This window comes from Ochotona princeps, chromosome 11 (genome assembly GCF_030435755.1).
Source record: "Ochotona princeps isolate mOchPri1 chromosome 11, mOchPri1.hap1, whole genome shotgun sequence".
Taxonomy (NCBI): domain Eukaryota; kingdom Metazoa; phylum Chordata; class Mammalia; order Lagomorpha; family Ochotonidae; genus Ochotona; species Ochotona princeps.
This window is the reverse complement of record NC_080842.1, coordinates 34,909,203-34,981,291: the sequence shown is the minus strand read 5'-3', so window position 1 is coordinate 34,981,291 and position 72,089 is coordinate 34,909,203. Positions and strand designations below refer to the sequence as shown.

The 72,089-nt window shown below is 39.5% G+C and overlaps 1 protein-coding gene across 1 annotated transcript; it reads right to left on the bottom strand.

The window, feature by feature from the left end:
* Nucleotides 1-30,332: 30,332 nt before the first annotated feature.
* LOC101529919 (presequence translocase associated motor 16) lies at nucleotides 30,333-51,077 on the bottom strand. Its single transcript, XM_058670482.1, is given in 5 exon segments — nucleotides 30,333-30,450; nucleotides 30,452-30,643; nucleotides 30,645-30,711; nucleotides 49,278-49,458; nucleotides 51,069-51,077. Coding segments are annotated over 5 exon segments (567 nt in total).
* Nucleotides 51,078-72,089: the final 21,012 nt, after the last annotated feature.

The following is a 72,089-nucleotide window of genomic DNA, read 5'->3' as shown; positions in this document are numbered from 1 at the left end:
CATGGAGAGGGAGAGAAGGCAGAGGCACAGAGAGAGAGAAAAGAGAGAGCTTTCCTGTCATAGTGACAAGAGGGAGTGTCAAGGGAGGCCAGTGAGAGAGCAGAGGGTTGAGAGTCAAAAATTGGGAACGGGGGGAGTCTGGGACCAAGAGCCTTTATTTGCAGAGAGAAATGACAGGGCAGAGAAGCAGAAGCAAAAGCAGAGAGCTGGGAGAGCCAAGAAAGCAGAGAGGGAGAGGAAGCAAGGGAGCGTGCTTTTATAGCATAGGGATGGGTACTGGGAGTACAAGGTCATGGTGATTGGTAGATGTGGCAGTAGATGGGACTAGGGATATGGTAACAGTTTGGGGTGCTTTAGTTCCACACTCAGTTTTGTTTCCTGATAGCCCTATCTATCAATCCCTTGCAGTTCCATATTCTCATGCTTCCTGTCTCCTTACATTGATGTCTGTCCATCTAGTGTAATCATCCGTTTTTCTTAATGGAGTAGGTTTTATAGTAAGAGTTTATGGTTTAGTTGGAATGCAAGGTATCACTTGCCTTGTTGCTTTGGTTTTGATTCTCAGTGAGTCCAGGAGTGTTGTCTCTGAGTGATTTTTTTGTTTGTCTTGATTAGCTGTGTCTGTAAGTGGTCTAATCTGCTGCAGTTAATGGAGATAGAAGTATTGCTTTGAAATGAATAAGGATTTCCTTGGGTTTGTATTTTTCACCCACGGAGAGTCCAGTGCCAGTTCCCCAAGTGAATTTGATAGCTAGGGACTTGTTCTTGGTGCTCAGGGTGGCAAAGATGGCAGCCCCCTTGTCCTACTGACAAGCCCAAGGGATGTTTGGACTTACAGCACCAATTACTGCAGCTTGAGGACTGTGTGGTACAGATAGACCCATCCTCAAGTCTTGCTAGGAGTCCAGCTGATGCTGTATCTTGTCCTAGGACTAGGGGAAGGAAAGGGGAGTCTGTTTCACTCCTGTAAGATGAATGTAAGACATGCAGTGGAGTTTCCTGTGGAATGTTTAAGTCCAGAGAGGTGGCATGCATGCAAGTCCTTCCTGAAGTACACCAGGTGGATTCCAGTGGTACCAAGAAACTTAGAATGAAGTTACAGGGTATAGTGAGATCATTACCCACATCTTCCAGAGTAGCAGAGGACTTTTTATAGGCTGCTTCTGGTGTTAGCCTCTAGAAGCTAAGGGTAATTCCTCTGCTTATATACAATATGTCAATGTAACTCTGGGGCAAGTGCTGCAAAATTCCTACAGTTGCTTCACACTTGGTAATACTCAGACTGCAGTCAGCTCTCCAGGGTGGAACAAGAGTTAACATTTGACTTTGGAATACATTCTCAGCTAAAATTGCAAGTGGCACAGTATGTAGAGACTGCTTCCTATGTTGACATGGTAAGATGACAGCTGACAGCTAACAGTTGGCAGGCGAATGTCCTTCATGGCTGGCTGCAGTAGTGTCCCTGACCGGTCATTTTGTGCAAAGGAGTCTCTTCTTTTCTTTCTTCCTTCCTTTCTCCCTTCTTTCCTTCTTTCTTTTGTTTCTTTCCTTTCCTTTTCCTTCTTTTCCTCTCCCTCTCTTTCTTTTACCAATTTCTGTTACTCATACCTCTGGAAATATGGATTTTGCTTTATTCCTTTCATATCCCAGAGGAACCCAAGTCAGAGTGGCTATACCCTATTTAAATATCCTCTCCAGACACTGAGTGTTAAACTGCTCATATGATATGCCATCACCTCAGACAGAGGTTTAACTTACTATGCCATGAATGCCAGCCTAAGATGGCTTCTTTTAAAAAAAGATTTATCCATCTCATTGGAATGAGATGGCTTTTTTTTTTTAAAGAAAATATTCCTATTGGGATGTAGTTGTCAGTAACCCCCTGCAAAACTGGTCTAGGCTGCGTCACTTTATAGCCCTTCTTCCTGGGCCCCCAGCACAAGCTAGGAACAAGTATACTGATTCACCAGGAACCCAGGAGAGTTCTGATTCTTTCAAATAACTATTAGATCACTGTTGCTTATTTAAAACTGCTTCTATTGGGATGTAATTGTTAGTTGCCATGGTATTCTGCAGAAACAGAAATCCTTTTATCCTGTGAAATGCTGTCAGAGAAGTCATTGTGCAGTATGTCACAGAATGAATGAATCATAGCCTGTTTGCTCACAGTTATACCTCTAACTGGCAAGCCCTTGCAGTGGTACCAATTAGATTGGCTACACTTGAGATTTTTTTCAGACTGGCATTCACAAATTAATACATGTGACATTATGAAGTCTTAAGTGCTCATTGAGATTCTCTAGAGAAGGGAAGATGCATTTTTGAGGGCTGGCAAAAATATAAACTAGGTGGACTTGTTTTAATGCGTATGGATTTAAGGTAATAATTAGAAAAAACAGTTTGAGAACGGTCAGAACAACAGGTCCTGTGGCCCAATGTATAAAATAAGACAGGGGTGTTTAATTTTCGTCTCTCTACTTTCCCTCACCTCTGTGCCTTTTTATTGCCTTTCTACTTCCCACTGCTTTCCATCAGTGACTATGATGGAGTTCTTCCTGAGCAAGCTGGTACCTCTTCTAGATTTTCCTGTTCTTCTATAACTTCGAAGTGTCATGAGAGAAGCCAGGACAAATGATATTTAAATCAAGTTATTAGTGTTAATGTCCTTATGTGTGTTACATGGGCTTGAGAGAATTCATATTTAATTTGTATTGAGAAAAACATACTTGAAAAGGTGCTTGTGTAGTGAAGGACCCAGCTTAGGCTGGTACTGTAAGAAATTTATTCTTGTACCTGCCAGTGAGCACAAGAGCTAGATCTGAGGGCAGGCTAGGCAAGGCTAGGGTGCAGCACCCACCAGTGCTTGTGAGAGCCAGGTCTGGGGGCAGGTTGGGCCTGACCATAGTACTGTTGGTTCACACAGGAACTGGGACTGGGGAATGGCTGGATCAAACTGGGCTGCAGCATCTGTTAGCGCATTCAGAGGCCAGATCTGTGCATAGACCTGTTTGAGGTTCTGGGAGGGTCCTTGACCAGGCTGAATACCTGCCAGCATATGCAAGCTGGGGCCAAGGGTGGGTCGGGTTGGTCTCGGCTACAGCATTCACCAGCACACTTGAGAGCCAGTACTGGGCAGAGCCTAGAAGGGATCCTTAGGGAATCTCCCAGCTAGGCCACAGTACCCACTGGTACTTGTGGGGACCAGGTCTGGGCATAGGCCTAGTTGTGATTCTTGAAGGTCAGTCTGATCAGGCCACAACACTCTCTGGCATACACAAGGTTGGATCTGAGAGTAGGCCACACCAGTCAGCCCAATGGGTGCACTCCACCTGATCCACAATCTGAGAGAACTCCACAAGGGCATTTGATTTTGTCTTGGAGTACATGTTATAGGACTGGGCCACTGCTGTCACTGACTGTGTGTAAGGAAAGATGACATACTGGAATGCACACAAAAGTTGGGACAGCCAGCTTCTCTGATTTAACAGAGGAATTTGCGTGCCACATCAAAAGATGGAAAGAAGAACAGGTTAAATAATCCTATGGGCCAGGTTCTCCACCAAGCAACTAAGGATATGGATATACCAAAACATTGATTGCAAGTATGGGAAGTAGTGTCTCATACCTGGTGCAATGAAGCTAACACCATCTCAGAATGGTGGCGACTGCTCAAGTAGCATTCTCAGGACTTCTCCCCAGCAGGGTCCTTGGGATAAAACTAGGGGGCCAGGTGTGTTCCTTGGCACTGATCTGGCAGCAAGGAGCAGTACAACATCTACCCCTGTTATCCCCGACTGTGGTCACAAGAGAGAGGATGGGTATTTTTTCCTCACCCACCTTCTCCTTCCCATCCCACCCAGAGTCTTGCCATAGGTCTGCAACTCCCTCACATAGGCCGCGAAACATTTAAAAATAAACTGAAATTAAAAAAAAAGAAAGCTATTCTGATTGTGAATTTGGCTGGAGTAAAATGATTTCAGCATGATAAAAAGTTAGGAATACCAACAAACAGATCAATGTTTGTCAGGCATCTGGTTTTGTTATGCAGATTCCACAGTAAAAATACCTTGAGGTTAGGTCTCAGTTCTATCACTTCATGATAACTTTGCATGAGTTACTTCATTTTTGGTAGCCAAGTTTCTTTGTAAAATGGGGATATGCGTATTTGCTTGTTAGGGTTTTTAAAATATGTATAATCTGCTTGGTGCAATGAGTAGCATGTATTATGTGCAACAGAAGTGCTGCCTGTTAATAGTACTTCTATTTGTTTTTTTTTTTTTTTAATTGAATCCTCTTTGGCAAACTCTTTTCTGAGCCAAGTGAGAAGTAACCTGCAGGAAGAGCTTTGTGGGACCTGAAAAAGTGTGTCCCATAGAAGGGAAAACATCTGTCTGTGACCTTGAAGAACATGATATAATTTTGGTGTGGTAAAGACCTTGGAGTTTAACACGTTGGGGTTTCTCTGTTAGGATTATCAGGAGATAGTGCAGATGTGTCATGGAGAGAGGTGGACCAGCATCCATTCTATTGGTAAGGAAGTCAGAGAGTGACTGAAACACAAGAATGTGACAGACCTGTTTATGCACATAGGAGCCATCCCTTCTGACTCCAAAATATGTAACAGGAGCTCTCCAGAGAGCTAAAGCCCTTCATCATAAGATGGCTAAAGAATCTGCCTAACCTGAGTTCTGAAGTGATAGGATTTACCAGTATGTTGGAAGCTTGCAAGGCCTTGGGGGAATCCAGATGTAGTAGTAAAAGAGATCTAAGGAAATCTGTTGATGCTAAATAAATCTCTTTGAGGCTCTTCTGCTCATTTTCTTGCTGGTTCTTCTTTAATTTTTGTTAGACTGTGCAAGTTTTCAATGAATGTCTGAGTTTTAAATCTATAATCAAATTCAATCCAGATTTACTTTCATGGTTTCATCCATAAGAAGGGCTGTTTATTTATTGATACTATTTAAGTTTGTGGATGCTGCTACGGATCTACCTGTGGGGCCTTCCACATTCAATAATACACATTAACAAATAAGTTGCTTTGCGAAAGTTTGAACATGATTTGTCTCTTGAACGTGTGTAGGACTTTAAATCTCATGGTCACCAGTGGGTGGTGTTGGGAGAGTGCACCTAGTGAGAGGTTTGGTAGATCCATGCAAGTGTGCTTTCAAAAGGGACTCATGTATTTTCTTATGAGAGAGTTGACTATAAAAGCTGAGCTGGGCCCTGCATCTCTGTCTTGCTTTGCTTTCAGACTTGCCATGAGTCCTTCTCCTGCACACACTGTCATTTTTATCATCTAGCCTCAGCAGATGGCTAAACCAATGTTGCTGGCCCCTCATCTTGGACTGTGAACCTCCAAAACTGGGATCAAAAGAAAGCTTCATTTGTAAGCAGCTTGTGTTTAGGTATTTGGTTGAAGCAATGAAGAGCTGACTAGCACGTATTGAAAATGCTGACACAGGTGTCAGGAAAGCCAGGAAGATGCTAATACCATGACAAGTGGTCATCTACTGTCATAAATGCTGATTCAATGCTACATAAACTCTGAGACCTGGGCACATTTACTACATGTGTTTCTTTATACATGATTGAGTTGGTTCTAGGTTGATTGACCCCCTTCAGTAAAAACAGACATATGATCAGCATCTTAGAGGTTAGCACTTAATTGTTGTCTAAACTATTGCTTCGTATGTGCTTGTATTGTTTAGATTTTTATTTATGAACCAAAATTTGATATTTCTGCAATGTGTGGCTGAATCCAGAGCATAATAAAAGCTTAATAAATATTTAATATTCTGTGGGCAATGAAGTAAGCATTTTCTCCTTTCAGCTCACGTAGTTTTCACATTCTGCTTGCTGGTTTGCTGTTTCAAAGAAAGAAGGGATTTGTGCATTTACTCAGTCTACCTATCCATGCCTTTCGTTGGAATGTGGCTAGTGTGGATTTTTCCTATGCTAGGATGAACATAGCTACCATGCCAATAATACTGATCAAGGAGTAAAGAATTATAGAAAAGATGATTGCAAGGAACTTTTAGTTGTTAAACTCAGATCCATTGTGAATCAGCAGTGATAGTGAAAATGTGTGGAATGCAATGAAAGTTTAATGGATTAGAGTAACAGTAATGCATTAAAATGCACATGTACCAGAACAGAATGCAGAAATTAAAATGCATCTTTACAGATGGATTCTTATTAATTTATACAATAAATTCATCTCCCTCCATTATGTCAGGAACAGACCTTTGCTATTTCTGCAAAAATAAGACATTTATGTACAGAATTTTATCATGTCATTTTACATTTTGAGAGTGCAGCTAAGGATCGATTTTTTTGCTCATAGTTGCTGTTTTTACTGTCTAGACACAGAAATTCTTGCAAATGCTGAGTTGTCTATGAGGATTGTGCCTTCTTTCTCCACATGTTAAGCACTCAAGAAACACAATTCTTAAACACAAAAGCTTTCTATTCCTCCCATCCTCTCTAGTGCTTCTTCTCATGCCTTTCTTTTTCACTTTATGAGTCCTGAACAGCACAGGAGTATTTTAGTCTGCTAGGTATGCCCTTAATAAGTTGCACATATGGGATGGCTTAAGCAAAGGAAGTTTGTTTCTTCACAGTGCTGTAGGCTGGAAGTCTAAGATCAAGCATTCCCCAGGCTTGCTTTTTTCAGAGGCCTGTTTTGGCTTGTGAGTGGTTATCTCTTTTACCCTCATGTAATTTTCTTTGGGGCTGTGTTTTCTGTATCCTAATTTCTTCTTGTAGGGACTCAAGTATGAACTATGGCCTACCCTAACCAATTAATTTAACTTAACCACCTCTTTACAACTCTATTTCCAAATATAGTTGCATTCTGAGATACTAGGGGACTAGGGGTTCAATGTATGACTTTTACCAAGACATAATCCAGCTTATAACAGGGTACAGTATCTGAACATATTCCTGTATAGTCTTGTCCTCTTTAAATCAAAGATAAACTCCTAGCATAGATCTTGAAACATTAAAAGTAGATTCCATCTTTCAAACATATATAACAAACAATTTCTTCCTGTTATGTAATTGAAACAGTGATTTTCAATGAAGGCAAAATATCTTCTCCTATTTTATTAAAAGATTTTCAGGAAATTCTGGTTGTCATAATGATGTAACTACCTAAGACATAAGCACCTGATAATTTTTCTAGTATCCACATACACAACTGTTTTTTAGAATTATAATTTTTTGATACTGTGATGTAATAACTATACATGTATTTTCACCTTCATCCCCAGTTTCTGGCATCGAGCTCCTAAAAGCCTTTGGAATTTTCTGAGTGATAAGGCTGATAGGAACATTTTGTTCCATTTGTTCTTATTCTCTGATTTCTGATTGAAGATTCCAAGGTCTGAGGAATCTCTGGAGTGGTTTTCTTGTTAATAAAGTAACTGATGGTGAGGGGCCTGCAGGTTGCTTCAGCTTTGTTGCTGGCTGCCAGAAAGACCACAGCATGATTGGAAGGTCGGTCATAGGAAGAGAAGCTTACAGGAAGAAGGGCAGCATCATGATCTGCCTCAATCCATTATTTTCATTGAGATTATAGATTGAGAATTGCTTTGAGAATTGTCAACATGAAGTTGACTCAGTGTGTTTTTAAGTGGAACCTTTTATAATCCCACCATTCTATTTTCCCCAAAGAAAAGAAAAATGACTAAGATCCAAACTTACCTCTATTTTTAAGAAAAAAAAATCAACATACCAGTTTACTAATCTCAATGTGTTCTCTGGGAGGGAGACTTTGGTCTGGAGGGAGGTTAGCAGGCAGAGAGCTGACCTAGGAGCATTCTCAATATTGACATTTTGTGAACCAAGAAGGAAAAATTTTGGTGTAAACAACATGGAAATAGATTTTCAGGATGGAGTTGGGAGGCCCTTAGGAAGTGGAATCTAGAGTCTACTTAGGAATGTAAGCCTTGGTCACTTTCAGCTGTTGATTGCAGGCATTCAGAATAGATCATTACATTGTGCTCAAAGACTCAAGATGCATATCAAGATGTTATCAGACTCTTTTAAACGTTAAATATTTACGTTCTTTTTTCTATCTTCTATCTACCGTGTGGCCCCTGTGACGTAAACTTTCTTCTTAATTCCAATGGAGGTTTCTCAAAATAATTTTTCTTGCTTTGCAAAAAATGAACACTGCTCAATATAAGCTCTCACCTCCGCTGTTTTCCTCAAAACATATCTGAAAACATATTTTCTAAATTGCAATTTTGAAGACTTCAACTAAATTTCCTTTAACTTTAGTAATTTCTGAGTCTGGATTGATTGACAACCTGCAGATGACAAGGAAGAACAGCAGACTGTGCAAGGGAAGAGTCTGAACTATACTGAAGTTCTGACAAAGGCCTCAGGTGACCCTGTGGAAAGTTCTGAAGCTAAAGTTTCCCCTGTTACAGTGATGGGGAGCTGGGTTTTCATACCAAACCTTGACTAGTCATGGGATGCAGAGCACTCTGAGAAAAAGGTATGGCTTTGCATCTGTTGGCGCTTTTCAATAGAGATTAATTCCCACAGAGGGAGACAAACTATGAGCTGACAGCACTCCCAGCACCTGGGACAGGGAGGCCTTTGATAATGAAAGGGATGGAGGGTGGTTTGCTCACCAGATTGTTCCATCTCAAATCTGTTTTGTGCTGTTCTGCTTAAAATTCAGCAGTTGCATAAACTCAGTTGCATTACATTAACTATTTTTTTACATTTTATTATTATTATCATTTTATGATATAATTCCATAGGCTCCTGGCATTTCCCTTATCCCTTCCCCAATTCCCCCCCCCCCCAAGTTCCTCTATATCATTACTAACATATAGTTCTTCATAGACAGTCATATGTGCATCATTGCGGGCATGGATAATGGCAAAAAGTCCAGAATCCTATTGTCAAGATATAGTGAAGAGTTTCATTGTAAGTCCATCTTTGTCTGGAAGTAGAAATGCATACTACAAGTATCCTCACATTTGGATATGTTAGTCTCCATTTCACAGCTGCTGTACATCCCCGCAAATGAAAAGTCATAATACAAAATCAACAATAGAAAGAAAAAATAGACATTTACAATGCCATGAAGTTAAATGACATGTTACTAGATATGACAGTCTCCATTACACAGCTACTATACATCCCCTTAAATAAAAAGCCACAAAACAAAATCAACATCAGGGAGAAAAAAAAATTAACAACAACATGAAGTTAAATAACATGCCACTACATGACTAACGTGTAGCTGAAGAAATGAAAATCAAGAACCTTCTTGAAGAAAATGATTCTACTCTATGATCTATGAGTCATTGAATGATTTAATCAGAAGAAAGTGTTTTGAAGAGATGAAACTAACAGAAGACGTCAAAACCCATGAGATAGAGTTTCCATTGATTTTTGTTGGTGAAGTGTGACTCTTCAAGACAATAAATAGATGGGTTTTGTTTTTTAATCCAGTCTACTAATCTATGACGTTTGATTGAGCTTAAGCCATTTACGTTCAGGGTTTAATATGTATGGATGGTACTTTGGTCCTGTCATTTTAGGAATGGGTTGTTCATTGGTTTAGTCTTCTGTTGTCATTTTACTGGGATGTTCTTCCCATTTGCCTTTGGTTTTGGTAGGTGCTATTCCTCTTTGTCAAGAGAACATCTTGAAGTATCATTTGTAGGGCAGGTTTGAAAGAGGCAAATTCTTTTAACTTTTCTTTACTGTGGAAGAATTTTATTTCATTTTCAAAGACAAAAGAAAGCTTTGCTGGATATGTTATCCTAGGCCAACAATTTTTTTCTTTTAGAATCTGGAATATGTCACTCCATTCCCTTCTTGCCTGTAGAGTTTCCTGTGAGAGGTCTCCTGTGAGTTTAATTGTCATTTCTTTATATGCAGTTGATTTTTTTCACATGCACATTTCAGGATCTTTTCCTTATGTCCGACTGAAGAGAGCTTGATAATCGTGTCTTGGTGAAGATCGCTTTTGATCAGGCCTGTTGGGAGTTCTGTGCCCCTCCTGGATCTTGTTTCCCAATTCTTTCTCCAGATGAGGGAAATTTTCCTTTATTATTTCATTTAATACATTTGCAAATTCAGCTTCTCTTTCTGCACCTTCTGGGACTCCCATAACTCTTATATTTGGCCTCTTTATAGTGTCTTTCAATTCTTGAATACTTTTTTTGGCCTGATCCAGCTCTACTTCCAGCTTTTTGTTTGCTTCCCCCTGATGACAGGAGATATGTTCCAATTCTGAGATTCTTTCTTCTGCTAGCTTCATTCTATTTTGGAGACTCTCCATTGTACTTTTAATTTGTTCTACTGTGTTCTTAATTTCTGATATATCAGCCTTGATTTGCTTTACTGCTTCCTTAAATTCTTTGAACTCTTGCATGAGCTTCTCATTGTTGATCAGAAGCTTTAAAATGAGTTTTCTGAATTCCGTGTCCCCCATTTTCTCAATGTCTTCTTCAGTTGACTCTGAGGTTGGCATAGGCTTTTGCTCCTTTGCAGGGGAGTTTTCAGTAATATTCATTGTGCCTTTGTCTCTTCTTTTGCTCTTGGTCATTGTACTTCTGGTTAGCAGAGTCTTCTCCTTGGGGCAGGTTTCTAAGCTGTGTCACCCACAGGTCTACAATGCAATTTTACTTATTTAAGTTGGTACACAACTCTTTTCTTGCAGCCACTTGTTCCACAATCTCCAGTGAGTTCCAGGTCTGGGTTCTTAAGTTAGATTTCCACCGTGGTCTCCATAGCCCTGACTCCTGGCTCTCCACCTCCTGTGATATTGTGCTGAGGCTGCCCCGTTTTCTCTGCAACCTTTCTCCCACTTTTGGTTAGAGCAGGTCCCAGGATTAGAGAGATACCAGATGTCCTATATAGTTAGGTTGTTGGTGTTGCTGATCTTGCTGGAATCTGTTGGACATTAGGTCTGGGTGCCAGACGGGCCTATTTTGACCCGTATGATGCCACAGTTGGTATTATTTTCCTGCAGGACCAGTGCAATACACTGAACTCAGTGAGTTCTCGTGAGCTCAGCACATGCTCAGTTCATTGTTGTCCCCTTCAGTCCTAAAGCTATTGCCATAGTGTACAGAATGGCGCCTGGCATACCACTTCTAGAGTTCTTGATCTGCTGGCCATCAGGTCTGAGGGCTACCCAGACCTGTTTTGGATGGAACTTGTAGAATGCCATGTGGATGCAGTTCACTGACTCAGACATGAGTTTACTCCCAGCTCAGCGTATGCTCAGTCCTTTCCCTTGCCTTTGCCTTCTTACGCAAAATGGCGCCCAATTTAGCTCTAGGAGGCTGACTGGGCTGTGAAATACATGCTTTTCTCGCACTGTCCATCTGGCATCTGCTGCTCTGTCTCTGCTCCTGGTCAAATCAAATGGACCAGCAGAATGGGCAGTTGTTTGTCTGGACTCACATCCCAAACTCCCAGTGAAAGTCCCTTCCCACTTGGTTGCTGGTGGAGTTTCAGCTGCTGGTGGGGTTCAGATCCCTGTTAGCTGAATGCTGCTGGAGTATCAGTCACTGCAACATCACACCCTTGTGTCCGCTGCTTTCCTGTGTCTGTCAGTCTCCAGGTACCCCTCTGCTATTGTTCTGTCCTTTCCTATTTCCTGGAATATGTCCTCTCTGCTTCATCTGATTAAATGTTTTTCCGTCCGTTTAAATGTGTCCTTACCCTATTCCATCATCTTGATTCTCCCCTACATTAACTATTTTTTAAAGATTTATTTTGTTTTTATTGGAAGGGCAGATTTACAGAGAGAAGGAGAGACAGAAAGATCTCTCATCTGATGTTTCACTCCCCGAATTGCCGCAATAGCTGGAGCTGAGCTAAACTGAGGCTGGGAGCCAGCAGCTTCTTCCGGATCTCCCAAACAGGTGTAGGGTCCCAAGGCTTTGAGCCATCCTTTGCTGTTTCAAAGGCTATAAGAAGGGAGTTGGATTAGAAGTGGAGCAGCTGGAACACAAAATGACACCCACATGGGATCATAGCACTTGAAAGTGGAGGATTAGTCTGTTGAGCCATAGCACTGGCCCCTGCATTAACTATTGTAGTTGAAATGCAGTCTTGATCTTGTTAGTCTTTTTTAACCCATGGGACAATATATTCTTTTCTTTATTGAGACCATTGTGGAAATTAAGAAATATATCAGATCTTAAAATGGCTAACTCCATCTAAATCAGATGGAAAAACATTTATTTCCTGCCCTAATAAAGAGATTTTTAAAAAGTGATAAATGTTTCTGATTCAGTTTCGGCATTGTTTGAACAAATAAAACAATTTCTTTTTAAGCTTGTTTATTTATTTGAAAGACATATTTACAGAGAGAGAAGGAGAGACATAGGGAGAAATTTTCCCATTACTGGTTCACTCCCCAAGTGACTTGCACAGACTGGGACTATGCCAGGTCAAAGCTAGGAGTCTGGAGATTCTTCCTGTTCCTCCACATGGGTGGGGCCCAAGCATTTGGGTCACATTCTGCTACTTTTGCAGGTTTATTAGCAGGGAGCTGGACTGGAAGTTAGCAGCTGGGACTTCAGCTGGCACCCAAATGGGATGCTGGCACTGGAGGTGGTGATTTAATCCACTTAGTTACAGAGCTGGCCTCAACAATTTTGCTTAAATATTTTCCTCTCCCCTATGTTCAAATGAATTACTGAATTTAACTATCAAAGTATAATCATCCCTCCTTATTCTCTTTATATTTTATTTCCTGTTTCAAATGATTGTGTTTTCTTTCTCCTTTTGGTCAGATCCTGGTATAGGAACTTCTCCAATAATGTGTGCAGATGGCCTCCCTTATATAAATACGTTTTCCTCAATTGAAAGGCTTAGTATCCTTATCCAAGCCAATTCTCACAGAAAATTTAAAAAGGCTGATACTTGTTTTCCTGACTGGTTGATGCTTTCTACTTTGGGCCCATAAACATCAATTATGATTTTGCTGAAAAACATGTGATACACTAGACATCAAATAAGCAGGAAATTTAAAGTAATAATACAGTTTTGTGTAGCATATAAACTCTTTCAACATATATCCACATTAAACTTCATCTTCACAGAAAAACACATATATTCTGATTTAGTCTGTTGACAGGATCACTCAGATTATGTTACATTGAGTATGTACTTAGAAATAGATCTTCAATTTATGCTCTGCTTGAAACACTAGCAGATTCTTGAACATCCTAGTTAATAGATGTAAATTTCTTCATTGGTTGTCTCTTGCCACTCAAGCTAGGCTTTGATTTTTTTCATGTCAATTCTTGACATGATTTTGGAGGGTACACTGGACTAAGACAGACCTGGACAGGGTCCCCAGAACTTCAGACAGTTGAGGCTGTGAAATGCATCTTTTTTTGTTTGGCTTTTATCTTGTATGGGTCTTAAATTCAATATCATATGTGAGATTAATGCACATATTTATATATAGTAGAAGATTGCTCCTTACTGTGTTAGGAGTCATGTGTAAATCTCCTTTCCCTTAGTCTTTCATTTATCCTATCACTGTAATCTCTAAATTCCTCTAAAGTCTTGGCTGCCTTGTGCCTTCCACTCACCACTGATGTTCTAGCCAGAAGTACCTGTTTCTTGAATGCTGCTATGTTTCTCGATAAGTATCTTCCCTTCCATTACTGCTTCTCTCCAATCCTATCCACACATCCAACCAGTGCATCCTGTGAAAAAAAGAGCAGATGGGGCATACATTTTGTACAGTAATTAGGTGGTCAATACAGGCATCCCATATTGGAGTTCCTGTGGTCAAATTCTACTTCTGCTCTTCATGCCTGTTTTCTGCTAATATTCAACCCAGGAAGCAGCAGACAGTGGTTCAAGTATTTAGGTCCCTACATCTCACATGATGAGGGACCCAGACTGAGTTCTTAACTCGTGGCTTCAGTCTGGCCTGTCGCCGCTATTGTGGGTATTTGGGGAGTGAACCAGTGGATGAAAGATCTCCCTGTCTCTCTGCCTTTCAAATAAATGAAATAGTTATGTTTTTATAGAAAAGTCAAATTATGTCGCATTAGTAGATACTTGAAACATTTCATACATACCCAATGCATTTAGGATAATGCCCAAACTCATATATGATCTTAAGGTCCTGTGTGACCTAGCTTGTGCCTAACAGAACTCCTCATTCTTTTATTGTACTTTCGCCAGCCCCAGTGTGTTCTTCCCCATTCTCAACTTTGGCATATGCAATTTTTCCAACTTGAAATAATTTACTATCCTCCATTAAGCTGGCAAATTTCTACTCTGATATCTGAGAAAGGCTCTTTTCTTGGTATTTTTATTTATATTTGATCTTACTGTTATTTTCATTTATAATGAACTGTAACGAAATGCCAGCATTTACCACATTTATTAACATCAATATTGGCTACAGTTAGCAAGATATTAGGTACTGGGTGATTGTTTACTGGTTTTCCCTTGGGAGTGTGGACACAATGGAGCCATGTCTCTTTTACTCTTGTGTGTATAGTTTCTTGTACAGTACCTGTTACAGAATGACTGCTCAAAAAGTACTTTAGGAATGAATCAGTAGAAGTAGAGTTTGTGACCTATAGCAATGTTTATAAAGAAAATGTAAATGAATGTCACGAGTGGAGACTTCTCTCATCTTTTGAAGCTTTTTACCTGAAAATAGGTTAGGAATCAGGATTTCTGAGCACCTTGAAACTCTCCCAGCGGAGGTAGTCCATCACTTAATAAGGTGCTGTAGTCAAAGCTGATTCTTCTATTTTGGAAAAACACAGTTGCTGTGTTAGAAGCAGTGCAAGTACTATGCCAAAGTTCCACTTTGGAACTTTAAGTCCCCTGTTTCTGTCGCCTTCTCTACCACGTAGCAAACACACAATACATAATGTATTACATAAATGTGCTGCAAGTCAAGACGGGAGGTTAATGAAACTCTGGATTGCCAATGGCTTTGTGGGCCACGAGAGGGAGCTGTTTAAACTTCTGTTGAACAGGAGGAAACAATTGAAAGAAGAAATTTGGCAATCTTATGGTTGGCCAGATGGACACCTATTTTTATGACATTGACTCCGGAATCCCATTTATTTTTAAGCTGAAATTTTTAATTCTTTTAATCTGTAATGTAATTTGCATTTTAAGTAGTGTTATTAAAAGCAGAGAATTGTTTTTGCCTTCAAATATAATTTTAACCTTCATTTAGCTGTGAAAAATGTAAATATTAAACTTAATCACAAGGAGACAAAAATTTATTTTGATTCTATCTAATATTTATTAATAAACAGCCTCATGAAGAAATAGCTTTTCTTGAAAAATATAGTATTGCAGCTCATCTATATGATTTCCAATATTTAAATGTCTGTGGACATCATCATCTTTTTAAAAAGAAATGTGTAAAGTATGACTTGAAGCTCATTTTTAAGAACACTGTATTTGCCTACCATGCATTCATTTATAAAATAGTTACAACTGCCAGTCCTCTTTCTGAGAATGCAGTTAAATTGAGGGGACTTGATCCATGGGCAGAGGCCAGTTTTTCTACAGAGGAACTAATGATGAGGTACACTGTTTAGAGTCAAATGACCAAAAGTAAAAATAGTTATAACATTCATTATTGAACTTCATACCTTCAAACTCGAACTTCAGACTATAAATGCAGGGATCAAAACATCACAATCTACCTCCTAAATATGCACAAGTGTTATGTGTCAGTTGGAAGCATAAAATTAATAAGAGCATTTTTAAAAGTGTTTTTTTGTATGGTATAGCTCATTAATTCCTTACAACCCCATAAAGTAGTTATTTATATTGTTTTTGTTTTAAAGATAGAAAACAGGAAAACTAAGAGACTCACACAAGGTCACAAAGCTATTAAGTGGAAATCCAGGATTTGTATCTTCTCCCAGGTGGAAGGTTTCCTAAGTGCGATTCTTCTCAACTGACAGATCCCATTGTGGCTCAGATCATTAAGCTTCTGGGCAAAATACTTCTCTCCCATCATGTGCCAAACTTACATATTTGTTTTCCTCAGGTTGAATTCCGGATTCTGCCATGATTCTCTTCACACAAAATGTTTTGTCTTAAAGGGGAAAGCAAAGCAAAGCTTTTTTTGTTTGTTTATTTTTATTGGAAAGTCAGATATACAGAGAGGAGGAGAGATAGAGAGGAAGATCTTCCGTCCCCTGATTCACTCTCCAAGTGGCCACAGTGGCTGGAACTAAGCCAAATCTAAAGTCAGGAGGCAGGAACTTCTAGGTCTCCCATACAGGTGCAGGATCCTAAGGATTTGGACTGTCCTTGACTGCTTTCCCAGGCCACAAGCAGGGAGCTGGAACTTTTGGAGTTATAAAAGGGCAGTTTTATCTAGAATGATTGTCAGTAAGTAGGAAATGTGGTAAAGATGATTGTTTGCTGCTGACTCATCCATGTGATGTCAAGGTTTTGGGAACACAGACAGACTTAGCTGAATCATCAAGAACAGACAGCATTTAGTGTTTAAAGACAGCAAGATGTTCTAAAGCAGAGGACTTTGGAAAAATCTGTACATCTTACTACAGTGGTCCTAGATCCTGAATAAATGTTCAAACATGTCCTATGGATAGAAACTTAAATGTCATCTTCTTGGCTTAGGGTGGGGCTTTGGCACACTTAATTATAAGGGAAATTGGAGCTCAGAATTCTTTTGACTTTTGTCTTTTTATGTCTTCTTTGTCCTTAACTTTATTACTTACTGCAATATCTTTTTTAAAAAAGATTTGTTTATTCTGTTGAAAAGCAGAAAACAGAGCATGCATGCGAGAGAGAAAGCAAGATTCATTTATCTGCTGGCTCATTCCTAATGTGGCCACAAATCCCAGGCCTGTATCAGGCAGGAACTCCATTCTGATCTCCCACGTATGTGGCAAGATCCAAGTATCTGGGCCATCTTCTGCCTTGTTAAGCATATGAACAGGAATCTGAATAAGAAGAATGGGTGGGACTTACACCATCACTTAGGTGTGGGATGCAGGTGTTATAAATAGTGGCTTAATCTTTTTTTTTCATTTTTGTATGTGCCATAATGCCACCCTTCTCCCACTGGATCTTTAAATTCTTAGAAAACATTGCTTACTTTTCTTTTTGGAGTATTTATTTGAAAACGATAATCTTGAATATAAAAACTAGTGACTAAATTCTCATTCTTTAATTTTTTGTAATGATTATTCAGGCCTTAACTCACCTTTTTCTTATGAACCAGGCACAGAACTCTCCAAGTTCTTAAGGGATCAAATTTCCAGTGCCATAGGATTCCTACATTTTCTGTACTTTGTGTCTTTTAAAAAATTATAGATATATTCAAACATTTTTAGCATTTAATAATTACACATATTTATAGCCTAGAGTGTGGCATTTCTTTAAGACGTATTTGTTTGAAAGGTAAAAGGAATAAATATATAAGCGGATACAGAGAAATTTCTTCCATCACTGTTTCCCTTCCAAATAAAATTGACACAGATAGGCCAGGCTGAAGCTAGAAGTCTTGTCCTCCATTCGAGTCTGCCATGTGCGAGGCAGAAACACAAGTACCTGCTATCATTATCTACCAACTTTTCAGACTCCCTAGTAGGAAACTGGAATGAAATTTTGGAACAGCCAGCACTTGAACCAGATACTCTGATATAGAATATAGGCATCCCAAATGGCAACTTAACCTGCTGCATTATAATATCCATCCAGTGTGACATTTTAGTACATATATCCTGAGTGTAAAGATCAGTCAGGGTTACTGGCATGTCTGTCACCTTAAACACTGATCACTGCTTGCTATTCTGAAAAAATTAACTATTGTCAGTTGCAGTTACTCTAATATGTTTGCCCTTTTAATTTTAGTGATTGACTAGCCCCAGAAGCAGGACCAGAATCAAGGTACGATTTTGACCTTAGCAGCATGTGTTCAAATATAGAAACAGGAACAAGAAGATTCTCTGTGGGCCTGGCACAATGGCTTAGTGGCTAAATCCTCACTTTGTAAGCACTGGAATCCCATATGAGCAAGAGTTCATGTCCTGGCTGCTCCACTTCTAATCCAGCTTTCTGCTTATGGCCTGGGAAAGCAGTGGACAATGGCCCAAATCCTTAGGATCCTATGTCTATGTAGGAGATCCAGAAGAAGCTCCTGACTTCTGATCAGCTCAGCATTGACAGTTGCAGTCGTTTGGGGAGTGAACCATTGGGTGGAAGATCTTTCTTTCCATCTCTTTCTCTATGTAAATCTTCCTTTCCAGTAAAACCAAAGGACCTCTGGTCACCTATAGTTATTTGACTGGAATATGTGCCCTTCCCATTCTCTGAAGTTCCAGAAACTCTCTCTCACTGGTGATAGTAGGAAAGAGCTGTGTGTCTCCTTTGTCAGGTGTGAACATGACGGTGACTAAACAAGTCCCCAGAGGCTCCTTTGAAACTTCATGAGTGTTTGAAAGAGACTCATTGACCCAAAAGGAAGGACATCAGTCCTAAGCAAAACAGTTATTGAAACAGAGACACAGATGTGTTAGAGGAACATCGGACTACAAACTCAAGGTCTAATAATTTTTGTTATCTATTAACAGCTAAGAAGTAAAAGTCTGTGAATGCTGAAACATGGCAGCTGCGAAGACCTATGTGTATCCTGTTATTATTTGAAAATAATTAAAAATAGTACCAAAAATAGAGCTTTTATTTCTACCATATTATTTACTCCCCAGATTGTTCTGTGGAGTCATCAAAATATAGCACTACTATTGTCTATTTCCTCCAAGACCAGAGAAAAGAAAAGAAAAGTTAACTCACAGCTTACTCTTTGGGCTTGCTCTGTCTAGCAGCAGAGCCAGGTGGGGATGAAAAGCAAAACCAAGTGTCTGTGTCTAGAACCATGAGATATTGGAACTAGAATTAAATATAGATATCTAAAACAACTTGTCCATTTAGTGACAAGAAAACCAGAGGCAAAAACAGTCCAGAGACTTCCACAAAGCCTTGTGCAGAGAGAGGCTGTCCTTGTTTTCATTCTGACTGTTGATTTTGTGAGAAAACTGTTGGCATCCTTTCACAGACTCCAAGCTGAAAATTTCTGATTTGGGGGCCAGCATGTTGACTCAATTGACTAATTCTCCAACTCCAAACATAGTACTTTATGTGGGTGCTAGTTTATGTCCTGGCTGCTCCACTTCCTGTCCAATTCCCTGCTTTGGAAAGGCAGTGGAGGATAATCCAAGTCTCTGGGACCAAACACCACTTGGGAGACCTGGAAGAAATTCTTGTCTCCTGGCTTTGGGTTGGCTCAGTTCCTGCTGTTGGCTATTTGGGCAGTATACCAACGGATGGAAGATCTTTTTCTCTGTTTCTCCTTCTCATCTCTAAATCTGCTTTTCAAATAAAAATAAATGTTAAAACAATAGAAAATTTCTAATACCTGTTTGAGAGGAAGAGTTGGGGGAAGAATTCATCACCATTGCTGGACTGAACATGTTTTTTGAAAATGGGGCAATGCTTGGAATTGTAATTAAAATGATCAAATGTTTCAGAGATAGGGCAGTGTCAAAATTCACTTTATCCCTTTTATGAAGTGTGAATGGTGGACACTGTAGAAGTAAGTTGGGATAAGGAAAGTTTCTGTTAACACCAACACAAGAGAAAGCTATAACATGATTCCTGCCAGTGTAGTGTTTGTAAACCAGTTGGAGTGGCATCTACATGCGGACTATGAGAGGGGATAGCTCACCATGTCGTAGAACCCTGATTCTAAGTGATACTGTAGGAGCTAAAGTACAGTCCATCTTTCTAACCCTCACATTAACCTGCTTTTCAGAGTCTCTCCAGAGATGAGAACTTTCTTGCCTCATCAAATGGCACATGCTGCTTATATGGATGAGGCCAATGAATCTTAAAAACATAGGGCTGCTATTTAACAGAAGACAAAACTCTCTGGCATTCTACAGTTGACTTTTTATAATTTATACATTTTTGTACAAAAACTGGTGTCCTGTTGAACCAGAAATACATTGTAAAATATTTTTCAGTGGCATTATGGTCATGATGGCTATTTTTTTCTTTTTCAGCTAAAAATTTTCAGATGTTTACCATTTTCTCTCTCATTTTTTCTAGACCCAGATATTTATTTGCATATAGCCCTTTTGTGTCATTTTAATAACAGTTGAAGATATTATGCTATGTTCTCTGCGCTTTACAAATACGATGAACACATACCATTTCCCTGAAGAAGCCCTCAGTTTAGTGAGGAAATCAGAGGACAGAGAAGGATGGAAAAAGGAGGAAATGGGACAGGTATCTAACTTTCTTTAACTCAAAGCAATATATAAATGATGCCATGATAAGGGAACCCAAATATGTTATATGTGCAAATTGGAGCTCAAATTCACTTTGAAAGCAGCCTTGAGGAAAGAAACAGGGATCAAAATGTTTTCATGTAGTTCAGCATTTGACTTGTCCTTGAAAAATGAAAAAGCATGATGTTGTAGTACTGAGATATGTATCAAGGAGAAATGAATGGCTGTTTGGCTGGAAAGTTAATCTCTGGACATTGGTAGAGGTAGAATTGAAAACATGCTCTGGGAGAACTGAAGTTCAGGAGTTTAGTCTGAATTTGATAGGGAATGAGGAAACCTTGGAAACTGTTAAGCAGAGGAGTGATATGAAGTAAAATAAGTGCCATTGTTTTTCTAAGTGACCTTTTATTGGAAACAAACAGCAAATAATCTACATGGTATAGGGAGCTCATTTACATAAAATCCAGCTCTGTTATGCTACAGAACAAATTCCACTGTATCTCATATACTTTCTACCTGTTAGTCACTTTGTATGAATTTTTACATCCATAGACTGAGGAACTGTGAAGTATTACTTAGGGAATCAACAAAAGAATCTATATGTAGTGATGTGGGCGAATCTCAAGGAATTTTTGCTAAGTAAAAGAAATCAGATTCAAAAAATTGCATATCATTTATATGACATTCTGCAAAAAATAAAGATATAAAACTGTGTTTGGCTGAGGTTCAGGATAGGGAGAAGATATCACTACCAGAAGGGTCAACATGGAGGAATTATTTGATTTGTGGGTTTTTCTGTGCTTTGTTAATGCTGGTAGCTTCAGGAATCTATACATGTGTTATAGCTCATGATGCTGAATGGTGTGCAAATTTAAAATATAAATAAGAAAAAGACCATTCAATTATGTTTGAAGAATTTTGGAGAAAGTACTTTTGTTGTCTCATTCTTGAATAACTGGACATTTCTCTCTATTTTCTCAAATATGCATAAATTTTGTTAGACAAATATTCCACTGGATCTTATATAGATAAGTACTTACAAATAGTATATTAATTATTTTTTGTAACGGCTATCCTAGTATTTTATGTTTTAAGATTTTACTCTTTTTCCCATCTCATTTATGTCAGAAATTTGCTTAATAGAATTTTTTTATTATAATCATATTGAATGCATATCTTGGAACATATTTGATCTCATATATTTTAATTTAGTGGTATTTAAACAAATGAAGTTTGAAACTGGTTGTTGTACATCTCTTTTTATCTGCAGGAAATCTCTGTGGTAACAGACTGTGCTCTTAAAGTATTGTCATTCCAGCATATAGTCCAAATCAAAATTTCAAGAAGTGATCTGAGGATGGAAAGTAAAGAGCTTTGTTTTTTTTTTATGACTGCGTAAAAAGAGAGACTAAACTATTATAGATAAGATGTTCCAAAATGAGTTCATCTTGTATTTCCTTTGAAGTTTTGTTCTATTTAGTCTAAATCACTATGTGTTTCTGACCAGAGTACTGGATACCTCTTTTCAAATAACATATTTTGACTTAAACTTGTATTTAACTTTAGAATAACAGTTCCATGGTCTGAGTGCTGAGCTCCTCAACAACATTGTGATTACAGTTTACATGCTAATAAGGGCAATGCCCTCATGCAGTGAAGGTCCCCAACCCAATCTGTCTCTCTTTGAGAGGCAAAGGATTGCAGCCACAAACCACAGAAAAATCATCTTGTGATATATGATGGTATATGCAGTCTGAACATTGATATTTTTAGTTTTCATTCTCATGAATAACTGTCATTGAGTCTCAAGGACAGTAATATGTGTTAAACTAATATTTAATATTATTTAGTGTTTAGTGTCATTAAACTAGTAAACTTAAGTTGTTGAAATTTTAAAATCCTTACAATGTTCTAGGACATTCCCTTCCATAGATATAAATTGAATATTTTCACTTACTCACTTTTTTTCTGTTGCACAGTTTCTTTTTTTTCTGCCTCATTGCTACTAGGAAAAACTGTTCCTGAGCCTTTTCTGTGTTCTAAGGTTTTTGTTCCTTCGTTTACACAGCAGCAGAACTGATTGACAAAGCAAACGTATAGATCTAGTGTTTCCTTTGAAGTTTTGTTCTAGTTAGTCTAAACCACTATGTGTTTCTGTCCATATATGTTGTTCCTCAACATATGATTGGTTATATCCCAATAAAACAATTGAAAGTTGAAGATGTATTATTACAGCTAACCTACTGGACATATCATTTTTAGCTGAATCTTTAAGTATTCTCAGAATACATCCATTATCCTACAGCTGGGCAAGTCGTTGAACACAGAGCATATTTTACAATAATGTATTGGGTAACTCATGTAAATTATGAAATATCTAAACTCAAAAACATTGGAAACACAGTAATACATTGGTTGTAAGTCCCTGTAATCACATGAGAGGCTGGGAACTGCAGCCAATGCTCAGCATCTCAAGATTGTATGTCATGCATATTGCTTGCTAGGAAAAGATTAAAATTCAAAATTGAAATGTGGTTCTTACTGAATATATATTGTTTTCATACTACTATCAAGTTGAAAATTAGTGAGAGACTATTTTTAAAACTCTGAATTCTTACTGTTCTCTAGATAAAATCAAATGTCCTCAATAGGACTCAGTAAAGTCTCAAATTATCTGACCTTGTCACTCCAAGAACTGCATACTTCCCTCCCTGTTTTGCTCTTGGCCTTTATTCCTCCTTTTTCAGGGTCTTGGCATACCTTCCCTCTACTGAAAATGCTACTTCTTCTAAGAAGCTCTATTCTGCCCCTCCTGAGGTCCTTGTGTAAGCATTTATTTACCCAGGAATGGCATCCTTGCATACCCAAGCTGTGTTATTGGACCTTGATCATAACATTTTTTATTTCTCCTTAATTGTACCTATCAAATTGCAGTCAAGGAGTGGTATTTGGCCTTTGCTGGAGATGCCAACTAAAATGACTGTATCCATATCAGAGTGTTTGGGTTCAGTGATGCCTACCTCTGGCTTTCTTACTACAGCTGCCTGCTGCTGCAGACTCTGGGACACAGCAGGGTATGGCAGGTTTCTGGCACCCGTGTGGAAGACCTGAGCTAAGTTCTCAGGTCCTGGCTTTGGCCTTACCCAACCCTAGCTTTTGTGGATATTTGAGGCGGGGTGGACCAGCAGATGAGAATGCACTGTCTCTCTGCTTCTCAAAAAAGAAAAAGGAAGAAGAAGAAAAAAAAACAAAGCAAGAGAGTAATCAGTTGTAACATCATTTGCTTTGCGTCACCTGATAGGATTAGTTCCATGCTTCAAACATTTGTGCCTTATTTATTGGTGTCTCCAGAGTTGGCAAATGCCTTGTTCATAGTGTTATGTAATGAATACCAAACCATGACAACCTTGACCTTAAGTATAATTTTAAACATTTCCTAGCCAAAAATATTCAGTGATTTAAGTGGCAGAATGAAAAAGGCACAGGTTGATTCCATCTTGTATATCAGTAGGTTTCAAACATTGCTATGCACATGTGTCAATGGGGATCTTGAAATACTGGGCTCCTTTCTCACAAACACTGATTTCATGCATTTGGAGCAGCACTCAGGAATCTACATGTATGACAACCATCATAGGTAATACTAATACAGGTGTTTGAAGACCACTTATGGAGAAATACTGTTATAAAATGATGAGTTTTACATAAAACCAGCCCAAGTTTATATTGACAGTGGTAGTCATGGAAATACTCTGATAAGGCAGTCAAATTCAATATATTCATCTTTGAAATAAATTCACAACCTTACAAAAATTTAAAAAGGGGCTGGTGTGATAGTGTGATTGGATGAGCCTTTGCCTGTAGCATTGGCTTCCCTTTGGGCACTGGTTCAAATACTTGCTGCCCCACTTCCAGTCCAGCTTTCTGTTTGTGGCCTGGAAAGGCAGCAAAAGATGGCGCAAGTCCTTTGGGTTCTTGCTCCCACATGGAAGATCCAGAGGAAGCTCATGGCTTTGGATTGGCCCAGTTCTGGCTATTGCGGCCATTTGGGGAATGAAACAGTAGATAGAAGATTTCTTTCCCTGTGTCTGTACTTTCTAACTCTACCTTTTAAATAAAAATGAATAAATCTTTTAAAAATTTAAAACAAATATTCTATAATTAGCTGAGTACTGTAGTAATAAAGATGTGGAAATATTTGAAATAAATTAAATATTAATTTGGTTAGAATGCTGTGTCTAAATAACAAACAAACATATTTTCATTCAAAGCCAGTGTATTTTGAGTAAGAACCTATAAATCATGATATGAGTGGTAAGATGCTCAAGCCAATATTAATGTCTGTGCTCAGGTCTTGACTGTGTTCCTGATTTTACTTACTGCTAATGCTCACACTGGAAAGAAGCAAGTTGTGGCTGGATTCCTTCTATCCACATGGAGGACCCAGAGGGAGTGTTGGGTGTCCAGCTTCAGACTTTGTTACCTCTATTCATTGTGGCATTTAAGAAGTGAACTAGTAGATAGAACTCTATCTGTATCTCTCTGTCACTCAAAAATATATATAAATATATTACATACTTACATCTCAGTTATGGTGTCAAAAGGCTAAGCTTGAAAAGTTAATCCTTCATAGAAAATCTTAGTCTTCCCCTTGTTGACTCAGTAGCATGACCAACAGAGGTATTGATAACTTTCTTTGGCCATTGTAAATTCAATGTCTCTGTCATTTCTGGTACACATACCAATGTATGAGGTAGGGGAAAAGTGTTTTAATGTGTTTTCAGAGTGATCACCTAATGCTACATTAGGTGTTGGTGATTCAGAATAAATATAACAGGGAAAAGTTAGATGCAAAGGATGGTGTCTTTCACTCTTTATATTGACTCACTTAGGGCAGTTTGTTCACAAGGCCAATTGATCTTCTACGATTTTGCTTTAATGTAATAAAGGGGAATAAAATTTTAAAAATGAAGAAAATTTAGATTTTATTGGTGTTGAGAATCAGCATACAGACATTTCAGTTCATATACAATTCCTAACATATGCACTGAAAGTCTAAAAAGCCATGAATTGTAATTTTTAAATAAGCTGTTTCTGTGATTTTCAGCTTCAAATTTGGAGGCAGCTCTTTCTTAAGAGGCTATCAAGTACCAGTGTCTTCAATGTTTCTGGCACATAAATCCCACCCACTCACAGCTGAATATCACATACATGACATATTCAAGTGTTTTTACTTTTTAAAAGATGCTATAAAGTGCATTTTCTTGGCTCTGGCATCATTTCAATTATTTATTTGGTTTTTTATATTGTAACTATGTAGGTAACTTATTACCCTATTTAAATTAAGCATCCCTACCTAATGGTGTCAATTAACTGTCTCCAAGCTAAATTTCATTCCACGATTATTGCTTTACAGATTTCATGAAAGCTACCAGGCTTGTCAATTCTTTGTGCTAATAATCCTATTCTAGAACTCTGCATTCAGTTTATCTCATGTAGCCTGATGATTGCAGGTTGAGTTAAAACCTGTTAGAAGAACAAAAAGATGACATTAAAGGTCATGTTAGTACTGTCATTGCGAATATCTTTGCTGTATGGTACATTTGTGTTTGGAGGTCTCACAGTCTCTCCGAGCAGAATTGAGTCATATTCTTCTTATTTCTGTCTTTCATGAAATAGAAATTGAATTGTAGAATACAAACTGTTAAGAATGAGTAAATAAACAGTGATATATACACATACCATGAGATGCTCAACCCAGCAATGGATGTCTGTGGTTTGTTACAACATTTTTTTCTCCCTGATTTCCCAGAAGAGCTAATGAAATGTATTTTCCAGCAGCAGCTTTCAGGAAATCAGTATATAGTTTTTCATAGGATTTTATATTTCTCATGTTATTGTACTACCTTTATACTTCTGTTAGTGACTCATGGCTAAATTTTGCAGTAAAAATATAAAGTGTGAAATTTCCTCAGATAATCCATAGAGCAGAAAATCAATTTTAATGCAATCAGTGGCCAACTGAAAAGATAAATCAGAATATAAATAATTATTACCAGATATTTCAAGTATTTTTTAAAGATCACAGTTTGGAAAATACTGGATTTTGTGTGTCTAACAATATCACATTTATATAATTATGTGTAAAATATAAACATTTAATGTAATTACATAAAATTGTGGCATATAAACTATATAATTATTTTATATGATATATCTCTATTTTCTTTTTAAAGATTTATTTATTTTTATTGGAAAGGCAGATTTATAGAGAGAAGGAGAGACTGAGAGAAAGATCTTTCATTTGTTGGTTCACTTCTCAAATGGCTGCAATGGTTAGAGTTGAGCTGAACTGTTCTGAATTCAGGAGCCTGGAGCTTCTTCTTGATCTCCTTCCTGGTTGCAAAGTCCCAAGGCCTTGGGCATTCCTCTGCTGCTTTCTCAGGCTACATGCAGGGAGCTGGAAGGGAAGTGGAGCAGTTAGGACATGAACTGATGCCCATATGGGATCCTGGCACATGCAAGGTAAGGATTTAGCTACTGAGCTAAATCTGTTGTGTAATTTGCAAATGTTTTCTCCCATTCTGTTGGTTGTCTCATCCCTTTATTTGTTGTTTCTGTGGCAGTACAGAAGCTTCTTAGTTTGATGTAGCTCCATTTAGTTATTTTTGCTTTAATTGCCTATGGTTTTGGTGTTGCCTCTAAGAAGTCTTTGCCCATGCCTATGTCTTACGAAATGTTCCCAGAGTTTTTCTCTAGGAATTTCATGTGGTCAGGTCATAGGTTTATATCTTTGATCCATTTAGAGTTGATTTTTTTTATTAATTATTTTGCATTATGTGACAGTTTCATAGGCTCTGGGAATCCCCCCACCCCTCCCCCTCCCCTCCCCCCTGGTGGACTCCTCCACCTTGATGCAGCATTACAGTTCAAATTCAATCAAGATTCTTTCCTTGCAAACATATACCAAGCATAGAGTCCAGCTACTTATTGTCCAGATGGGTTGAACAGTTTCTTGGGGAGACCATTTCTGGTCCGAAGTTAGAGCTGGTATAATATCATCCCAGTCAATTAAGAGTCCCAATATAACATCAACAGCAATTTGCAACATTATGGAATTGACATGGTTTTGAGTAACCAGTATGTTAAAAAAAAAAAAAAAAAAGCAAGTTCTTAACCACAACCTCTGATTAGCTCATTGACATTTCAATTTTAGTTTATATACAGGACCGGCTGCTATATACCTTAAAATGGCTATAAGGTACCATTCAGCTGTCTCATGTCTATTTCATTTTAGTATTTAGCCATTTGTTGTGTTGAAGTATAATTTTGCTGATCTTGGCAGATTTTAGGATAATCTAGACTGGCTTGTAACTCTAACAAGACATTTGTCGACAATTAAGGTGCAGAACATTTTTTTGTTGTTGTTGTTTTTGGGGGGGTGTGCAGGAAAATCCTCAACACCATGGTGAGGAGTGACTAATCTTTGTGTCCCACCCAGCGAGGCATGAGCCAGCTCTTTCCTGTCAGATTCCAAGCTCTACTTTTTGTTGTTTGTCTATTTATTTTAGGTTTTTTTTTAGTTTGTATGATTGTTTGTTTGCTATGAGGGGTTTTCGGAGCGATCCCGATGGTCATTGCGAGGGAGAGTTGGGGTCCAGAGGTGGAGCCAGGCTCGGACCAGAGAAAGCTCTCCTCCCTGGTCCCGAAGGACATTTATTGTTCTTCTGTTTCTGCGGACCGCTCAGGGCTTCTGGTTGTCTTTCCGATGAAGTTGGTTTCTGCGCGGTAGTGTTTGGACTTCTTCCATCCCCTGGGGAAGCTCCGGTTAGAGTTGATTTTTGTATAGGGTGAAAGGTACAGATCTTGTTTCTTCTGCTGGCATATATTCAATTTTCCCAGTATCATTTTTTTATCTATTTTATTGTATTGTTGTTGACAATCTTAACATAGTTAATTACAGTTAAAGAAAGAAAAAGAAAAAAAAAGGTTCAGGGAGATAGGGAAGTGGGTAATACTATTATGTCCATATTGTTTCCATCATGTATCTGAGGTAAAGGGGGATATTGAGGGAGAAGCCCCACCTGGTTTCCCACCCACCCCGAGTCCCGGATGTGGGACATGCTCTGAGGTATGTGCTCGAGTGGTGTTAATAGTTCTCCGGTTATGAATCGCTGCCAGTTTCGCTCCTGCCACAAGATATTAGCAGCTGGGCGGAGTTAGGAATTTTAACCCCGTTCCCAAGTTCCCTCATGGCATACTTACCCTGAGGGAAGAGCTCTCTTGGGTCCTGGGGGAGGCCGAGGACTCGTTCACTGCCTTGTGGCAGTGTCTTTGGCGTGAGCCCCCAGCATTGGGTCCAACCCGGCAGGGGCACTCCCCACAGCCGCCACACTGTGAGGAGCGACACTTGCCCCCGAATCCCAAGGCCTGAACTCCCAGTATCATTTGTTAAAGAGATTATCCTTTCTCCCTGAGTTGTTTCAGTTTATTTGTCAAAAATTAGTTGTAGATGTGTGGATTCACTTCTGGGATTTCTCTTCTCTTCCATTGGTGTTCAGTTCTGTTTTTGTTTGTTTGTTTTTGCCAGTATAGGCTGTTTTAATGACTATCACTGCCCTGTAATATGTCTTGAAGTCTGATATTTTGATACCTCCAGCTTTATTTTTATTGTTTAAGATTTTTTTCAAAGCTGCCCAGGATCTCTTGCATTAGTTCTCTATATTTAGGACTGGCCTGAAATGATCTAATTTGTCTGGGTTTGGAAGAGTATTTCACTTTAGGGTTTAATATTAGGAAATCTGTTCACCTGTTTGTAAATGTCTTTCCTCCTGGACTTTTTCAGTGTAATATGACATTGTGGCTTCCTATCACCTGCCTCTGTTGTCTTATTTCTCATATTTTAGGGACTTAGTGGGAAAATGGCCTCAATCATCAGACTAGCTCATGGACTTAAGTGTCAGAGAATCAATGGGCTATGGGTCTTGGACCCTTAATAAGTATTTTATGAGGCTAAAATGTCACATGAAAATTGAGGTTTCTGGCTTAGTGGGAATCTTCAGTTTTGATGATTTTTTACTAGGTGTTTAAACACTTCAGATTTTTATCATGGATAGAAGCTGAAGTTTTGATTTGGCCACAGGCAAGGAGCTGTTTTTGTAAAGATGATCATGTTTCTCCAGAGGCAAAGATATAGGCGCCAGGAGAAGGGTCAGGCCTTCAGCAGTTCAGCAAGGATCTCAGAGAGCAGACAGCTGAGCATGCAGTTTGTATTTTAAGCAGGCAATGCTGAGACACTTGCTTGATGATAGGGAAGAACGAGTCTATAGCTATTAAGGATCAAACGGCAATTCAGTTAACTTTTGCATAGGTTAAACAGCACTTGTGTTTAAATTTAAACAAAACACCAGCTATAGGTAGCAGTGTGAGCTTGTTGTCCCAATTTCTGATACATTCACAGCTGAGAATGATCTTAAATTCATGTGGCTTGTCCACATCAAAAGAAATCAGACACAAATTGTAGGTTTTGTTGATTATATGATGTCCTGGGATGTTGAGAATTCCTTGTTCTTTTCATTGGCTGCTTATTTATATGCATGTATAAAAATTCATTGGAATATGCACTTAAACATTATATGCCTTACTATATCTCAGTTTTATTTTATTTTGTTTTTAATGGCTTAGTTTCTTGAAAGGCAAAGTTTACAGTGAGGGAGAGACAGACAGGGACAGAAAGAGAGAGAGAAAGCCTAGAGTTTCTCCTGGCTTCCCACATGTCCCACATGTGTACAGGGACCCAAGAATCTGGGCCATCTTCTACTGTTTTCCTAGGTGTAGCAGCAGAGAGCTGGATTAAAAGTGGAGTAGCAGGACTTGAATCAGCACCCATATGGAATGCTGGCATTGTAGGCAACAGCTTTACCTGCCATGCCACAATGCTGCACCCCTGGCCCCTCTTTTTTACACAGTAGACATTTATTACTAAACTATAAATTAGAGGTGGGAGTAGGGGGAACTGAGCTGTCATGTTTTGGGAGTCTGCGTTCTCTCTTTTTCCACCTGGACTTTGATTTTGAGTCCCTCATCCAGATGCTCCTTCGCACAGACCAGCTTGGACTGCAGGTAGAAGGAGCTACTCAGTCTTACCATTCATCTTGAACAGGTGCTCGCAGTTCTTTGGGATCTCCTCAGAGCTCAGCTTGGAGACACTGAGTACCTGTTGTGCCTCCTGTAGGCTGAAAGCTAAAAAGCTGGAAAAGGCTATAGACTAGTGGCCGGCTTAGCCCCAGGTGTCAGCTGCTACCTGGTTGGCTGCAAACTCCTGCCGCAGGGCTATTGCCCACCATCTGCGTGCCCATCACAATGATCTGGGACAGGTATTTGGCCGTGGCGGCCACTGGCTCTTAGGGGCACCAGCTGGAGTTTCCTGGCTGTGTCTTGGCTCAAAGATCAAAGGCCAACTGCCCCTATATTTCAATTTTAAAAGGAGACATCTATTTTGAGATAGATGCACATGAATGACTTCTCCAAGCAGTCTATGTAACAGCGTGCTTCCTGTCTGAGGCTGTTTGCCCTGTTGGACTCCACAGAATTAGCCATCAAATACACCGTTTTTTTGGAAAAGATTGGTCAGATTTTATAAGATACTCATTTCTACTATTCCTAAAATTTGCTTTTAAATATTTACTTCTGTGTTTATATTTGATGTCTTCCTGATTCCTGCAATTTTCTGAACACTTATTGTTGAGTGTTTACCATGGAACTTCATAAGTCAAAGATTAGGATTCTCCATGTCCCAGACTCTAGAAGGGCTCGCTGGTCCTCTGCCAAACTTGACATTTATTGCTATTTAGGATATAAAATTCAAGTGCCATATTGAAAATTCTTGCACATAAACAATAATCATCTAGGCCAGAGATTTGCAGACTTTTTCAATGGAAGGTCAGAGAGTCAATTCTTATATTCTTTTTTTTTTTAAAGATTTATTCATTTTATTACAGCCAGATATACACAGAGGAGGAGAGACAGAGAGGAAGATCTTCCGTCCGATGATTCACTCCCCAAGTGAGCCGCAACGGACGATGCGCGCCGATCCGATGCCGGGAACCAGAAATCTCTTCCGGGTCTCCCACGCGGGTGCAGTGTCCCAAAGCTTTGGGCCGTCCTCAACTGCTTTCCCAGGCCACAAGCAGGGAGCTGGATGGGAAGTGGAGCTGCCGGGATTGGAACTGGCGCCCATATGGGATCCCGGGGCTTTCAAGGCGAGGACTTTAGCCACTAGACCACGCCGCCGGGCTCCAATTCTTATATTCTATGGGCTATAAGATCTCTGGAATCCACTAGACTTTGTGAAAGCAGCCATGGATAATGTATAAGCAAACAAGTGAAATTCTGTTCCAATGAAACTTTAATTACAAATCTGGTGTTGGTTAGGTTTTGTCCATGGGCAAAAATTTGCCTGATCTAAACCATCTAATTATTCTGACAGGGATGATTTTATTCTATTTTTTGTTTTGTTATAAATGGTGAGCCTTAGATTGGCTGTGAATACTAAGAGTTTTACAACTAAAAGTCAGACATTATTATTAGTGCTGTTGACACATTGTAGTGTTTCAAGGTCTATGAGGGCAAGAACCATGGTTAATAGTACTTAACATTGAATAGGGCTTTCATAAATATTTTCTCATTTGAGTGATTTTCTGCAGCTTTTAACCTTGAAATATCTTCTTATTTAGGTTTCTATCTATAATTGGCAACAGGAAATGTATAAATATATAATAAAACCCAAATCAAAGCCAGATTCTGGGATTTTCCAGGTGAGGTGTTTGGTTGTAAGGCACTTAACCATTCTGGCTGAGGCTTCATTGTTTTTTCTTTTCAAATTATTTTAAGTTTATTGAAGAGGTGAGAAGATCACAGGTACACATGGGGAGTGTTTGGGATAGAGTGGATCAGGAGGGGATAAGTGGGAAAGAGGGTTTGAAATGTATTTGTTTTGCATTTCGTATCCTCAGGAAGAGATCATCCTTCTGCATTAAAAATCTTCATATGGTCTTCAGAAAGGGAGTAGTTTCATGACATTGTCTCCAGTCCTTGGTGAGAGAAAGTATTACTGAGTAAGGAATAATTTGGTTGATAGACAATTGGGATTTATAAAGAGCAGCGGGAGTGTAGCCTCCAGTTTGTGACTAAGCTAGCTACCTACCTGTCTGCATTTCATTCCTACATCCAAGATTTCTGTCTCTTAACCTAGGTGTTGCTCAAGGGTGCAGATTTATTACATCTGCTGCAATTACTTCCTGTTGATTAGGGACATAGGGCTTGACTAGCCTGGGTTTTGAACTCTGTTTAATCCAATGGATCCCTCTCATGAACTGGAGAAGTTGCATTTAGTGTGAATGGTGTCCCCCCCCCCCATCTTCATTATTACTCTGAGAGGCTGTTGATTTCTTTGCACAGGATTTAGCAACATAGGTGATCTAATCAGGCAACGTGTGCACAGAGGCCAGACCACACATTCACAGGTTCTGGTTCCTGAGATCGGTGATCCTGATATGTCTGAGGCCAACATGAGATGAAAGGACAGAATGCTTTCTGACACCAAAAGCCATTGTTGGCCTCCCCAACAGTGGATGTGGCTCCCTGACTTGGGTACACATGTAGCTCCTGCCCCTGCCGCCCAGCCTGTTCCCAGCTTCAGCTCTTACATGTGCTTGTGGGTGCTGCAGCCTAGCCCAGGAAGGCCCATGGTGCCAGAACACTGAGCCTCTTGCCTGGCCTGCTGTCATCCCCGAATAAGGCTTCAATTAGGACTCACTCCATGGCATTGAGATAAGAGGACTGAAAAGAGAATAGTCTGCTCTAGTCTCAGTGCAGCCACCAGGTGCACAAGTGAGAGTACTCAAAAGAACGTCTCAGATCAAACCATTCACATCTCATTTGTGAAGATGTGCATGTGACTGCAACCACACCATGTGACATGAAAGGCCCTATCAAGTACACTCTACGCTTTTATATCCAGTAACAGGCTGGGGAGAGTTTTCTGGCAAGAGGAATGAGACTAATCACTGCTAATTATTATCCTATCAAAGAATACATGCATTTCTTCCCCTGGGTACTTCAGAGTTCCACCCATAAGTGGCAATCATTTCAAAATTTATAAAAAAACATGTTGTGCACTTTAAATGTATACAATAAAAGACTCAGCAAACACACATTTGCTTCATATTTATTTTTTTTTATAAAAGAAGGGACAGTTTTAATACCCTATTGCCTTTACTCACATTTTATAAATTCAGTTAGAATTTGCAAGACATGGCTATCACACCCTGCTGACTGCAGGGGCTGCACAAGAACGGTTAATCTACAGTTATTTCTTTCATGGAATGCTCCTTATTTTTCATATACGAAGCTTTATACAGTTGGTTAAGGAAAAGGAAAGAGAAAGTGAAGCATATGTTGTGCATATTATGAACTCTTCCCTCACTGCAGAAAATATTTGAAGAGAAAGTTATTTACTATCACAATACCCTCCTATTTGAATGAAATGTGCTATCATTTCCACTTCAATGCAAATTGGCCAGTTTAAGTATCCCGCTGCAACTTGAGCACGTATGTGCAAGAAGTGAGGCATTGGGAATTGTTGTAGTGAAAGAGTAAACAAAATCATTTTGCTTTCATCCTGGTTTCAAGCAGGCCTCCGACCTTCCACTTAGGGCCAGCTTGGCAGGATACAAACATTCCCTAATAATGGCATCTTTTTGGAAACAGAATTTCATTTTCTTGTTGTTGTTGTTCCCCTACAAAAGATCCTCCTTCTATAAAAATCTGATTATGTCAAGTGGTCACTTTAAAATCCCTTAGGTGTTCCTCATTGTCTAGCAGAAACCATGTACCATCCTTAGCTTGGAACATTGTTTATGATATGACTCTACATTTTAAAGTGTTCTATTTCCATATGCAGTCTGGACTCCAGCCATTCCAAACTGACTCTAGCTCTGTGTGCCAGGCTATTTCTAGTCACATATTTTCTAGTCTCATATTTACATATTCTGTCCTTTTCCTTAGAGTACCCTTTCCCGGGTTGTTTTTCCAAATGAGCATTCATTTTAACTCCAGTATTATTACCTTTGTGAAAGCTGTTTGACTCTCTTAGCCAGAGATGAGTGTTTTCACACCACTGTGTCAGAATAGCTGCAAAAGGATACATTCTTCTGAACACCAGCCTTGCCAGTTAGTCTACCGACCCAAACAAGCTCTATTCAATTTTGTATCCCTTGTGCCTGGCCCAGTAGAACTCTGTAAACATGTGTTAGAACGAATGGATGAATATATAAGCCTGGAAGTATATCAAGAACCACACCCCTTCCCAGGCACAGATGTAGTCTGGCAAAAGATGGGGTGGGGAAGGGAGGAGTGGGAGGGAAAGTGCTCTCTTCCTGCAGACACAAAAGGGAAGGTAGAAACATTTTTGGCCTTCTTTATGCTTCTCTCTCTTCCCAGCCAAAACCGTTCCTGAAAATGTCCCACATGTGTCACCCTCATCTTTTAAATAAACTTAAAAAAAACCACTATAGGTCTCTAATACTTGGCTTTACATTTGTAAAAGAAGTCTTAGAGGGCAGAGACTAACTATCATCCATCTTTGTGCCTTCTGTTAACACAGTGCCTGGGTAGTAACACTTAATACATTTTTGGTGAATGAATGGAGGGCTAAGTGGATAAATGGATGATGTGGTATAATGATTTCGTGAATGCCTAGAGCTGAAGGTCCATTCATCACTACAAATGACAGAAGAAACCAAGGTTGCTTCAAACAGTGCCAAAGACTCAGAGCTTCTTGTGCTGTAGATAGAAAGGTGCTGATCTAGCAAAGGAAGTCATGTCCCTCATTCAAAAAATCACAAATTCAGAGCTGGCTCAAGTTAACATAGTAAAACAAAGTTACAGTCATTTATTTATTTATTTATTTATTTAGAAAATATTTTACTGGGACACAATTCGTAACCTGAAATCATGAGAGTGGATATATTTTAGAATTTAACTTTTTTGGTTAAAAAAAGTTATGAATGGTAATATATCATATACTGTGTGAAAAGAAATATAGGGCAGGCCCAGGAATAAAACACATTACTGTTAGTGCAAAAAAAAACCTATTTGTATTTGCATTATGCTGAGATAGGAATTAAAACTGTGAGTAGGATTATGGCAATGCAGGTTAGGTTTTGTCTTCAAATGAATTCGGGTCAGACCAGGTTTGCTGCCAGTTGTGATCTGAACTAACCAGATATTATTGAGGGGCTGGTTTTGTGGCATAGCAGAATTGTGATTGTTCCACTTTCAATCCACTTTCAATCCAGCTAATGATCTAGTAAAGGCACTAGAAGATTCTCTAAATGTTTGGAGCCCTGCTGCCCATGTGGAAGACCTGAAAGAGCTCTGGGCTCCTGGCTTCAGCCTGCCCCTGGCCTTGCCATTGCAGCCATCTGGGGAGTAACTCAGTGGGTGGAATATATTCTCTTTCTCTCTCTCTCTCTCTGTCTCTCTCTCTCTCTAATTCTGCTTTTAAAATAAGTAAATGAATCTTGAAGAAGAGGTTTTGAGTTTTGGAATTGTTGGTGAGGGATTATAGAACTGTAACAATGTTCTTCTGAAGGAAATTTTCCCAGGTGCATGTGTTTAGATTAGTGGTTAAGAAAGATGTCAGTTAAGGGATGGGCATTTGGTGTAGGAAGGAAGTTGCTGCTTGGGAAGTCTACATTTCATGTCTGGATATTTGGTTCCAATTGTGACTTCTTTGCTTCTGATCCAGATCCTTGCTAACGTGTACTCTGAAAGGAGCAAATGGTGGCTTTAATACTTTGATCTCTGCCATATAACTGCAAGATCTGTATAGAGTTCTGGTATCTTGGTTTCTGCCTGGCTTAATGAAAGAACCAGTGGATCTAACATCTTAATATCTTTCTCTTGCTCTCTTTGTGTTTTCGGCTTTCCCTTCCTGCCCCTCACTGTTGCTCTTCTGTGTCTCAGCCTTTTAGATACAATTAAAAAATTTTTTTTAAATACACAGGAAGTTTCCTGTGTCTCATATTAGAAAATCTGGGTCCAATACTGGATTCTGCTCTTGACCTCAGTTTCTTGGTAGTGCAGATACTGGGAGGTAGTAGTGTTGATTTAAGTAAATCCTACAACCCATGTGGGAAACCTGGATTGAGTTTCTGGCTGCTGGCTTCACCTCCAACCACGGTGGCCATTGCAGGTATTTAGAGAAGGAATCAAAAGATGAAAACTCTCTCTCTCTTTTTGTGCATCTCAAATAAATTAAAAGCAAAATCTAAAAAGTACCCAACATATATGTTCTCTATCAGTGACTCCCAATATGAACCTGTTAGTCAAAAATAATCTCCTAGGGTATTATCAAAGTATTAAGACAAATGAATTAATATGAGTCATATTGAAAAGAAAATTTGGCCATTCATAGTTACTATTTTTTTTAAAAAAGATTTATTTATTTTTTATTAGAGAAGCAGATTTACAGAGAGAAGGAGAGACAGAGAATGAGCTTCCATCCACTGGTTCTTTCCCTAAGGGGCTGCAATGGCCACAGATAAGCCGATCAGAAGCCAGGAGCCAAGAGCCTCGTCTGGGTCTCCCACATGGATGCAGGGCCCCAAGGCTTTGTGCCATCCTCTACTGCTTTTACAGGACATAAGCAGGGAGCCAGATGGGAAGTGGAGCAGCTAGGACACAGTGTGGTGCCTATATGGGATCCCAGTGCATGCAATGCAAGGATTTTGTCACTCAGTTGTTGCACCAGGCCCTATAATTATTCTTAATCAATGGTAGGGTGTAAGATAGATTTGATTAGAAGTAGGAAAGGTTTCTAATTCTAAAACAGCTGCTCCTCACACTTTTTACTAGGAGAAAAATGGGTGAAGTGCCAGGCAAGAGGCAAGAGGCAGCAACCAAGGAACAAAAAGGAAGTAGCTAAAATTAGAGATTGTATTATTACAGGTTCTGCTAATTAAATTTGTGCTGCAAATGTTCCAGAATTGTTCCTTTTTCCTGTTATGTAACACTGGATATTCATTTACTGGTTCAGAGTGCATTTCTTTATTTCTTTTGAGAGAGAGAGAGAGAGAGAGAGAGAGAGAAACAGCTATGAAAGGATAAAGAATAATATTCTTTCAATGAAGTTATAGCCTTCTTGACTAGATTGGAATCAGTAGGTGAAATCCATGTTAAAATCATTAATTGAGACATGAAAAATGTGTTGTATTTCTTAGTTGTTCTAATTGCTAAATGTTTTTAAACTCTTCAGTCCTATGTGGAAGCTTGAATGATCATGGTTCATTGAATCCCAGCATCCATAATCCATGTCTCTATGGTCATTGTCTTCTCCCTCCTATATTACAACATTGAGAGTCTACATGGGCTTGCTCTTTCCGTATTGTCAGCCTTGGGCTCTTTTTGTTTTTAATTTCAGTCTCCTTGATTCTGTCCCACTACCAGAAATTCTTCAGAGTTGGTTGGAGAAGGTATTGAAACTTTGAAACAACATTTTCCTCCATCACCTTCATAGAATTGTCAATTTTTTCTCTTCTTTATGTCTCCATGACATGAACAAGGAGCAGAAAGAGACATTCCTCTACTTAGAAGGTTCATTAGGCAAGAGTAATATTACCATTTTTGTATAAATACAGTAAAGGATAAGAATATGAGGTAAGCTCTGGACATACTATAGGGCAGTGGTTATCAAAACAGCCTGGTACTGGCACAAAGATAGAGAGGAAGATCAATGGAGCAGAATAGAAACACCAGACGGGAACCCACACAGATACAGCCAAATAATCTTTGACAAAAGGACAAACGATAATCCTGGCAAATGGGAAGGTCTGTTCAATAATTGCTGTTGGGACAACTGGTTGATAGCCTGTAGAGACAAAAAGATAGACCCACATCTCTCACCATACACCAAGATCAAATCTAAATGGATGAAAGATCTAAACCTGCATCCAGAAACCTTCAAACTTTTGGAAGAAAATGTTGGAAATACTCTGCAAGATCTAGGGGTAGGTCTCTACTTCCTAAAAAGGACTCCAAAAGCAATGGAAATCAAGACCAGAATAAACAAATGGGACCTCATCAAACTAAGAAGCTTCTGTACAAAAAGGAAACAGTCAATAAAGTAAAAAAGCAGCCCACAGAATGGGAGAAGATCTTTGCGCACTACGTAGGTGATAGAGGGCTAATCTCCAGAATATACAAAGAGCTACAAAACAGCCAAAACACCAAAACAAACAAGCCACTCAAGAAATGGGCACGGGAAATGGGCAGACACTTCACAGAGGAACAAACCCAAATGGCAAATAAACATGAAAAAATGCTCAAGTTCCCTGGCAATGAGGGAAATCCAAATTAAAACATCAATGAGGTACCACCTAACGCCAGTAAGACTGGCCCACATGAATAAAAGCACCAACAACACTTGTTGGCGAGGTTGCAGGGAAAAGGGAACCCTACTCCACTACTGGTGGGGCTGCAGGCTGGTACAGCCTCTATGGAAATCAGTATGGAGAACATTCAAACAACTCAAAATCGACATACCATATGACCCAGCAATAGCACTCCTAGGAATATATCCAGAACACTTGTTTTATGAGAAACCAACATGCACTCCTATGTTCATAGCAGCACAATCAGTAATTGCAAAAACATGGAAGCAGCCAAAATGCCCATCAGCAGAGGATTGGATAAGAAAGCTATGGTTCATCTACTCCATGGAATACTACTCAGCTATTAAAAAAAACAAAATGCAGTTCTTTGTGGCCAAATGGGCCAAACTGGAAACCATAATGCTAAGGGAAATGAGCCAATCCCAAAAGGTTAAATACCACATGTTTGCCTTGACTTAAGATGATATGATGTTATGTATAACATGTTATGTTATATATGTTATATGTTGTGTATAAACTAAAATTGAAATGTCAATGAGGTGGTCACAGAAGGTGGTTAAGAACTCACATTTACTTTTAACATATTGGTTACTCATTACTATGTCAATTAATTCCATAATGATGTAAATTTTTGCTGATGGTATGTTGGAGCTTTTAATTGATCGGGATGATACTCTGCTGGCTCTGTCTTCAGACCAGAGAGGGTATACCTAAGAAGCCATTGAACTTGACTGGACAATAAGATGCTGGACTCTATGCTTGGTATATGCTTGCAATGGGGGAATCTCAACTGAACTTGAGCTGTGGTTATGCAACAAGGTGGAGGAATCCACCATGGTGGGAGGGTTTGGGGAGGGGTGGGGAGAACCCAAGTACCTATGAAACTGTGTCACATAATACAATGTAATTAATGAATTAAAAATAATAAATAAAAAAAAGAATATGAGGTTAGATGTTGCCCATTTGGGGCATCTATATTCCACATTAACATGTGTGGGATCAATCAGGTCTCACATCCACTACTGATCAGCTTCCTACTAATGCACCTGCAAGGCAGTAGTTGATGGTTCTGGTACTCGGGTTCCTGCCATGTGGGGGACCCAGATAGAGTTCCTGGCTTCTGCGTTTGGCCTTGCCTGGAATGAACTGTGGTTGACATTTAGAGAATGAATCAGCAAATGAAAATACTCTCTCGCTCTTTCTCGCTCTCTCTCTCTCTCTCCCTTTTTCCCTCCACCCTTTATGTCTCTCTGTGTATGTGTGTGTGTGACTGCTGGTTTTTCAAATAAATAATAAATAACATGCAATTTATTTAAAAAATTACAAAAGAAGACATCAGTTATTTTTGCACTTTTATTAGAATCTGAACATCATGGCTCTTAGGCATCTTGCAAGCAGAGCACAATACCAAACACATACAAACACCAGGGCCTAAACTAAACATTTTGAATGCATTTTTTCACACCAGCTTCACAATTCTATGAGATGAAAACTCAATAGCCATATAATGTATGGGGCCATTGAAGCCCAGAGGAGTTCAGAAGTTGAGCCAAGATCAGAAGGCTGCTAAATGGTGGTTGGTAGGTGTTTTGTAGACTCCATGCTCAGCCCTGGAATATGTCTGTGGTGGAGGGTGTGCATCCCTTATCCAAAATGCTAGGGACCTGATTTGAATATGTGCATAACCAACATTAAGATATCCTGTAAGTCTAAACTAAAAATTCTTATTTGTTTCTTACATACCTTATATGCACAGCCTGAAGGAAATTTAAAATATTTTTTGTGCGTCTGCCTTTTGACTGAGATCCATCAAATGGGCAGGCGTGGAAGTTTCCATTAATGGTGTCATGTTAAAATTCAATGAGTTTCATATTGTGGGACATCTGGAGTTCTAGAATTTTCAGTTTAGTGATTTTTGATCTGCTTCATGTATAAGCTGATCATAGAAGAGGGCATACCGCAATGATGGACATATGACTGTGTATGAAGAACTATATTTTAGTAATGATATAGAGAAACTAGGTGGGGGGGAGGGAATTGGGGAGGGGATAAGGGAAATGCCAGGAGCCTATGGAATTGTATCATAAAATGATAATAATAATAATAATAATAAAATGTTAAAAAAAAAAAGAAGAGAGCATAGAGTGGTGGCAGCTGTAAAAGATGATTTTGAACACATTGAGCAGAGAAGATAGTCTTTGTTAGTCTCCAATCATCACTTGCCTGGCAGTAAAAATATGCAGATTGATAATCCTAAAGAATTGAAAAAGAAGCGATTAGTATAGATGATTCTTTCTCTAAGTCTTATCTATTACTGCAGACTGGGCAAAAACAAAAACCAGAAAGCCTGGCCTAGGGTGGGGTCTGAAACCTGTCACAAACACTCTGACCTTGTTTTCTGTCATTAAATCTGGGAATGTAAACAGTTGCGCAAGACAAAATCAGGTCCTGAGTGGAGGAAAGGCAGCAGCAAGTGTAGGCAATGGGGCAGAGTTGAGGGCCAAGACCTCCAGGGAGTGAGAGCCCAGGATCTTATCCCTTCACTTAGACAAACTCCACAGTGCATCTTCTATCATACTTGAGACTTAGTGCCCTGTTTTAGAGAATGCTGCGCCTAAGCAGTTTCTAAATGGAATTCTGCCCCAGATGGGTTGAAGAAATTGCATGGGAAACTGAGGAGACCCAAGGGAACTGACCCTCTGAAGGCCGCTGGTGTACTGCAACTGGATAGCCTCTGTGGCCAGAGAATGAAAGAAGGCTCTGATCTGGAATGAGGAAAGAGGCAAAAATGACTGAAGAGGAAGTCAAGTTGGGTGTGGATTTTGTTATAAGAAAGAACAGCATCTAAAATTCAATTCCTTGGTTTCCATTTTTCCCCCGATTCTATGCACTTCACAGGTAGTCTGTCTGGGCATTTCTCAAGATTTTTCTCCCTCCCTCCCTCCCTCCCTCCCTCCCACTTCCTTCCTTCCTTCCTTCCTTCCTTCCTTCCTTCCTTCCTTCCTTCCTTCCTTCCTTCCTTCCTTCCTTCCTTCCTTCCTTCCTTCCTTCCTTCCTTCCTTCCTTCCTTTTTAATTTTAGCCCCAAATCTGTTTTTGAACACTAGCCAATGTGTAGCCCATAGGGAGATACCTGTACCATATTTCCTGTCTGGAAGTCAGCATCAGTCTGACAGACACTAAAGCAAATAGGTAACTGCTAAACATTTTGTTGCTTGTACCAGTTATAACTGCATACATTTTGGCAACAAAAGCCTTGACTTTGAATTCTGCTTCTGTGCCTTCAGTCTGCTTTGCACATCTCTGAGAGACTGACTTTGCTTGCTTACTAAGTGAACATAATGTCTGCCTTGAGCAGTTGTGATGAAGATGAAATGAGATAAGAGGAAGTGGCACAGAGTTCAGTAAATAGTAGGTATTATTATCTCTGGGTTGCTCTCTGATAGAGCAAAACTTCTGTAAGGATTGGAAGCTCCCAACTTAGTGCTAGCAAAAACAAGCAACAGCATATTTGGTCATTTATATTTGATGAAGAATGCATTGTACATCATTGCTCAAGCTGGTTTTCTGTGCTAATTACCTGTCAATCTGGCTAATATTAGCATTAGCCTTTCTTTCTCAGGAGTCCCCAAAGGCTTGATCAGTAGGACTATGCTCCAAAAGCCTACTGAGTAGTTAAGGATCAAAAGAGTTCAGGGAATTCAACCACAGTGAGAATGACTCCCCGTATTCCCACCCCAAATTGATTATCTATGAAGAAGGGGTCCTTTGGAAATTTTTTTCCATTAGGTGTTCATTTCTTACTTTTAGTCTTTTTCTCATTTCTTGATAATCATAGCAGGACCAAAATAAATTTTCTCCCCTGACTTTTCACAAATTGCAACGATGCGAGTGTTTTCTTTTAATGTTGGATCTCTCCTGTAGGCACCAGGAAATCCAGTATTCTCAGATTTCATTTATTTCTTCTGTAACATGCATGTGAACAATGAAACCATGGCAGATTCATCGATCAAGCATATTTTAAATGTCTTCCCTTTTGCTTCTCTGCGGGATGACCTCTGTTTTCAGCTATGTGATCCTCTCAGTGTCTACATCATTATTACCCTAACCAAACCAACACATCTCTCTTGTGTTATGTACTGAAAGGTACCTTGTTTTCATTTTACTTGGAAGAGATCCTAACTACACAGTGTCCTTGAATTTTAATAATCAGCAAGCATACAAATAAAGACTGCAATGTTATCTCAATAAACCATTGCTTGCTTCCTACCCTGCAATGCTGAAGTTATAAATCCTGTATAATTTGGGAGATGCCACAAATCACAGCAATTACATAGAACATGTTTGCTCCATCACCGAATTGTTAAACAGGTATGCCCAAGTAAATTGATTTTAAGTTTCTATTAACCCTTCTGGCTGATGAGTAATTTATATTAAAGGATCATGTTGTGTGTGTTACATCATCTTAGCAAGAAAACAAATGCTGCATGTGGAAAAAGTGACTATTACCAGCTGTGGTAATATAGTTTAAAGTGCAGAGTGCCAAGGAAAACTTGTCCTGTCATCTTTTGTGATTAGATACTAACATCCTTTCTCAAATATCATCCTTAGCAGTGTCAAATGGAGAGAGAGGAGTACGGTCTGCCATAAGTTAAACCACTAGCTTAATGATTCTTGATATTTTGAAATTTTGTATCAATGCTTAGTATATGTTTAAAATAGTTGCTATATGAAATAATAATATTAAAAGAAATAATAGCATAAATTATTCAAAATAATAAAATTATTTTAAAACAAGTCTTTAAAATAAAACAGTAAATATTTGAATCTGAGGGGTGATCTGAAAAATACATTTTTAAATTTAATACCAGATTTTGAAATACTAGACAAATATCAGGAAAGAGTAAAGAGGCCACTGTTGTGCAATGGGTTAAGCTGCCACTGGGGTATCTACCAGCTTTCCATATCAGAGTGCCAGCTAGAATCCTTACGGCTCTGCTTCTGGTCTAGTTCCCTCTACTGTGAAATACTCTCCAACTTTAGAAACCTCAGTGAGTATTGACCATCAAATGCTTATCCAAATGACACAAAATGTACTTATGTGTAAATTTGAGTTATCATCAAAAGTATAAAATCTTTAAAAATTATTTCAGAAACTTCTCTGCCCTAAAAATATAAAGGTAGAAACTCAGGGTGAGTAACTCAATAAAAGTACAAGTGGGGTTAGGAGGTAAAGTCATTGAATATGTTTCTACATGGTCATTCCATGACACCACATCTACTTTCAAGAAAAGAAGCACATTATTTTGAGGTGTTGTCTTTGTTGTGGGCTCATCTAATAGCTATTCTGTCAGGTAAACATGGCTACTCTTCTGCTATTCTGAAAATGGAGAGACCTGGGACAGAAGTAGCGGTTTCCCTGAGACCCTGAGGAGATGATGACAGGAATGAGAAAAAGTCATGGGAGACAAGTTGATGGAATAGAGTTTGAAGTAAGACTGGATTAAAATTTGGGCTCCAGCATGTAATTATGGGATTTGGAAAATTATTTAACATCTCTGTAAAATGAAAATGAGTTTCTCTTTTATCTATTTTTGATGTTAAAAAGAATATAATAGAATACCTGATTTATGGAAGACAATTGATAAATAATGACTTAGTGCTTTGTAGTATTATTGTGATACAGACATACACAGTCCCATTTCTTCTTTTAAGAGACAAGTTATCATGTGATATTCACATGTTTTCAGACTTGCTGGATTTAAATCCCAGCTTCACCTCTTATTATAACCCTATATATATGTATTTATATATAATATATTTTAAATGATTAATTTGATTGTCACAGCTACACACACACACCCCCCTACACCTTCTATCCACTGATTCATTTCCTAAATGGCTGCAGAAGAAAAATCTGGGCCAAACTGATACGAGGAGGTTGAAAATCCATCTGAGTTTTCCACATGAATAGTTGCAACCCAAGGGCTTGAACTATCGTTTGTTTTCCTTCCAGGTATCTTAGCAGGGAAGTTAGATCAAAAGTAGAGGAGCCAGGAATTGAACTGAAACTTCATTGTGGGAAATCCTCATTCTAAGTGACAGGTTAACACATTGTGCAATAACCCTTATACTTGGGCAGATAACCTTTATAAGTCTCTGTTTTCTCAACTGTAAACCGTATCCCTAACTTAGACTCTTTGTTGTGAAGAATAAATAAGATGATATAAGAGTAGCATTTAGGGACTGGTGCTATGGCTCAGTTGACTAATCCTCAACCTTTAAGTGCCAGTATTCATGTGGACACTAGTTCATGTTCCAGCTGTTCCACCACTGGCCTGGGAAAGCAGTGGAGGATGGCCCAAATCTTTGGAACCCTGCTCCCATATGGGAGACCTGGAGGAGGCTCCTGGCTCCTGGCTCTTGGTTTCGTATGGGCTAATTTCTCGCCATTGTGACCATTTGGGGAGTGAACCAGGAGATAAGTGATCTTTTTGTCTTCATAAACAATGTAGTTAATTTACTGTGGGTTTTACATTCTTCATCCTGGTGCTGAGTTTTCAGATTTTACATGGTGATCTGCTGGAGGTGGAAAAACAGGGAAAGGCCTCATTGGTGACACGAAGGAAGTGGCTCTGGGAGCCTGAAGTTCTAATCTTGGCTGTGCTGCTCGCTCGCTGGCTCATCCAGTCGTCTATGTTCTGTAACCCAAGTTTAGAGATCATAGCTTTGTGTGTGCAGGAATAGGGATTCCCAACTTGTGTTACTTACTAGCTTCTCTCTGAAAATCTATGCAGCTCCCCATATCCTTGAGATCCTTATCAGAACTAATCCAGTTACCAGTTTTAATCTGTGTTGATAGATTGTTCTGCAAGTTTAGTAATCTCCTGCATTTAAATGAAGTACTCCGAGATGCTGGTTGGCATGACCCAGAGAAGAAGGCCATGGTGTAATAGGAACTAAGATCTCCACCTTGTGAGAATACATTGTTTCCTCTAAACCTTGTTAGAAAGAAATGCAAGGCACTCTGTAGTCTGATTTTTAGACAATATAAATTCTGCTTACTCAAAAGTAGTCATTCCAAAAGATGCTGGACTGTCTGCATTGTCTGTACCTGCAATGTCAGGATACAGTTAAATAGCAGAAAGATGGGTTTATAACTGGTTATTATGGACTATACTATTGTAAGAATATGAGGGAAATCCATTAGTGGGAGGGGAGTTGGAGAGAGCGTAAGAGAAATGCCAAAGCCTATGGAATTGTATCACAAACTTAAAAATACAATAGAAGGAAAAGAGTAGTCATCCTACTCAGATGACTGAACAGGACCTGACTCCAGTGTCCAAATCACCCGGTACAGTCTGTACTCCAACTTCAGCCCAGGACTTGTTTCCTTCATCTGCCAGTGTCATTGTTCCATGGAGAATCTGGAGACTGTTTCCTGCAGTCTGTGGGTGCTCAGCTAGAGGTTAGATGATGTGTTGCTTGTTAGATGCTTGTTCATCTCTCTTGTTAGATGATGTGGTTGCTCTTCCTTAGAAGGTCAAAGTGAGCTCTAGGCTTTTCCTTCTAGTGTGTTTCTTAAACCTTTTTATCAGTCACAAAGGAGAACTGAGCTGATTTGGCTGGGGCCTGTGGAATGCAGCCATCTCTCAGTTCTTTCCTGGGAAAGTTCTTTGGCAGTGAGAAGATTTGTTTATTCTTCATAGGCAGTTATTTTGGAGTTGCTAGTTTAATTCTGTTTTTATTTTAAAATCATAATCTACTTTATTGAATGCTTGCTTTTCTGTTGCTGAGAGATATGTTAAATTTGTATGAGACAGATCGGTCACTTTGTCTTCACAATTCTGACAGTCTTTGTTTTAAAAAAATTGAAGTTACATCTTAGCTGTTCATTGTTTCAGGTTTGTTATAACTTCCTGATAAATTTTTCCTTATTATTATAATGAATTTTAAAAATATCTTTATTTAATAGAGAGACAGAAAATGAGACACTCTAATCTAAAAGGTTGAGTTATTTGAAAGGCATATTGACAGGGAGGGAGAGAGGGAAAAATAGAAAGAAAGAAAAATCTTCCATTGTTTGCTTCATACCTAAATGGACACAACAGCCAGGTCTAGGCCAGCCTGAAACCAGGAGTCAGGAACTCCCTTTGGTTTCTCAAGGTCTTGCAACAGTACTTCACTGCCTTCCCATGCACTAGCAGGAAGCTGGATTGAAAGCAGAGTATCCAGAACTTAAACCAGATACACCGGTATGGGCTGCTGTTCTTGTAAGGCATGACTTAACTAGCTGCCTCTGGATTTACTTTTATTTATCCTGTCCTGTAATCAGCTTTAAATATGAGTGCTATTTCTTTCTATAATTCTAAATTTTTTTTCTAAAACTCATATTTATATATAATATTTAGTCATATTTAAATATCGTTAGCTATTGTTATCCTTGCTTGAATTATTTAAGGCATATTGATTATATAGCCTTTCTTAGACTATTCTGATATCAGATTCTTGAAGCTGTTCATCTTTTTGTTGGTTACACCTGCTGTCTCTTTTCCTCATGTTGGATTTGTTTCCTTGTGTAGTTTCTAATCCTTGCATGCTTGTCTTATGTTTTAGCCAGTTTTTTTATTAGTGTTTATTGAGTAATGTGGAGATTTATTATAGTAATTCTGCATGAAGAACCACTGGTTTGAGATAAAATTTTCAGCTGTGGAATCTAGATCTGCTCACAGTACAAAACTTCAGTGTTTAACAGGGACTTTTTAACATTTTAAAATGCTTTTTATACATGTGCAGCCATTTATATATTATTGCCCAATATTTAACATGTCCAGAGGAGAAAGACTCTGTGTTAGATTTTATAGTTTGCTGTACTTAGAATCCTTCATTTTCTGTATCTGTAGGATAATTTTTAGTAAACAGTCAGTTGTTCAATATTTAGCCTTTCCTTTCAACAAACCCCAAGACTTAAAGACTCCGTATTTAAAAATAAAACTAAACAAAATGACCGCCATAAGCTGAGTACAGAAAGAAAGAGGCTTTCTTGGATGTGACATTTAGTTTAGGATTTTATTGATAAGCAGTGCATATGGAGTTGCATTTCTATTTTATGTATATCCTAAGCCTCAAAGAAATGAACATAGTCTAAATTTGTAGTTTACTAAAAATACCTGGCAATAAGGTTCATTTAGGGATTTTTTGGTCAATAATTATGTGGGGTTTCATAAACTTTTCTTAGGGATAGAGAAATGTACTGTTCTGCGAAGATTTCCATGTACTCATAGACTTCTTAAAGCACATACCAGTGCATCAAGTTAATTACTCTGAATCAGATGGTATTTGGGCTAAACTAAATTCACTTTTAGTAGCCTTGGTAAGTCATCTGAGGAGGATTCCAAGTAGCAGCACCCCTACTCTCAACCTGGTCTAAGCGATTACATAGAATTTTCAAAATAGGTAATACATTTGAAAATAAAATCTTTTACATGACAAGACTGGAGGTTGGAAGTTGTGGCTTCATGGGTAAGTATGTCTTATCCATGGGTTGTCCCATTCAAAACCCAGGATTAGCCTGATTTACAACTCAGCCTCCAGCAGTTTGGAGCAGGTTGGTATCTTCCACCTACAGTTCTGCCTGGCTTCTAAAGAGCCCAGGGAAGACAAGTTCTTGAAAGAGTTTGTTTCCTTCATGAGACAGAGAGAGTGGTGCTAAGGTTCAGATAGTTTGGCTCCCTTCCAGTTTCCCAAGGGTGGAGGGAGGATGTGCTGGGAGGAGACTTGGGGAAAATTCCTTTCAATAGAAGTGCTCCTTAGCAGCACTTCCTGGAGATGACAGGGGCTAAAATAGATGTAAGAGGGACTAGACAGTTTGTTCTATGAAAAATCCTCAGTAGGTTTACACCCAGATTACCCATGCTGGCTCTCTGTGCAACCACTTCATCCCAAGAGGCCTTTGTGGAGGCTGAGTTTGAGGGGTATATCCTGGATGCCACCTTGTCTCCCTGACAACATGGCTCCACCCCTGCAGCTAGGAAAGCCACTTTCTAAATCCCATTGTCCTTGCGAGAAGAAATTATTTGTGATTCACTGCATAGCTTGACTTGATACTGCTGATTTCCACAAGGTCACATTTTAAAGGGGTTTACTGCAGGATCCAAAGGGCTGATACACATCACAGAAAGGTCAAGTCCATCTACCTTGAGACAATAATCCTTTTAGTCGATGCTAATTAAAGTCAATCCATTGCTTTCTTATATTTTAGCATATAAAAGATCTATGCTTATATAATTTCCTAGAAATTTTTATTTTTTCCTATGTTTTTTTGTCTTTCTTTCCTTTAGGCACTGGTTTCATTGTCCCTATGCTTTAGAGTCCTTTGTAAATCCCGGTACTTTTCTCCTCTTGGATTCTTTCTCATTTGTCTGATGCACTTACTCATTATGATCCAGAAATCTGAGAGTGATATTTTATATGTATTGTGAATGCTTTAAGACACAGTGCTCTCATACACGCACCTTTGTGCCGTTGCTGAGGGTTTGAAATCTCATTTCTCTTGAACTGGAAGTGTTTTTGAGGCTGAGTAAGGGACAAATCCGTCTGGCTGGCTCTCGGCACCAAGGGCTGTAAGTAACCCACCATCTCTTCCTTGTTGATCTTCACCTCTTCAGGATCAGCAAAGGAAGGTACTAGAGCCCTCTTATAAGGACAGAAAGAAGGAGAAAATCATAAAGAGATAACAAATATAAAGGCTTATGTATAGTGCAGTTGCTGATGCAGCAGTCTGCTTCTTACAGCGAGACAACTTTTTTTGTTTAAATTCCTGAATACTCAAGCTCTGTAAGTAGATGCGAATGCTGAAGGGTGCTACCCTGCATAGGAAGACTGTTAGGTTATTTGTTCAGTTTCAACAAAACTATTTATAGATCCTGCAAGCAAAATAAAACAAAGCAAAACCACTGCATCCAACTCATCATTTGACAGAAGCATCACATTTCTGTATAAACCTTATGGATCTGGAGTTTGAATCTCAGGGACACACAGGTGATTTTGGTCTTTTTAAGATTCGTTTTTTTATTTGAAAGACAGGGAGAGTTAGAGAGAGATCCACCATTTGATGGAATAGCTGCTGGATTGGAATTGGAGCATATGGGACCTCAGCCTGCACCCATAAGGGGTGGTGACATTGCAGGTGGCAGCTTAACCTATTTCACAATTAACACTGTGCCCCTCGTAATAGTTAATTTTGTAGAAAAAAAGAACACTGTGGTATGATGCAGGTATTTCAAGAGAACAGATTGAAGACTGGCTTCTTCCTCTTTTAGCAAACTGTATAACTTATGGTGATTAACATTGACTTTGCTAATGTACAAAATCAACTTAATATGCTCAAAGGCTGGTGTTTGGCACAGTGTTTAAGAAATCTGTTGGGACACCTGCATCCCTTAATGGAGTGACTGCTCCAAATTCCAGCTGGTCTCATTCACCTGTGAGATCTTGATTATACCAATCTCCTGGCTTTGGACTGGCACAGTTCCTGCTGTTATAAGAAGTTCAAGTTCTAGAGTATGGAAAATCTAACTCTGTTAGTCTGCCTTTTGAATAAATTTTAAAAACATTTAAGGAGTATTTACTAAAACATTGTAGGTCTTACATAAAACTTTCCATTAAGTGATATAATCCCATAATTAATTGATAGATGTTACTGTATGCTGGGTATTGTGGGTATTAAAGAGCCTACTCCAGTGATAATTTTTACCTTGAAATCTTCGTTTGGATGCTATTTTATACTCTGCTCTTTGGTATAGTAGGCTAAGATTTCAGCTGCAGCACCAGCAACCCATATGGGTTCTAGTTCTAGTCCCAGCTGCTCCACTTCCTATCCAGCTTCCTGCTTTTGGCCTGGGAAAGCAGTAGAAGATGATTTAAGTCTTTGGGTCCCAGCACCAATGTGGAGGACCTGGAGGAAGCTTCTGGATTCTTATTGGCTCAGTTCTGGTCATTGTAGTTATTTGGAGAGTGAACCAGTGGATGAAAGATCTCTCTCTTCTTCCCTCTCTCCTCTCTGTAATTCCACCTTTTACATAAAATAAAATTAAATTTAAAAATAAGCATTTTATTTGCAATGCAGAGAAACAGAGACACACACACACAGAGAGAAAGAGAGAGACAAAAAGAGGAATAGGAAGAGATCTTCCAACTCCTGCTACACTCCCCAAATGCCTGCAACAACTGGGCCTGAGCTAAATCAAAACCAGGAACTCAGAACAATATCTGGGATCCTAGATGGGTGTTAGGAATTCAGTTACTTGATCCATCATCTGATGTCTCCCAGGGTACACAGTAGCAGGAAGCTGGATTAGAGTTGGAGGACCTGAAACTCTGATTCAGGCACTTCAGTATGATGTGCTGATATCCCAAATGATGAGTTAACTATTGTGCCAAACACCCACCCTCTGCCTTGCTTCTTATGGTGTTTCTTCTGCTTTTGAATCTTTGCCTCTGCATTCTGTACTTACTACCTGGCTCAGTAAGCACAGATAAAACACATAATGTTTAAGTAAATTTTCTTCTGAGAAAAAAATGATGTTAAAGGTGTTATGTGAAATTATTGGAGAAAATGGGAAAGACGAATATAGTTGTGTAAGACATAAAACATGTATCTTCTTCATTTCCTGCTACTTTCATTTCTTCATTGATGAAGCAAAAGAGAGAGCATTTACAATGAGTTTTAACCACCAAGATAGAATGACAAACAAAAAGTCATGGAAATTGTATCCTAGCTAGAAAGAATTAATCAAATAATTATACAAATGTATATTCAACAGAATGGTGAATGCTATGAAGAAGAGACACACATGTTGTGAATCTTTGTTCTTCTATTGCTGACATTGCAAGATGAAACAGGATGTATCATTCAAAAATGTGTTTTTGATACTCAGCTTTAGCTTTATAAAATAACACTTGTTAGCAGAATTAATCATGTGAGAGTGATCTCTCTGTGGACTGACCATTTTTGATTCAGACCTTTTATCTTACTGGACTCTGAATATGCTCTTAATACACACATTACTGTCCTACCACAGTCACCTGCCTTGAGAGTTTCATGATGTGTTTTTCCTTTTACTTCTTGCAAGAGACAATTATATGAATAAGGAATTTACATCTGCTAGGATATAATAGTGTATTTCATTAATCATTAATTCCATTGGCAAAAGGAAATCTTGAAAGCAGAACAAAGGAAAAATTGGATTTTATTTGATTTTATTTGTTTATGATGCCTGGTACACAGTGGGTATCTAATGCTTGGTTGTTGAATTGACAACATATTGAAATTCTGTTGAAATAAAAATTGACACTCAGGCTAATGATATTGAACTCATATGATACTTGGCACCAGGCATTTCTTTTTTCAGTCTTATGTTGTTACATTCTGGAATTTCTTCACTTTCATTAAAGTCTTGTGCTAGCTAGCATGAGTTGGACTAAAATTTAGCATGCTGAAAAGCAAAGCCATCTCTGCTTCCCTATAAACACAAATGAAAACCATCCAATAACAACATAAATCAAAGCACTCCAAATAATATTAGAATTTTGCTAAAACTGGAAGCATATTCTAACTTTCCTTGACGTTGTAATAGGCTTAATTATACCTTTCCCATACTAAGTATTATTGCAGTTATTGGTTTCTCTAAGACTTCTAGAATGATGTATGTGGCACCATATGCATAATCATGGTCTTTTTGAGCAGCCTTTCAGGGAGCAGGCTAAGGCATTAAGGAAATAAACAAATTGTTTCCATCCTCCTCCCCAACAAAGCTGAGATTATATGAGCAGTATGGTGGGGGAAAATAATCTGATTTCAAGGCTAGCATTAAGTGTGTTCATCACTCACTTCCATGCATAGGTGGCAGGAAACTTACTTGGTGATGTTATGCCAAACCTTCTGACAGAGAAATGGTGTGGCTTTTGCTTTTCCTGATTGCATCTTACATTACAGTGAAAATTTATACCTCCATAATAATTAGAGGCAGCTTCCAATACTGAAATATTATGACTGGACTAATAAAAATGAAAACCTGTCTTAATGAAAAGAACAGAATTCCCGATAGGAGTTCTGTAATGAGATACATAGTCATTGATTACACAGAACAGTCTGTGTTGCATGCATTTAATGAGGATCTGGTGAAACCTTGGGGAACTAGCCATTGTCTCAGTGTGAGCAGTTCCTGTCTGTATAATCCTCATTCATTCTCTCTTCTCATAGAAAAATTGAAAGAATGAAGCAAGAACTTGATTTCCTTTAGCTAAATCTACTAAACTTGACATTTTCCCAAATTTGCTTGCTTGGTTATTCTTTCCCAAGTTCACATACATTAAGAAATTATTTGAATAAGTTGGGGGACATTATGTCTCTTTACAATGAAACACTTTCAAGTTTGTTACTTTTGCAAGAGAAAAGAACACTCTCTTTTATTTTTATTGAAAAGGCAGATTTACAGAGAGAAAGATCCTCCATCTGCTGGTTAACTCCCCACGTAGCCACAATGGCTAGAGCTGAGCTGATCTGGAGCCAGGAGCCTCTTGCGTGTTTCCCATGTGGGTGCAGGGTCCCAAGGCTTTGGGCCATACTCTACTGCTTTCTCAGGCTACAAACAGGGAGCTGGGAAGGAAGTGGAGCAGCTGAGGCATGAACCAGTGTCCATATGAGATCCTGGTGCATGTAAGGTAAAGCTTTAGCCACTGGGACACTGCACCAGGCTCAAGAACATTCTCTTAAATAATCATGATACAGTCACCCAAACTGGGAAAATTAACAGGTGCCTCATTTTTCCCCCTGTTTTAATAATCTTGGTCAGAGGCTGGCATCATGGCTCTATAGATTAATCCCCTACATACAGTACTGATATCCCATAGAGTGCTGGTTTTAGTCTTGACTAATCCACTTCTAATTTAGCTTCCTGCTCATTGCCTGGGAGAGGAACGGTTGATGGCCCAAGTTCTTGGGACCCTGCACTCATATGGGACACCTGGAAGAATGTCCTTTTTTCAGATTGGCTCGTTCTGGCTGTTGAAGCCATTTCAAGAGTGAATCAGTAGATGAAAAATATCTCTGTCTTTCCTTTCTGTAAACCTACCTTTAAATAAAAAAGTAAATAACTCTTTAAAAAATCATGGGCGGGGCTCGGCAGCGTGGCCTAGTGGCTAAGGTCCTTGCCTTGATCCCATATGGCTGCTAGTTCTAATCCCGGCAGCTCCACTTCCTCTCTCTATCTCTCCTCCTCTCAGTATATCTGACTTTGTAATAAAAATAAATCTTTAAAAAAAAAAATCATGGGCAATTTTTGTCAGTTGTCAGGCTAAGAAAATTTCCTGACCTATGACCCAGTCTAGGATACCATGTTGCATTAGTTTTTATGTCTCTTTTAACTTAATTTGGAATAACTCATGGTTCATGCCCTATTATTTATGAACTTGTCCATTTTGAAGAATATTTTGTAGAGTGTCCTTCAGTTGAACTTTTTTAGTAAGATTTAAGTATGATGTTTGGTGGGAAGATCACAAAAGTAATGCTATTTTCTTAGCACAACATGGCAGGAGGCATGTGATATTGGTTTGTTCCAAAATTGGTGATATTTATTAACTTTGACTAGCTTTTAAAAATTGCTTCTACTATTCTGTGATGCGAGTCAATATTGTAATTGCCAAAACTCTTGGACACACACTGAAGTTGGTCCTGTCTTGGTAATTTATCTCATTTCTTCACCCCATTCATTCATTTCCTTTCTGAACAACTGATTCCCAAGCACTAAATTACATGGGTTCCTCTGATTTTGGCCTACAAATAGATGCAGCTCATAAGAAATTACAGCAGAAGATAAAAGTATGGAACTAGAGAGACATCAAGTAATTTATTCCTCTGAGACTCTTGCTGTTTTGCTTTTGCACTGTGTCACTGATAGTGGATGTGTGACCTCATGACCATGATTCCTTCCATCATTTAGCCCATCTTGTTCTCTCAGTTCTCAGTCTTGGGTTGGTTCCTGTTCTTGCCCATCTGTATGTAAGTGTCTCAAATATGCCTTGTTGGTTCTGTTAATTCTGCCCATATCTCTAAATGTCATCTTTTACTGGACTCATTTAATTTTTAAAAGCTAATTAACTAGAGAGAGAGAGAGAGAGAGAGAGAGAGAGAGAAATTAAGAGAGTGAGAACTAGCTCCTGTCTATTAGTTCACTCCCCATACATACACAGCAACTAGAGTTGACCCAGGGCTGACACTGGGAATTAGACACTCAATCCAGGCCTTCCACATGGCTAGCATGAATCAACTCCTTCTCTGACTGCTTTCCAGAGTGTGCATTAGCAATAAGCTGGAACCAGTAATGGTGGCAGGACTCCAACTAAGACGCTGATATGGAATGCTGGTATACAAAGTGGCATGTTTACTTCTAGTGTAAATACTTTCCCACTCATTTGTACATTTAAGCTGAATTCTATTTTATTTACAAGTCAAAATGATACACTTCTCACTATTTTTGTTGTTTTTGGTGAATATTTACAGAAAAAGAGGCAACCTTTGGAAAAGTGCTGACAAAAAGGTTAACAATATGATTCATTACATTAACAGAAACCAGTTGTTTTTAAGACACAAAATTGAATCCTGAGAACTGCAAGATGTTTCTTTTCTCTTTATTATTTAAAATGGAATTGAAGAGGTAGAAACTATATGATAGGCACTGGCATTATGGCAAATGTCTCACTGCCTGAGACACCAGAATCCCAAATGGCACTGATTTGTGTCCCGGTTGCTCCACTTCTGATGTAGCTCCCTGATAGTGACCTAGAAAAGCAGTGGAAGATAGCTAAAGTATTTGGGGCCCTGCTATCCACTGGGGAGACCTGGAAAAAGCTCTTGTCTTTAGTCTATTCCAGCCCCAGATTATATGAAGGCCACAGTGACAGAGAAATAGACAGACTTCTTCCATCCACTGATTCACTTCGTGAAGTGGGACTGGGATAGGAGGAGAAACAGAGAAGAAGATCATCCATCCACTGATACACAACCCAAGAGACCACAATGGCTGGACCTGAGCCAGTCCTAAGTCAGGAGCCAGGAGCTTCCTCCAGATATCCCACATGGGTGCAGGGTTCCAAGGCTTTGGGCCATCCTCCATTGCTTTCCCAGGCCACAAACAGGGAGCTGGATGGGAGACAGGGCCGACAGGATATGAACTGGCACCCATATGGAATCCTGGCACATGCAAGGCAAGGACCTTAGCCACTAGGCTATTATGCTGGGTCCTAGAGTCATTAATTTGTATGAAAAAATAAAAAGTGCATGTGGATAATCAGAATATAGTAGAAATTCTGGGGTTTCCATAGGCCAGCCTTTTCTTACAGAAACAAGAGGAAATGCTATTGTCTGCTACCAAGGAAGGCCAATGGTGGTTCAGTTAAGTGTAGATGAGATTATATAAGATGAAAGGCAGCCATCCACCAGAGTGAGGTTGTCTAGATGTCTTATTAATAGTTTGTGAAAATGTCTTGAATATAACAAATTGCCATTTTTGTAGCTGTCTAATTAGAAAAAGATAAAACATAGTTAAGATGGAGCTGGCACTGTGGATTGGCAGATGAAGTCTCTGCCTGCAGTGCCTGCCTCTTGTGTGGGCACTGCCTTGAGTCCAGGCTGCTGCACTTTCAGTTATGCTCCCTACTGGTGTGCCAGGGAGGGCAGTGGAGGTTGGCTTGGGTACTTGGGACCCTGAATCCATGTGGGAGATCCAGAAGTGGCTCCTAGCTTATGGCTTCAGACCAGCTCAACTCTGGCCATTGTGGCTGTCTGGCCTATGGACTAGCAGATGGAGAATCTCTCTCTCTTTCTCTTTCTGTCTCTGTAACTATACCTTTCAAATCGATGAATAACTATTCTTTTTTTGAAATCAAGCTGAAAATAGTTTAAATTTTTAAAATCATGTATACTGAGTTAATGATAATTAGATTAACATTTAATCCAAGAAATACATTAAGATTATGTATTTTAATATATGAGTGTATTCGCCTCTTTTCTGGTACTGCAATAAAATACCTTGGGCTGTAAAAAAGATTTTAGAGACTTAAGGGCCATGTGGTGATGGCCTTTGTGGCAGAGATGGTTCATGACATCATATGGCGAGAGATAGGCAGCACCCATTGGTGTCTGTAGCTTCTGCTCTGCCTCCCAAGTCTGCACCCTGAAGACATTATCTGCTCCTATTATTCTTCTAAAGATCCTACTTTAAAACATCACAGTTAGGTTAAGTTTCCATTATCTTCTTACCTCGCAGTTGGAATTTAATTTCAGCGTATTAACTCTTGGGGGCCATCCAGACCATAAAAATAAATCATAAACCCTGAAATTTACAAGTGTCTTTATCTCCAAAGAGATCCATGTTGGCAACCAAAAACAGAGTCAATGAATCTAAATGTCAGAACAAAGTGGCCTGGGACACTGTCATAGTTTAGTCTCAATCTCAGAACTAGCCATAGTTAAATGAATACCAGTAGAGCTTTTTAAGATTCAGTGTGCTTGAAATGTGCATTCAGCTTTTTCTTCTTCACACTGCTTTTTTTTTTGTACAGTTGCTATTAAGATTATTAACATTTGACTGTTACCTGGTTCTGAGTTCACTACTTCGCATGAAATGGACAGGATATCCCTCATGCCCTTTGTTGGAGTCTGTTGCCTTCCTCTATGCCTGGTCACTCAATTTATTCATTTTTCAACACCTCCTCTTTGTCAGAGTTCTATACTTTCAGCTGGGTGTCTGCTTGTTGATTTGTCAGCTGACATTCAGAGTGATTACTGATACAAATTTACAGTAGCTCCTTTTTTAGGGGGTTTCGAATTTTAACCAAGATCTCTTAAATGAGGAGATTCTCACATATCCAAAAGAAATGGAGCTTTCGGGATTCAGTCATGTTTTGGGGTAAAGAAAGACCACTTGACACTTGGCTATGAAGGTAGATATCAAAGGTACAGAGAAGAGGTAGAGATTTGGTTTGCTTTTTTCTTATTTTCCTGCAGATCTGTTGAATTTTCTGTCAAGATGTGGGGATTTGGAGGAGTGGGACCTTGAGAAATCCAAGTTTGGTTTTGCTGATGGACTTAGTCCCCAAACCCTCCACATTTCTATCTTCTTCAGGGTTAAAAGAGGAAGATGGCTAGCCCACAGCATCAGTTCATTAAAGGAACACATCACCGTATGTGCTGCTCCCAAAAAGAGCATAGAGCATACATGAAAACCTGAAGTCCTCCTTCAATTTTTTGATGACATCTGGAGTTCCTCGAAACATTTCCAAAGGAAGAAAACAAAAACCTGATTTTTATACAGCTAGCTCTTTGTAACACACAACTGTTCTCTGGACTACAACAGAAAAATTATCCTGGATTAGAAGTACAATCTTTTTGTTGTTTTGAAAGAGAGAGAAAAGGAAAGAGAGAAGATCTTCCATCTTTTGGTTCACTCTCCCAATAGCCCAGCAGCTCAATCTGTACCCAAATGAAGGCAAGAGCTGGAAGCTGCATCTTGATCTCTCCACATGGGTGGCAGGAGCCTAAGCATTTGGTGCTTCTTCTTTCCCAGGAACATTAGTAGAAAGGTGGATCAGATGTGAATCAACTAGCACTCAAACTAGCACTCATATATGGAATGCTGGCATCGCAAGTGGCAACTGTACCACAGTGCCAGCCCCTGTATGATATTGAACAGTTATAAAATCTCTAGAATTAACAGAGAAAAAAAGATGTTATTCTTTCCCCTTTTGTACTTTCTAGGAAATAATAACCAGAACTCTTAGAAATAATGATTGCAATTCTCTCTTCCTGTGTTTGCACACCCAAGCAAATGAAAGAACTTCAGAGTAGATTTCTCTCCCTAGCTACCTGAATTCTTAAACTAGGACTGTCTTCTGCATATTTCTGCATATTTCATGAGGGAAAAAAAGCTATTTCTATGGATAGGAAGAAAGCAGATTAAAACCAAAGGAGATACATGTTGTGTGTGGAAGAGTGGGAAGATTAGTTATTGGTGATTGTTCTTATTGCATAAATTCTTCCCACCTCTACCCTGAATCCAGTATGAATACTTAAAATTGATGCCTTTCCAGAAGATCTGAGCCATGTGGGCCCCATATGTACACAAAAGCACACTTTTGCTTTTGTGTAAGGAGAAGTAATTCTTGCCAGAGATGCTTTTCTTCCGTTGTGATGGTATCAAAGCATAAAGCAACTCATGCTAGAGGCTTGCTGATGGGATTGGTTGTTTTTTTCTCTCTTATTTGAGATGTACAGAATATATACACCGTACAGGGATGTTAGCATACTGGGAAGTAAAGGTACTATAGAGTATGTATCATTACTCCTTAATAAAAGTAGGACTACAGTGGAGCTTATAAATATATCTTGCCATTATGATCCTAGGTTTTCTATCTTTTCTTATACTTACATTTAAATATTAGAAAATTAAGCATATAACCATGAACTGAGGGACTATACTATTGTTATAACTCAGGGATAAATAGTAGGAGGGGAAAGTAGGGAGAGAAGAAGAAAAAGGTGAGGGATGAACCTGTATTCCTATAAAACTGTACTGGGCAAAATAATTTTTAACAATCTTTTTTTTAAAAATTAATTTATTTTTATTACAAAGTCAGATATACAGAGAGGAGGAGAGACAGAGAGAAATATCTTCCATCCGATGATTCACTCCCCAAGTGACCACAATGGCCGGTGCGCGCCAATTTGAAGCCAGGAGCCCAGATAAATACTCTTCCAGGTCTCCCATGCAGGTGCAGAGTCCCAAAGCTTTGGGCCATCCTCGACTACTTTCCCAGGCCACAAGCAGGGAGCTGGATGGGAAATGGGGCTACCGGAATTAGAACTGGTGCCTATATGGGATCCTGGGGCATTCAAGGCAAGGACTTTAACTGCTAGGCCACGTCACCGGGCCCAATTTTTCAACAATCTTAAAATGGTTTAATTCCTGCTATTGACATATTACTATGTGTTGCTCTCTTTTTTTATCCTCCAGCATCATGAGTGAATGAACCCTCATTCTATTGACATTGGTAATCTGGTCTCAAATCTAGTTCAGGCACTCTGCATTTCAAAGTTTCCATATCTTATGTTCAGTAGTGACCCAGAAACTCCTCATTCTAAATACAAACTGTGGAATTGTAATCCTTCCCTCTTAGGTTAAAGTTAAAATGTAAATAATGGTAAAAGGTTAAAAAAGATAATTTAATATAAGCCTTATTTGGGGCAATGCTATTCATAACTTTATCGTTTGAGGTCAGGTACATTAAATTTAGATTACCTTTCACAAACTGTTTTTTCACCTTCAGAGAGGCCAAATACTATTTCTTGTCAGTTTTGTTAATTACCTGTCAAGCATAATTCTTCCTGTTTCAGTCTAGGACTGATTACAGTGAGGGAGGTATAACCCACAGCTCATCCAACCATCATTTACCAGGAAAACAAGGCAGCTAAAATCGATGTGGTGCTGCCAACAGGCGAATTTCAGAGTAAAATATTGTAAGGAAAACTGCTTTTTCTTTTAGAAAATGCTACAACTTTAGGAGTTCCTTATTGTCTGGCATTTTGGATCTTTAATCCCGCCCAATCCCTTAAAAACAAGCTCCATCAGTCTGAATTACAGGCAAAGACTGGTGAGTCATGAAGCTTATAGAAGCACATAAAACATTATAGGGCAAGAAGGATGTAGGTGTTAAATACAATCACAAAAGAACCCAAGTTCTTGCTTTCAGCTCAGCCCACATATCTTGGCTGTGACTCTCTAAGGCACATTCAGGTCCTTGGAATGGTGCTCATTTTAGTCTTATGAGTCAGGGTTTATGCACATTCATTTAAACACTATACGAACAGGTGGCATACAAAAGCAGAAAGCAAGAGTGGGTGTAGGGAATAGTCAGACTTTTTATTTCCAATGAAGGTGGGAGAAGAGAGGAAGGAGGAGGAAATATGAACTTTTTGGGAATTTACTCAGGTAGCTTTCCAGGCAGAGTGATATCTACAGATACATTTAAAAATATAAGCCAGGCCAGCAGGGGTGTAAATCAGTCCAAGTATACATCTGCTGTCATTTATTTTGTACTCACGTTAAATTATTCCAACTCCTCCTTCAGATGAGGTGAATCATCCTGCTTTTGTCTTCCTCCATTTCTCTTTTGCAAAGGAAATGTTAAAAAAAATAGTATTTAGATATCTTAGGCTGGGGACACACCTACAGCAGCATAGGGATGCTATAATTTTGATGGAATCACTAAATCTGTTCATTGACCTTGCCATGCATTTTGTTCATGCTTAACTCGTGCTTTGCTGGGGATATCTTCCTGAATCACCCTTGTATACCAATGTATGAATCTCTGAGTTTAGTTTAGGTCTTTGTCTTTCACAATGCAAATCCATTAAATTTCCTCTGTCACTTGCCGAGTCCATGTGTGTCTTTTCTGCTTTTGTTTTCCACCTTGAATTCCAAATATGGACCCATATTTTTGTTACGTGTCTTTTAGAGTCACCTAGCAAGCCCAGGGTACAGAGTAGGCTTCTTAATAAATATTTGTTGGAGGTGTGAATAATAGAGAGCAATTATGACTAAGGATTTATTGCCAGAAAGAAGGCAAGGGAGAAACAGGAGCATAAAGGCTGTGAAGAAACTCAGCCTGCAGCCTTTTAGCTTGCTACAGGCTAAAGAAATGTCTTCACCTGCTTTGAAAGAGAGTGGAATGTACATTTGTTTCCATGTTCAACAGCTGAAGGGTGAAAAATAACACAGTTGGATTCTCTCAGGCATCAGTCTTGTCCTTGACCATTTGGCATGCCCTTTTCTTTAGCTTAGCTCTCTCAGGAGTGATCTGAAGGGATACCTTTGCTCCTGAACACATGAAACTGTAGAGGAGGAAGCGTCGAGAAGATTGGTATGGGAAGGTGGTTCTGTGTAAGTGTCCCTTTAAAAACTAGAATTTCAAGAATGTTAGGAATTGAGTAGGAAACAGAGTAGATCCATTGGGCATCAATATCCAGGAAATACTTTGGCACTGTAGAGGAAATATGGCTAAGAAACAGCGATCTGAATATTGTTCCCTGTCTTAGAAGATATGACTGTGAATCTGAACAGATCTCGCTCCAGGTTGAAATAAAATATCAGCACAAAATCTGTGGAGATAATGGCCAAGAGCAATATTGGAAGATAAAAAGAATTTTAGTGTGGAAGAAAAGAATAAGCAGTTACTGGACATATGATATATAGATATGTATATACATATTTATACACATACAAATTGATACATATGTATTATAGGATAGTTTTCTTTATGTGCCTACAGGCAATTAAAAGAAAGGGGATGAGGAAATGAACCCAACAATAATTTTGATGTCTTTGCTGGGTGATCTGCATTGTGTTATAAATACAAAGGGCCAGTGTCCAGATTGCTTGGTTCTTAGAAGTAGTTTTTGGTAATGAAAAGATATTCAGTAGAACTTCATAGGAGTATCTATTGATCCTGGTCAGGGAAGTGCCTTGGAACAGTCCCACTAACCATCATTGTAGAGATGTTCAAATGGACAAAGAGGACAACAGGTCCTAGGTTTGTGTGCCCCACCCTCATTTGAGACTCCACCTGCTCTCAGATGATCCCTCTTAGCCATGTTTCCTGATACCTTCTCCCCTGATTTACCATTTGACATTCCTTTTTTGGACTACTGCTTCAATTTTAATATGTTCAGGTATGTTTTTCAGAACTTTAAAGCCTATTTAGTCCTGGTCATTTAAAACATGTTGCTCTTTAATGTTATCTAATACTTTTATTTTTAATATTTTAAAATTTATTGTTAATTTTAGATTATGTTGACATAGTGGATTAGAGTGGGAAGGATCAAGGATTGGGGAAAAGCAGGTGTGATCGTTGTTTCCAAATTCTCTGTTTCTTCTTATTATTTGGTGGAGTAGGAGAAGGGATAAGGAGAGAAGCCATATTCAGCTCTAGAACCCAGGGGTAGAGAGTGGCCACTCGATATCAAGCCAGAGTCCCAGTGTGGCACATTCTTCAGGGTTCTGCCCAGGTGGTTTTGATAGTTCTGAAAACGTGATCTCGCCAATCCAAGGATGAAGGAACTTTTTCAAAGTCCATTGGCTGACATAGTCAACCTCAGAGTCTCAATTTGTCCAGATATTTGCTGTTATTGTTTGGCTACAATAGCTGTCCAATTTGTTCTACTACTCCATCTTTTCCACCGGGAAGGACCAGTTCTTACAGGTGAGCCAAGGACTCGGGCCAGGTGTCCTGGGCCCCACTGAACCCCCAGAGCCCAGGGGTCATGGACCTGGCCCCTACTGTGCAGGTGGGACAAGAACCTGAGCTTGGTGACCTGGATCCTGCTGGAACCCCTGTCCCTGGGGCTCACAGATCTGGCACCTACCATGCATGCAGGCCAAGAAGCCAGGCCAGGTGACGTGGGCCCTGCCAGACCCCTAGCCCTTGGTGCTCATGGACCCCACTCCCCACTACACAAATGGGCCAGGAACCTGGGGTAGCTGTCAGACCTCTCACCGCTGAGACTCACAGGCCCAGTACCACCAAGTACCCACCTTGGCCCAGGCTTGGAGACCCAGGCTGTGCTGAATCGCCCACCCCGAGGGCTCATGGACCCAGCACCCACCTCCCCTGACTGTTATGGCTCTCTTTACCTAGTCATCCATCAGTAGATGCTGCATCCCAGCTCAGTCTAGCCCATTTCCAGCTCATGCTGGTGGATTCTGCAGCCCAGCCAGGCCCAGCCAGCCCCCAGTCTCAGCCCTGATGTGAACTGGCTGCTATTGTGTCCCAACCCATCACCTTCTGCATCTCGTTGTGGTTCTCAGATCTGCCAGTGAATGTTATAAACTGGCCCAGCATGGCCCACTCCCAGCCCTGGCCCACGTATATGCCAGTGGATATTGTAACCTGGCCTGGTCTGGGTTGCTCCTTGTTTTGGTTCTTGTGCTCATCTGCAAGGACTGCATTCTGAAAAGGCTACTCTATCAGCTCTCCTCCCAATGGCAGATATTACACATGCCGGTGGGTCTTTGGCCAAGGTAGACTTTGTCTACCTCCTGTCCTGGCAGAAACAGTGACCTTGTCCAACCAGCTCACAACCATTCTGGTTCTCACTGTTGGGTGCTACAGCAAGCCATATCTGGTCCACACCCAAACACAGCTCTCACGTGGTTCAGCAGAAGCTGAGACCTAGCCCAGCCAGTTCTATACCCATACTGGCTTTCATGTATACAAGTAGGTGCTGGAGTCTAGCCCAGTCTGGTGCACCCCCAGCCCAGTCCACACTCATGCTGAGGGAGACTGCACCTATGTTCAGCCTAGACCATTATCCTTATTTTGGTTCTTGTGCTCACCAGTGGAACCCCAACTCAGCTAGGGCAGCCCCTTAGTACCCCAACCAGGTCTGTTCCTAGCTGTAGCTCTTGTGCATGCCAAAGAAGATTGTTGTTCCACAGGAGTGAGAACCTATAAGCCCTCACAAATTCTGCCCCCCAGTCCTGATTCACTCACACATTGCCCATCCACACATTGCCCACTCATTGTTCCAGATCTCACTGGTGGGGACCTTGATCTAGCCCAACCAGAAGGGTCCTTATCCCAGCTTTATTATGTGCCTGTGAGTGATACTTGTGTGATGGTCAATGCTAACTGCTGCAGCTCAGGCCTCCTAGGTGAACTGGTACTTTGGTCTGACCCTTGAAGTTCCTCCCATTCCCTGCTCCAGGCAATTCAGTCTCAATACCCTTGTTTACCTGCTAGAACAGTAGCAATGTCCAAGGAAGTCCCTCAGAAGTCATTCATCACATGAACATGAATTCTCAGGTTCCTACACACCCCCACCTGTGCCAACTACAAGGCTCGTTATAGGTCCACATCCCCAAGTACCCAGAGCTCACTGCTGGGTGGCCAGGATGCCAGGATGCCAGATGAAGCCCTCTGGTTGCCTGACCCAAAATGGTGCCAGTCACATTTAAGCAGCTGGTGGGCTGAAGTTCCCAGGTCAGGGGACTAGGCTGTGCCAACTGAAACTACTTGCGGCTGCCGGGGTGGAAGCTCCTGTTCATGTGCCCAGCCCCTATTGATATTTTTAAATAAATAAAATGTTGCAGCTAAAAACATAACAAATATTTTAATTCAAATACCTCATCTTATCGGGAAGTTCCCTTCCTCATGCCCAGTCATAGAGTGTAGGTTCCAGCTGGGGAAGCTGGTCCTTTATTGTGGAAGATGTGGCTGTTGTTGAATGTGAGTTAATCTTGTACCATGATTAAAACAACAACAGCAACAACAACAAAACAAGACACACATCCTGTGGAGATGTCAGAAATACAAACAGGCAGAAGTAAGGGGCTCTGCCTTGGCAACTTGTTCTAGGCTCCTTGGGTTGGTTTCTTCCAAGTAGGACTTAGAAAGCTATCCTTGGCAGACTATATCTGGGATCTCTGTGTCTCCATAGATTGACTAAAGGGTCACAGTGGTAAACCATCAGTGGCCACATAACTAAAAGACTGGTTTAGATAAACAGGCAAGAGCAGTCAGGGTCTTTGAATAGGTTACAAAGAAGCAGATAGTGGAGCAGAGAAGACAGTGGCATTGGAGGTCTTCCTTTTTTTTTTTTTTTGCTCAAAACATGCCCACTACCATCTCAATTCCTACCTTAGGAGCCACAGTTCTTTCCATGAGCCATTTCCCTTTCTTCCTCTCCCATCCTACTCTCCACCTCACAGATGCAGCCAGTATCTAACCTGCCTGCTTTCCACTGCCTAATGACCTTGTTCTTCGCTGGCTTTCCTTTTGGAATGCTCTGTCCCTGGACACCTGCATGACTTCTCACTTCATTTAGGTACCGATCAGGTTTCATTATCCCAGAGAGGTCCCCCTGGATATCCCAGGCAAAAATCACACCCTGTTTTCTGTAACTTCTCTCAATTAATTTTCTTTTCTTTCTTATACTCTGAATGGAATTTATGGTACAAATATCTACCATAGACATGGATTTGAGTCCAGATTAGGCTAATATTGATTGTGTTATCTTGGGAAAATTATTTAATCTCCTAATCTTTTTTTTTTGTAGTCTGATTTTATTACACCTATCTCAAAAGATTGTGGTAAGAATATAGCACATATACTCCTCTGTTACAGTGCCTGGCACATAATAAATTCCCAGGAAATGATGACTATGGGCTTTGATTTGGTTTTGGATTCTAGAAACATACCCTTTCCTATCTGTAACTCTGAAACATTTTCTAGCCCAACTTTTGTATGGTGACTTTGTCTTAAGCCAGGTGTATATCTCCTATTTGCTGATATGATGAAAATGCCAGGTTTAGTGAAATGCTCAAAGGACAACAAAACTCACTAGTTCCCCACCTCCTTTAGTATAATACCATCATTTTCCTGGGGAAAGGAGGATGCTCTGACCTTTGTTCTTGTTGCTTTAGCTTATGGGAAAAAACATGAGTGAATGTGTTTGTGTGTGTGTTGTAAACTGAGCTCAAATTGGGCACTGGGGAACTGAATCTGTGTTACACTATGTCTTTCTGAGAACAAAGCCCTTCCCAGGTAAATGCCCTTGGAATGTGTATTTATTTCTGCTTTACTTGGTTGTGCTGTAAAGTGGTAACAGTTGGGAAATATAAAAGAAAGAAATTTAACAATGAAAGGAATTAGATCAATCTTAGTATGCTTTTCCTGAAGAGAAAGACAATACATGAGATTATGGCTATGGAGCCCTAGATCTTTTATTTAAACCACATTTGTTTACTTAATCACATTTGTTTACTTGAAAAAAATCTAATGGGTAAATAAAATTTATAGTCCCACATATACTAGGATGTGCCAGAGGAGTTTATTTTTTTCTGAAAAACATTTTATATCAAGCACTACTGCGTGGTTTATGTTTGTTTATTTGGGATTGACTACCCTGGGACCCTGTGATATCAGTCACATGAGTTACTACTCTCTTTTGCTATAAATGATAAAAAGCAAAAGTCTTGAGGTACAGTTTCTAAGAAAAAAAAAACAAAGCAAAGAAGAGATGGCTGGTTATAAAAAACAGTTCTTTATGAATAATTCATCCACAGAACTTCTTAAAACTAGAGAAATACTATACATGGAGTTTCATGTTTTATTAAAAATCAGTAATACTGATATTTGCTAGAAATATTTGAGTATATAATTTTGCTCATTTTTGTCATTTCTCAGAGTCCTTAAATTTTTAAAAGTTTTATTTATTTGAAAAGAGAGAGGAGAGAATGATGAGACAGAGATCCATGACAGGAACTGGCTCCTGCATGGGATGCAGGAATTGTAGGTGGTGATTTTACCCAATATGTCACAATATTGGCGCTCCAGATTAATTCTAATTATGGAATTTCAAGTATTCTTTCTCCCCCATTCTCTTTCTGTTCTACTTTTCCCATCTCATCGAGTCAATATTTATACAGAATTGCTCTTTTATGTAAATTAGTTAATTCTCAATATTAATTATAACTTCCATAAAATCTTAACAGGCATTCCTTGCTCTTCTGCTTTTCTCTGACTCCTGGCCTATCTGTGCTGCATATATGCATAATTATTGTTCACTTGACACTAATTATGCTGATGATAATGCTCCACAGTGGCTGTAAAGGTAGTCTCTGATTAAATTTAACAGCAAATGCAAAGACATGTTTGTTTTGAGCTTGCCTATATTTAAAGAAAAACTAGCAATGATGAAGATGACAGCTGTGATGAACAATTTGGAGCCTACTGCTGAAGTGGAATTGAAATTCACCATTGGAAAAAAGAAGTGTTTTCCCATTAGCTTTTCTTTACTGGTTCATTGGAGCTTATTCAGGCTCCTAAGTTGAGAACATACTGAAGTATTATTCAGAAGAATGGCTTTGGATCCTGCAGTCCACAAGTAGTAAAATGCAAATGAATGTAATCCTGGGATGTTTTAGTTAGTAAAATGTTGTGTCCTCTGTCCTCACTCCAGCTTTGAATGTGATTTGCTGTTGAAGTTCATTTAGCGTTCTCTTTGTGAACTGGGACAGGAGGGTGCTAAAAAAGCCATGATGGAAGTGTTTTCTTTCAGATTCTCTGGAAGTATACTTGTGATTCCTCTCCATTTTGGCAGGATTTTCTTTCCTTCTGGATGAACAGGAACAACCTGGGAACTACCTTCAATGACACAATATCAAGGGTGTGGCAGCTAGATGTTTGCCTGAACTCCAAATAGAGAAAGTGTTAGGAAGAGCATTGTTAGGCAGTCTCTCTTTTCCCATAATATATTTGTATATACACTTTTCTCTGTCCTACTTATCTGTCTCTGCTTATTATTCTTCCCCTTTCTATTTCTTTCCCTTATGCCCTCTGATAACCATGCAAAAAGACACCGCAAATACATGTTCATATTCCAGTCACCGTGAGAAGCAGACAGCAGCCATGCAATGCGGAAGTGGAGGAGAGTTAACAGTTCACACTGTATGACTGTGTTGCACTAAGAACAAATAAAGAGGAGACAGTGCCCTGCAATAGTAGACTAAACCTCCACTGTTGGGACCAACATCCCATATGGGTGCAGGTTCCTGTTCTGGTTGTTCCATTTCTAGTCCAGCTCCCTGCTTATGGTCTGGGAAATCAGTGGAGAGTGGCTTAAATCCTTGAGTTTCTATACCCATATGAGAGACCTGGAAAAAGCTCCTGGCTCCTAGCTTTTGATAAGTCTAGCTCTGGCCGTTGCAGCCATTTGAGGAATGAACCAGTAACTGGAAGATCTCTTTCCTTCTCTGTCCTTCTATCTATATCACTGCTTTTCAAACAAAGATAAATAAATAAAAATAAATATTTTAAAAAAGAATACATTGGGAAGCTGATTAACATCATTTACTGTAGTGTGCCATAGTAACAAGGCTTGTTACTGATCTTGTAACTTAATATTTCCATTAGACAGAAAGGACATTTCAGACCTAAAACAGAGAACTTAAACACAAAATGATCTAAAGAAATTACAGCCCTAGGGGAAATAGAACAAAAAAAATCTTTAATTTTTTTCCTCTCAGTTTTCCTGGGTTTGTTGTCTTTTTTTTCTTTGTTGGAAAATAGCTGCCTACAATTAGATCTGTCTGACTGATATTTTCAGACTCCTATAGCTTTTTAAATCTGGATTCTGGAGGCCCAATGTACCTTCTGACCCTGAAGTGAATTGCATTAGGGAGAGAGGGGAGACGGGATGAAGATAGAGGTGGAGGTTATCTATGTGCTTTTCTATTCTGTTCTCTTTAGAGAGAAGAGAGAATAAAGTGACTACAGGGTGATGGGAAGGAAAGTTGAAAGGAGATTGAAATCATTGTCAGGAATCAGAAGTTATGGCTCTCACAATCCATAGCTAATTTTATTTTGGCCAAGTAATTGCCCTGCTAACATTGGGCTAACATTTCTTTTCTAAAGCACAAAAGAAAGTGAAGAATTTAACAGCCCTGCAAGTCTGCAAGTCAGGACAGGAACAAAGTGCTTGGCCTGTTCTGGGTGTAATTGTGACATCCTCTGAGAATACAGGGCATGCTGAATGGCACTGTCTAGGTGTCAGGGTCTTAGTTGGCCTGGTGACTACTGATGCCTCAGATATTTTGTTTTGTCACCTATGTTCCAGACAAGGACAATGAAACATGGCTGTGCATGGTCATTTTGTCTTAAAAATAGCAGCAGCACATTATTGTGATCTTTATGGCTCAGCAATTGAAGCATTTACGCAAAATTTGAGTTTAGCTTTCTAGAGGTCTACTAAGGAGAAATGACTTAGCAAAATCAAATTTCAAATCAGCATTACTCATCCTACATGAAACATCAAATTCCGTAAAAGAGAAGGTGAAACAAATTCATCTTCAAAGCTACATATTATACCTGAAACCAAGTTCAGTCTTGAGTTCACTGGAAATTTATGTGTGGTTAGATCTGAAGAGATTTGTTAACTCTTCTTGCTGGATGGGTTAGATTTTTATAAATAGAGGTGAGTTACTGGTTTAAATATTACCACAAGCTGGATTGAGAGAAACGCTAGTTTCGTAATCTTAGACTGGAAAAATTCACAGTGGGTAGAATGGGAATAGGAGAGAGAAGGTGTGGCTCAGAGTTCAGCAGCTCCCCTTGCGTAACTCCCAGTGCAGCCACAGCTGGAAGGTGGTAATGAAGAGCCCAGCCAGACTTTGATATCCTTCAGTGATTCTGCCCAACAAATTTATTTTTTCCCAGGAAGAACAACCTCTCAGAAACAAAAATTTATTGAGTACTTCCTTTGTGCAAAACAGAGATGAGAGATATTAACAAGTAAAAAGAGGGACACAGTGTACATAAATGACAATAATCATTTATAAGGCTGTGTTTGCCACAGGAATGGCACACATTAAATGATGTTTAATGGGTTTGGGCATGAGTCATTTATTTTTCTCATTGAGTTTATTGAGTCCTATTTTATTAAGTATAAATATTCCAATTTATTGTGGTGAATAAAAAACAAAAATGCAAAATGTATATTTTTTAGTATAACCTTAAGTAAAACATGGCTCAACAATTTAAATGGCTTTTTATTTGTTTGAGAGGCAGAGAGGTAAGTCTCTCAACCATGTGTTCAAATCCCTGTAAAACTATGGCCAGGGCCAGGAGGCAGGAACTCAAGAGCAGTGAATCCAGTTACTTAAGCCATCAGCTACTGCCACATAGGGTGTGCATTACTAGGAAGTTCTAGTCAGAAGTTTGAGTCAGAAGTCAGACCAAGGCACTCTGATATGAAATGTGACATTGTAACCACCAAGCTACATACTTGCTTCCTGAACATCTCTCTGTGTGACATCTCATATATCACTTAGTACAATTAATATGAAGAATAGTTTTGAAGTTAGGTTCTCAAAGTAGTCCTTACTAAAGCTATATCCAGATGCTGCCAAAAAGTCATATCTGCCATGGTCATGTTTGTGTCCTGGCTGGTACCGTGCAATATGCTAATCTTCCATACTATACCCTGTCACATTACATCTTGAGTGGCCCCATCTTAACACCAACTTATCAAGAGATCTGCACACTTAATAATTAATTATTTTTTGAGGAATTATATATTTATTTAGAATAATTGTGAAGGCAGCAATATGTCACAGCAATGACATCTTTTTGCAAGTTTAGAAACTGTATGAGACAGACATATCATTTGACCTAATTATAATCATGTGAGATTAAGTGGATCAATTTATAGAAGGCTTTATAGTAATGCCACTTTAAGGTAACACTTTATGAGTCCAGATAAGTCTAAGCAGCAGAACGGGTATCTGGAAACTCCCCTAGTGGGACATAGCTCCCGCTGATTAACACTCCAGGCCTGGGTGTTGGGCATGCTGGGCAGGGTAGCTCCATACGTCGGCAAGTGTGTGCATTGGTTTTGGAAGGGGGAAGACTGGGCGGGGCCAAGAAAACCATAGCTCACTGGCAAGTGCAGAAACCAGGATGGAGTGCAGGTCATGCTGGGCTAGGCTGCCACACCTACTGGTTTGCATGAGTCAGGGATGAGAGCAGACTGAGCAGGGCCAGGTTCCAGCACCCGCCAGTGAGAGTTGAGACTGGGAGCTTGCTGGGCCAGGCCAGACTATAGCATTCTAAGGCAAAGGCCAAGACAGGGGAGGGGCTATGCCAAGCTGGGCCAGGCTGGGTGGACTGTACCTATTGGTAGATGCATTAGCCAGAATGGGTGTGGGTTGGTTGGGCTTTGCTGCAGCTTTAGCTAGCAGATGCTGGCACATGGGGGAAACTCTGTTAAGATAAATTGCAATACCACCTGGGGAGTGCCAGATCCGGGGGTAGGAGTGGACCCAATAGGGAAACAGTGGGCACCTCCCTTTTGGGTTGCCACTCGGACTGGTGAGAATGAGAATCAGGACTGGGACAGGCATGGTTAGACAGAGTGGCACCTGCTAGCACATGTGTGGGCTGAATAGTGGGGCTGGTTGGGTTGAACTAGGCTTCAATGCCCATTAACATGTATAAGAGCTGAATGGGATGTGGGACAGACAGAACCAGTCTGTTGTACATACTGGCAAACATGGAAACCAGGGCAGGGGGTGGGCCTGGTGGGGTTTATTGTGTGTCGCTCTGATTAGGCTTCAGCTCCCACTGGTTTGCTTGGGTTCTAAGTGTGCAGTAGGCAGGGTTGGACTGGACTGCAACATTCATTAGTTTGCATAGAAGGCAGGGCTGGAGACAAC